This window comes from Trichosurus vulpecula, chromosome 3, assembly GCF_011100635.1.
Source record: "Trichosurus vulpecula isolate mTriVul1 chromosome 3, mTriVul1.pri, whole genome shotgun sequence".
Taxonomy (NCBI): Eukaryota; Metazoa; Chordata; class Mammalia; order Diprotodontia; family Phalangeridae; genus Trichosurus; species Trichosurus vulpecula.
The window spans coordinates 442,747,643-442,819,731 of record NC_050575.1 but is presented as its reverse complement, the minus strand read 5'-3'; positions in this window follow the sequence as shown (position 1 = coordinate 442,819,731).

The following is a 72,089-nucleotide window of genomic DNA, read 5'->3' as shown; positions in this document are numbered from 1 at the left end:
GCCCATAAATTTCACAACCTTAGAGATATGGATGAATATCTACAAAAACACAAACTGCCCAGGTTAACAGAAAAGGAAGTAAAATTTCTTAATAACCCCATCTCAGAAAAAAGAAATTGAGCATGCCATCAATGAACTCCCTAGGAAAAAATCTCCAGGGCCAGATGGTTTTACATGTCAATTCTATCAAACACTTAAAGAACAACTAATTCCTGTACTTTGTAGACTATTTGGGAAAATAGGTGAAGAAGGAGTCCTACCAAATTCTTTTTATGACACAAATATGGTATTAATACCCAAACCAGGTAGAGTCAAAACAGAGAAAGAAAATTATAGACCAATTTCTCTAGTGAATATTGATGCCAAAATTTTAAATAAAATATTAGCAAAAAGATTGCAGCAAATCATCATGAGAATAATACATTATCACCAGGTAGGATTTATTCCAGGAATGCAAGTTCACATATATGTTAACACCTTTTGCATCGAAGGGAAAGAGTGTTTACTTTGCATTCTGAATGTTTTGCTAAATACATTTCCATTGTTTGGGAAGAATATATTGTCCCCACCATTTCCCTTGGGCTGGGTCTTACTCACTCTCACCTCAAAGAGTAAGAGATATATTGAGAGTCACCAAAAGGTTAAGGGCAGAGTCAGGAGAGTGGTTTTGGAAATCTGTGAGATCTCTTTCAATGAGCCTTTCTTACTAATAGACTATGTAGTAGCCCTACAGCCATTTCACCCAATGTCTGCCATTCAAACCCAGGATTGGCTAAATAGCGCTCAGCTCTGAAACCACTGGAGCACTGTCAAAGAACAAATACTGTAATTGTCCTTGAATTTTCACATCCTGTTTTGAATGCCTTGTTGCTACTAAGTGAACTTCAGTGCACTAGTTAATTATAAAACCTGGCCATGTATTTTCCTGTGTCAATCAATCAACCAGCATTAATTTAGCTTCTATGACTAGTGTATCATGGAACCAGTGCTAGAAAGGGTTGTAGAGTACATGCCATCCAGCCTTCTCATTCTGCAGATGAGGAACCTCAGATCCAGAGGTTAAAGGGTTTTCTCAGGGTCATCCGGGTAGTAAATGACAGCAGCAGAATTTGATCTGTGTTTCTCTAAACTTTAGAGCTAATTCTCTTTCTATTTTATCAAACTTCCCACTGTTAATTGGGTCAGGTGATAGGGATAAAAATGAATAAGAAGCCTTCCCCAGGATAAGCTAAACACCAGAGATCTATCTACTCCTCATACTATCTAACTGGGCCTTGGATCTTCAACACCTTCCAACTCCCTCACCCTCCACACTATGCTCCATTCCATGCTTTCCTTTATATCAAGCAAGACTTGGAATTTGTAGTTTACCCCACTTCCTTTTTCAGCCCTGCTTTGTCTGAACTCCTTATAATCCTTCCCCTCTTCTTACCAGCCTCCTTTTGCTTATCAAGCAAATAGAGATTAAGTGACATGCTTAGGGCCACACACCTAGTAGTTGTATGAGTTCAAATTTGAACTCAGGCCTTCTTGACCCCAGGCCCTATCCTTGATCCATTGGGCTGCCTAGCTACCTCCTTGAGAGTAAGTATGGCATTAATCTTTTTTCTTTGTGTCCCTAGTGCTTAGCACAGTGCCTGGAGCATAATATGTACTTAATAAATTTTATTGAATTGATAATGGAATTGAAAATCAAATATCTATATATATGTACATACATGTACATATCTATAAACATATATATATATATATATATATATATATATATATATATATATATATATCTGCCTTCAAATGCTTAGTAAATATCTCTTCAATTGAATCATTAAATTGGATTGTTGTTGAGTTAGCCTACACATACCCAACAGTTCTGACTACCACTTAGTTTGATCCTTCCCCTGCTCCCTTCCCCCCATGTCCTGCTCACTGAAAGTCTTTTATAGTTTCAATGGATTTGATTACCACTATGGCTGCTCAACTTACACTTTTCCTTTTTGTGGTTGACTTGATTTTCTTACATTCATATGGCTCTAGGCAAGGGAACATATATTTTTCATTATTAACTTTAGATGAAAAAATAGAAAGACTATTACTAATAAACACAATGTTAGTTTATTTTGGAAATGAAATATTTTATTTTTTGTTATTTTCATCCTTTCTCTTTGACCTTCTCTTCTGATTCTTGACTTCTCTTCCGGCTCTGTTAATGTCTCTGTCTTTTTTTTTAGGTTATATAACTATTTTTATTATGCTGGCTCATCCTTACCCATAAGCAATTAATAATTTAAAAATTATTTATGTCTATATTTCTGCGAACAATTTGTAATTATATTTATGAAGTTCTGATGTATTTTTTAATTTATTTATTTAATTTATGATATTTAGTTTTCAGCATTGATTTTCACAAGAGTTTGAATTAGGAATTTTCTCCCCATTTCTACCCTCCCCCCACTCCAAGATGGCATATATTCCGGTTGCCCTGTTCCCCAGTCAGCCCTCCTTTCTGTCACCCCACACCCCTCCCACCCCTTCTCCCTTCCATTCTTGTAGGACAAGATAAATTTCTATGTCTCATTGCTTGTGTATCTTATTTCCTAGTTGCATGCAAAAACTTTTTTTTCTTGTTTTTGTACATCTGTTTTTAAAACTTGGAGTTCCAAATTCTCTCCCTCTTCCCTTTTGTGTTGGTAAGCAAAATGGGCTCCTTAGCACTTAGTGCCCTTGATGAGTTTGGCTTTTGTTTGCTTTGAGTAATTGAGTGTATTTCATTGAGCCTTACTAGGTGCTAAGCCCCAGGTCCAAACCCCTATTAGGTGTGGAACTTATGTGGGTGTGGATTGGTGACTGGAGTGGGGCCCAAGGTGGGTCTGGCTAAGGGGAGGTGCTATATCCAGAGCCATGATCTATTAGGTGTTAACCTAATCTATGTAGATGTGAATCTCCCAGGGTCCTAAGGGGAGGGGCCAACTCAAGAACCAATCACCAGAGCTTAAGCTCTGGTCATTCAGAGGACGTTTGATGACGTCTGAAGCCCTATAAGAAGGGAAGACAGAGCCATTTGTGCAGGGCTCTGGAGATGGTGTTGATGAGGAGACTTCAGGCAGCTGTAGCTAAGGAGCCCTTCAGCTTGTAAACCCAGATGCTGAGACTTTGTTGAACTCTGGTAACTGTGTATGGAGATTTGAATCAGACAAGGTCTGTCTGTTGACGTTTTTAATTTGTTTGTATTTTGTTTTGAAGTTCAGGGTGCTGGCTTTTTCCTCTGAATTAAGTGAATGATATTTGTATGCTGAATTAAAGTAAACTTGTCAAAGCCTTCACCTAGCTTTCCTTAGTTAAGCAGATCAAAAGAACCTGTGCTATTGGCAGCTTTCTGGGTCCTGGCTGTGGGTGGATCTTACACCCCCAAAGAAGCTGCTAGCTGGATTGTTGAAACACCTTCCCACCCACCCTCCCTAAGAAGGCAAGCAATTCAACATAGGCCACATGTGTATCATTATATATAACCCTTCCACAATACTAATGTTGTGAAAGACTAACTATATTTTGCAGCTTCCTAACCTATTCCCCTTTATTGAATTTTCTCCCTTGACCCTGTCCCTTTTTGAAAGTATTTGTTTTTGATTAGCTCCATACCCATCTTCCCTCCCTTCTATCATCCCTCCTTTTTATCTTCTTCCTCCTTCTTTCCTGTGGGGTAAGATACCCAGTTGAGTATGTATGGTATTCCCTCCTCAGGTCAACTCTTATGAGAGCAGGATTCACTCATTTCCCCTCACTTGCACTCTCTTCTCTTCCCACAGAACTGCTTTTTCTTGCCACTTTTATGAGAGATAATTTACCACGTTCTATCTCTCCCTTTCTCCCTCTCTCAATATATTCCTCTCTCATCCCTTAATTTGATTTTATATCTTTAAATATCTTCACTTCATGTTCAACTCACCCTGGGCCCGCTCTCTCTCTATATACATATATACACATAAATATATACATACATATACAAACATATACATATATATGCATAAACATATACATATATATATATATATACATATATATGTATATATCTGCATATTCCCTTCAGCTACCCTAATACTGAGGTTTCATGAATCATACACATCATCTTTCCATGTAGGAATGTGAACAAAACAGTTCACCTTTAGTAAGTCCCTTGCAATTTCTTTTTCTTGTTCTTTTTCTTGATTACCTTTTCATGCTTCTCTTGATTCTTGTGTTTGAAAGTCAAATTTTCTATTCAGCTCTGGTCTTTTCACTGAGAAAGCTTGAAAGTCCTCTATTTTATCGAAAATCCGTATTTTGCCTTGGAGCATGATACTCAGTTTTGCTGGGTAGGTGATTCTTGGTTTTAATCCTAGCTCTATTGACCCCTGGAATGTCATATTCCAAGCCCTTCGATCCCTTAATTTATAAGCTGATAGATCTTGGATTATTCTGATTGTATTTCCACAATACTCAAAATGTTTCTTTCTGGCTGCTTGCAGTATTTTCTCCTTGATCTGGGAGCTCTGGAATTTGGTGACAATATTCCTAGTAGATTTCCATTTTGGATCTATTTGAGGAGGCGATCTGTGGATTCTTTCAATTTATATTTAGCCGTGTGGCTCTAAAATATCAGGGCAGTTCTCCTTGATAATTTATTGAAAGATGATATCTAGGCTCTTTTTTTGATCATGGCTTTCAGGTAGTCCAATAATTTTTAAATTTTCTCTCCTGGATCTATTTTCCAGGTCAGTGGTTTTTCCAATAAGATATTTCACATTGTCTTCCATTTTTTCATTCCTTTGGTTCTGCTTTATAAAATCTTGCTTTCTCATAAAGTCAGTAACTTCCACTTGCTCCAATCTAAATTTTAAGGTAGTATTTTCTTCAGTGGTCTTTTGGGCCTCCTTTTACATTTGGCTACTTCTGCCTTTCAAGGCATTCTTCTCCTCATTGGCTTTTTGGAGTTCTTTGGCCATTTGAGTTAGTCTATTTTTTAAGGTGTTGTTTTCTTCAGTATATTTTTCAGTGTTTTTTTAGGTCTCCTTTAGCAAGTCATTCTTTTTAATCATAGCGTGGAGGTAGTCTGATTATTCTCATGTTTTCTATACTTAAATCTGTTCCACAGATTAATTTTTTAATGAGATGTTTCATATTATCTTCTTTTTTCATTCTTTATATTTTCTTTTATTATTTCTTGATCTCTCATATATTCCCTTGGCTTCTCCTTGCCCAATTCTGCTTTTCAAGAAGTCATTTTCTTCCTTAAGATTCTGGATCTCCTTTTGTAATTGGTTGACTTTTTTCATATCCTTCCTGTTTTTCTTGGATTTTTTTTTTAGTTTTTCCTCAACATCTATTATTTGATTTTGAAAGTCTTTTTAAAAGTTCTTTGATAAGTTCTTTTTGGGCAGGTGACCATTTGACATTACTCTTTGGGGTAGAAGAGGGTTTCTTTGCTTCGATATCCTCCTCTAAAGATAAAACCTAATCTTTCCTATTCCCTTGATAATGTTTATTGTTAGTTTTTTTTTTTTTTTTTTATTTGCAGGAGCTTACATTTTGTAATCACCTCTAGTCCTAGGGTATGGTGGATATTGCCCTGGCCTCATATGCCCCTTCAGTTCTCCCCTCTGGCCTGGAACTGAAACCAAGACCTCCAGACTCCTAGAATTTCCCACAGCCAGTGCCATCAGTGTCCCCACTCCACTGCCTCTGCACTCACTGGGCCTATGCTGGTCCCTGTCTCCACAGCACAGCTGGGTCTGGCATTCCTTTATCAGCAGAGCCTCCTTCAATCTTCCCAAGTTCAGACACCAAACTCTTTTCACTGTTGCATAAGTAAGAGTTCCTGTGCCTGGGAACACAGCCTCCCAACCCAGCTAACCTCTGGGCTTGCCACTTGTTGTTTAAGTGGATCTAAGACCTAGCCTGTAGGCATTTACTCTTCACAGGAACCAATCCATATACTGGGATTTTTCTTCAGATCTTCTCTGATTGTCCCAGAAGGAACCCTATTCTTCCCCTACACTTATTTATCTTTACCACTCTATATTTGCCCTGAGGCACTATTTCATCTCTTGTGAGGGAAAATCTTGAGAGCTTGGAATTTTCTGACCTACTCTGCCATCTTCTCAGAATTCTCTTTTATCAGGCATTTCTTAAGCATCGACTTTGTACAATGAATTATTCTGGTGCTGGTGAGAATAAAATGGGAAAAACTCCACCATTAAGCAGCTTTTCTTTCCCTGAGGGACAAAATTTCAGGGAATAGTAAGTTAATTAAAGACAATGAGGAGGGAGAACTATAATATGTAGAGGCATTGTCGTATTGTGGAAGATCCTGCCTCAAATTTCTCCTTGCACAGGCAAATTCTTCTGAATCTATAAGTGGTACCATTCAATCTTCTGTTATCTAGTAGTTTACCCCTTCTGTTGTCCCTGCTCTTTCACTTATCTTCAATCTTTCCCTGTCTATGGTCTGTTTCCCTTCTACCTACAAATATATCTATGTCTCTCTCATCCTTAAAAACTCCTCACTTTATCCATACATTCCAACTAGCTATCATGCCAAATCTCTCATTGGACCCCGGTAGTGTAGCACTTAGATTAAGCATTAAAGGCAGGTGAAGATTCTAATGCCTGAAGTGCACCAATTTGTTTTTACATATTGGAAGGATGTATAACAGTGATTCCGGATGAGGTAATTGTCACCATGAATTACAGAAAATATATCATTAAAGAGCCTAATAAGTCTATAGAGATTGTGCAACAAAAATGCTATGAATTATGTAGCACATTATTATAAGTTGTCAAAAATGTATGTCTACCAATTTATGGATTATATATTGGATAATTGATAATGTAATTGATTATCAGTAAAGAAACATTAATAAGTGCTTACGATATGTAAACATACTACAGTAAGTGTTAAAATTTAGAAGGAAAACAATAAACATGAAAAACAAACCAGTCTTGGCCCAAAAGGAACTTCCATTCTAACAAGTTTGACAGCATGTTCTTGTTGCTCCTCCTTCATTTGCAAAGAGGACCAATGACATCACAGAGATGAATGTGAGGCAGAGCTACACAAAGTCAGCCTCACTCTCTTTTCCTGTGTCATCAAAGCACAGTGGCCAGACAAAAGTCAAGATAAGTGGTGATGGCCCCGGATGCAGGGGATGATTTTGGCATTCCACAGTGCATGGTTCAGCTGCCTTCATGGCCACTGGGACAAGTTGCTATCATCTTCGCATTCTGCTGGAGGAAGTCTTCACAGGCTTGGGGTAGACATCCCCCTAACTCACAGATAGGTTGGAGGCTTGTCACCATGGGGTATTCAGGGAACAATAGCAGCCGTTGTCAGTGCTTGCTGAGCCATTTTTAGGGCTCCTACTTTACCCAACTCTCACCAACTTCTCCAAGAAGTTGAAGCATGCTCAGCAGGCACACCCCAGTGAAAAGAAAATCTTGACATATATGTCAAGTCTGTATGTCATATGACATATATGTCAGTGTCTGTGTCATTCATTCCAGGTTGCTACATTCCTGTCATAGCATATCTACCATGCCCCACAAGCTTCATCAAGAAACTCACCATCCGGTGAAACTGAATTAACCTTGGTATTCACACTCAGTAACCTCAGTACCCTCTGCTCCTTTTATTAGAGGGCGAGAAGCTGCATGTGTCTTTATCAGAAATAGTATAGAGCAATAACTAGAGAGACAGCTGCAGCCTGATGAAGAACTGAGGATAAGTTCACCTCTGGCACATAACAGCTGTGTCATCCTGTACAAGTCATATGCCCTCTCAATGTTTTAGTCAGCTTTCTAAGAAAATAAGTTTTAGAGTGAGTTCAAGACTGAACCCCAGGAATTCCTTCTACCAATGAAATTTCAGGTTTAGCACCCACTAAGATCTGTTAGTGTACATTCACCTGTATCATGCTCTAAATTTGGTTCTGTATCTGCTTCTGGGTTGCTTGGTGGCACAATGGATAGAATGTCAATCCTTGGGTCAACAAGACTCATCATTCGGAGCACAAATCTGGACTCAGACACTTACTGGCTATGTGACCCTGGGTAAATCACTTACCTTGTTTGCCTCAGTTTTCTCATATGTAAAATGAGCTGGAGAAGTAATTGCAAAGCACACCAATATCTTTCCCAAGAAAACCCCAAACAGGGTCACAAAAAGTTGGACGAAACTGAAGACAATCGGACAAAAACTGCTTATGTAGTGATATAGCTACTGAGCAGGTTTGACACATTATCTCATGATATTCTCCCCTTCTCCCCCAAGCAAGATCAATAAATTTAAAAGGAAGACAGCACATTTATTATTTCCCCCATTTTTCAGATGAGATAATTGAGGCTCAAGAAGGGTTAAATCATCCCAAGTTAACAGCTAAGAAACAGTCAAATACAAACTGCAACCAAAGGCTTCTTTCTCCCACTCCGGTGTTTAAGCAGGATTAAGGCAGGGCATAAACTGATGTGCGTACTCATTTTTTAGGAACACACAAGTTAAATGAGTAAATGAGAAAAGAAAAAAAGTATGCTCAGGAGTCTCCCTATTAGACTTGTAATGACAAAGAAGTGATCTTGTCTTATTTCCAATTATAAGCATAATCATAGGCAAAATAAAGATGTTCTTAGATAAAGGAACAGAATTGAATTTATTTGTTAAGTGTTTTTCGGGAGAGATGAAATGATAATTCCACATGTAAAGTTAGCCCAGAGGCACAACTTCAAAGTCAATGAGATCTGATGTTTTTGCCCTTCTTAACCCTCACCCCCCACCACAATTCTCCTCGTCCAGCTTCCTTTGGTGCCTCTTAATGTTAGTGTACTCTGACTGCCAAAGACCCTTCAGAGTTGAACATTTCCCAAGTACAACCTCAGATTCCTAACCGTCACTACTTTCTCAACGTGTGGCCAACATTAAAGCTTACTGCCCTGTGTCTTTTTCCCTCCTGGCTCTTTAATAAACTCATCTTGACTCATGTGATCATTATGTAAATTTCAATAAAATGTTTCCCTGATGAAATAATTCTTTGCATTTTGAAAAAAAGGTCTTCAAACCATAACTAAGATATAGAAGTGTGATCATTTATTTAAAAAAATCACTGTGGATCTTCAGGAATGGAAAGTTCATGTCATGTGACATGAACTTGTATAACTGAATGTATGTTGTCTGTTCACGGTGCTGTTTTTTTTTTTCCTTTATATTTGGGGGTGGCTCAAAATGTTGCCTGGTTGTACTTCTGTAATCCCTCCCTACCTCCTAACTTGAAACCTGGAGGAAGCAGCAAATTTGTGTTGTGTAATAGCAGATAATTAGGTTATAATGGGCAATCAGTGCACCTTAATCAATTCCCAGAGTGTCCAGAATTTACTGACAATTTGATGCAGAGCCATAGCTAGCCATATGACCACCTGGGGCAAAGAGTTTTAAACAAAGAAATCAGAAAGAAGCAACTTGAAATTAATTTTGTTATTCACAAAGTGAAAGTAATGTAAGCAATTAAGATACATTCAGTTTTTCCAGAATTGTTCTCCTCTCCTCTAGGCTTCTAAAGCGAAGTTGTTTTGAGGACCACTACATTTCAGTGTCCTTGGACAAACATTCATCTGCTCTTTCCTAATTATTACTCTAATATGATTCAGTAAGGCATGAACCATTTAAAACAAAATTATCTTGTGTGGTGCATGGACTCTTGCACTAATCCATTGCCCAGAGAACCTGGGTTCAAATCCAGACATAAGGACTTAATCTCTCCATGTTTCATTTCATCTCTCTCTCTCTCTCTCTCTCTCTCTCTCTCTCTCTCTCTCTCTCTCTCCCCAGCTTTGACAAATGCACAAAATAAAATAAATAGAAATACAATGTAACAATTATTTTTAAATAAAAATGCATTTTCTCATCCAATTTCATCCATCCTCTGAAATTTATACATAGACCCATCAAAATCTATCCATAAACAAGAGTTTAAGAAACCATACTTAAGATTTCCAGGGGGCCCTTCAAGCTTTAGATTTAGGTATCCAAAAAGAGCCAAAAAAGGCTACACTAGAAAATGAAACTTTGGCTCCACATTTTTTCTTCATGCTTTACTCTGTCTTCCTGATAAATCTCGCTAAACACTATGGCTGCTTCCATGATTGCTGAAATAAGCTGTCACACACAGTTCATCAACGTTCAGCTCCAAACTTAGCATTCATCTGTTCTGGGAATGAATTAGGACACACTTTTGCTCCCTCTTGACTCTTCTCTCTCTGTGCCAACAGCAGGATTTGGGGGACTTGACTCAATAATCAATGGTTATGGGATTGGCAGGTTACACATGTATTAACACTACGTGAGCTTTCTCTTTCATGCTTTCTCCACAGTTTGGGATTTATTTCAGACCAGCTATAAAACTCAATGGGATACAAAGGAAAATTGTTTCTTTAATTCTGTTTCTGAGAATCTCATTACCATCTGATTAGACATGGGTTTGGGGTTTTACTTCATGCTTGGTTGCTGCAGGGGGTCACAATACTTCACCATTGCAGGCTCAGTGTAAGTAGAGCCTGTTTCATTTTTTTGGCATATGTATCCCTAGTGCCCAGACGAGTGCATGGCACACAGTAGATACCAGTATATATTATCAAATTCTTCTTAACAGCTCCATTGTTGAAGCAGGACTGATTATGATAGGCTTATATCCATCGTAGTCTTTGGTCCTAATTTATAGTTTCTAAATTATAAGAGTGACTCCAAAACATAGACTACCAGACTGAAGAACCGAGGGTTTTCATTTATGCCATTCAGGTAAACAAATTTCTCTTTGAGATTGTGGAATGCAAATTTCTTTACAGCAGTGGTTGAAATTTCCTTATTTCCTCCCTCCTCCCTCTCTCCTTTCCTTCCTCCCTCCCCCTTTCCTGTATCCCTTCCTCCCTTCCTTCCTTCCTTCCTTCTTTACTTCCTCCCCTCCTCCTTCCTTCCTTCTTTCCCAACTTCCTTCCTTCCTTCCTGAATAATGAACATCCAAACAAGAGGATAATAAAATGCATAAACCAAAATTTTGGGCCCCCAACATAAATTTGAAACACACGCACACACACACTCACATAGACACACACACACAGACACACACACACAGACACACACACACACACGTCCTGTGATAGGACCATTTTTATTCATTAACTACAAACAGGTCATGACATAAAGCATAGTCTGGGAATCAGGAGACCTAGATTTTTGTTCTAGCTCAGGTATAAATTAGCTGTGTGCTTTTGGATTAATCATAGATACTCCCTGGGATATCTTTTTTATTATTTATGATAAAAATGTTATGTCTTATGTTCTTAAAGTTCCCTTCTCATATTAGGAAAGTGCTCACTCACTTCAGAAGGATACGCCAGTGTAAGTTGTTATCATAGACCTTACTGGCTTCCTTTTCTCTTGCTTACTTTCTGATGTTATCAATTTAGCTCGGCTGAAAATAATTTTTTCTTGGTAAAATTTTGCCTTCTGGCTTATGGACTAAATGTAGGTTTTATTTTTGTTTTGGCTTGTCAGTGAAAGGTCAATATCCAAGGCTATGCTTTCTCAATGGTGAATATAATTTAGGTTAGATATATTTTATGATTTAAAGGTACCTGTGATGTCACTTGTCTCTTCCCCCCACCAAAAAAAAAACCTTCCCCATTTTACTAGTTCAGAGCATGACTTTTTTTACATTTTTCTGTACTTTGATCAAAACATTACAGATGCTTCTTAAATGAGCATAAGTCACACACACACATACACACACACACACACACACACACACATACACATGGAACAGTTATTGGATAAGACCTCAGTAGCAAAGTGAGATTCAATGGAAAGACCAATGACTCTGGAGTGATAGCACCCTTATTCAAGGCCTGCTTCTGTCAATAATTGCATGTGTGACATAAGACAATTCATTTAGCCTTCCTGCTACTCAGTTTTCTTGTCTCTAAAAATAGGTGGTTGGACTAACTGGACTATGAATTTCTTTGATCCTATACATTTGGACCAAGCTGTAAAGAATCCACATTATAAGATGGTCTCACCACCTGCACTATAAGACTTCCAAAAAATGGGGGGGGGGGGCAGCTAGGTGGTGCAGTGGGTAGAGCACTGGCCTTGGAGTCAGGAAGACCTGAGTTCAAATGTGGCCTCATACACTTGAAACACTTACTAGCTGTGTGACCTTGGGCAAGTCACTTAACCCCAATTGCCCTGCCTTCTCCCCTCAAAAAAAAAAGACTTCCAGTGAGGGAGAACCCATGACTATGGCTTTTAAAGCAGCCCATTTCACTTATGGAATCAATTGACAAAGTTTTATTCAGCAATCACTATGTTCCAGGTACTCCGCTAAGCACTAAAGATATACAAAGAGAAAGATTTCTGAGAGCTAACAGTCCTGTGAGAGTGTATGTAAACAACTGTGTACATACAAGATGTATACAGAATAAATTAAACATTATCTTAGAGGGAAGGAAATGGGATTAAGGAACACTAGGAAAGACTTCTTTTAATCGAGCCTTGAAGTAAACCAGGGCATTCAGAAGTCAGAGGTGAGGAGAAAAAAAATGGTTTCAGATATGGGGTACAATCCCTGAAAGAGTATGAAGTCAGGAGATGGAGTGTCTTGTGAAAAGAACAATACAGAAACCAACATCAGTAGATCATAGACTACACAAAGGGAAGTAAAACTGTAGGAAGAATGGAGAGGTAAGAAGAAGATAGTATCTGAAAGTCTTTAAAATTAAGGAGATTACTACATATTTCATATCAGAGGAAATATGGAGCTATTAAGGTTTACTAAGTAGGGGTTATACAGTCAGGTCCACACATTAGGAGATTACTTTGATAGGTTTTAGGTATAGGAACTTGTTACTGTTGCTAACTTTGAAATAAAAATATATAATACCTTATAATCTCCTTAAATCCTGATGCTTTAGAATGAAACACACATATTTACATATATACATGTGTATGTACATATGAATATGCATGTAGATATACATGCACACATGTGTATATATGTGCATATGTGTGTGAATATATACCTGCATACATCTCTTTCAGTTAATTAGCAGAACTATTGGGCAATGCGACCTCAATAGGTAATTTTTCCTCTGTAAGAAGGTTAGGGATTAGTTAGGTCAGTGAATAAAGAGAATGGGCCTTTTGGGATGAAAGGGGAGGAGGAAAATTAAAGCATTTGTGCAATCAGAGAAAATGAGTGGAAGAAAGAGAAGAAGATGTGCAGAAAAGATCCTGGAGACGAGCTGTCTGGCTCTCTCTTTTCATTGAATTACCAGATTGTTGGCATAGCATGATGTCCTACTGAAAGCACTTTTCATGGTGATATTTCTTGCTTTTATAAGTAAAGGACCAGAATAAAAATGCTATGAAAGAAAGGCAAGCTTGGCAAGAGGAGGGGATAGTCATATGGTGATCTAAAAGAAATCAGCAATGGAAAGCTTATGGGATGAGTTAATATCCTCATTCTTTTAAGAATCACAGAATTTGAGAATGAAAATGGATTTAGGCTACCATTTGGTACAGCCCAAACTTTCCAGAACGATCCACATGGTATTAGGTGAACCATGTCCCTCAACCCATAGTAAAGTTACAGGATAACAGAATAGTTTAAGCATTAGTAGGTATAGGATCTACATTACTGGGAGACATATCCACAACAATTGTGGGGAAGATCCTCAGCAAAAATTAAATATACAGTTTTGCCAATGTACTTCAAAAGGAAAACAAAGTATAAATTGTAGCTTCTGCCTGAAGGAGCCTACTATCTCATGGGGTAAAAAGACTAAATTCTGTAGGATAACAAAACAAGACAGTGGTAAGTGTCAAAGGAGAGATACAAACATTAAAGCCAATTTAAGGGAAAGCTCAGCATCTAGTACAGGCTAAGGGAAAGGAAAAAAAAATAAGATGACAGATTATTACATTGATGGAAACTTAGAGGTCTATCTACTCTAGTCCTATTGTACACATCACAAAATGGAGTTAATTCTAGTATATTTGAATAGACATTATGATAAATATAGAGCACAATTACACTTGGGATTGTTATCATTATGACATTTGATCCTTCTCTTTTTATGAAGAAATATTACAGGCAAATGGAAAGCACTGAATTTGTAGCAGAGCATCTTCCTTAAAAGGTTGGTATTATTTCATACTACTTGAGTGACATAAGTGATTGCTTTGCTGGCACAGAGGCAGGGTTCTCTTGCTTTGTCCTGCTTGTATCTGGGTCTTGATCCTGGTTGGCCATTACTGGGAGAGGAGGAGCACTGGTGTGGCAGAACTTGCAGTGATGGTGGTGCTTTGAAAACAACAGTGCAATGAGCCAAGAGCTTGTGAAAAAGTAGTCTCCTACAAGCAGTCATACCCTGACAAAAGGCTCAAGTAGTTCTCTGGGAACATGAACAGGCAGCTAAAAAGGACACAAATTATTGATTTTTTTTTGGTGATGAAGAAGATGAAAACATACAGCCAGAAGAAGTAAACAAAGTCAAAGAGCCTACATCAAAAGCCTCCAAAAATATGAATTGCTCTCAGGCCATGGAAGAGCTCAAAAAGGAGTTGGAACAGCAAGTAAGAGAAATAGAGGAAAAATTGGGAAGAGGAGTGTGAGGGATGAAATAAAATCATGAAAAGCAAGTCAATGACTTGCTAAAGGAGACCCCAAAATTACTGAAGAAAATAACACCTTAAAAAATATAGTAACCCAAATGACAAAAGAGCTCCAAAAAGCCAATGAGGAGAAGAGTATGTGGAAAGGCAGAATTAGCCAAATGGAAAAGGAAGTCCAGAAGACCACTGAGGAAAATACCACCCTAAATATTACATTTGAGCAAGTGGAAGCTAGTGACTTTATGAGAAATCAAGAAATTATAAAACAGAACCAAAGGAATGAAAAATATATACGATAATGTAAAATTTCTCATTGGAAAAACCACTGATCTGGAAAATAGATACAAGAGAGATAATTTAAAAATTATTGGATTACCTGGAAGGCATGATCAAAAAAAGAGCCTAGATATCATCTTTCAAGAAATTATCAGGGAGAACTGCCCTGGTGTTCTCGAGCCAGAGGGTAAAATAGAAATTGAAAGAATCCACAAATCGCCTCTTGAAAAAGATCGCAAAAAAAAAAAAGAAAATGTCAAGGAATATTGCCATCAAATTCCAGAATTCCCAGGTCAAGGAGACAATATTGCAAACAGCCAGAAATAAACAATTTGAGTATTGTGGAAACAAAATCAGGATAACACAAAATCGGGCAGCTTCTACATCAAATGTTTGAATTGCTTGGAATGTGATATTCTGAAGTTCAAAGGATCTAGGATTAAAACCAAGAATCGCCTACCCAGCAAAAATGAGTATAATGTTCCAAGGCAAAATATGAATTTTCAATAAAATAGAGGACTTTCAAGGTTTCTTAATGAAAAAAACAAGAGCTAAATAGAAAATCTGAATTTGAGATACAAGAATTAAGAGAAGTATGAAAAGGTAAACTGGAAAGAGAAATCATACAGGACTTACTAAAGTTGAATTGTTTTGTTTACATTCCTACATGGAAAGGTGGTCTTTGTAACTCATGAGACCTTTCTCAGTATTAGGGGAGTTGAAGGGAATATACATATATATGTATACAGAGGGTACAGGGTGAGTTGAATGTGAAGGGATGATATCTAAAAAATAAAATCAAATTAATGGGTGAGAGAGGAATATATTGAGAGAGGGAGAAAGGGAGAGATAGAATAGCATAAATTATCTGACATAAAAATGGCAAGCAAAAGCAGTTCATTGGAAGGGAAGAGGGGGCAGGTGAGGGGGAATGAGTGAATCTTGCTCACATCGGATTTAACTTGAGAAGGGAATAATATACACACTCAATTGGGTATCTTACCTCACAGGAAAGTAGAGGGGTGGTGTATCAACAATCCAGCTCGCAGCTTCTGTGGGGGTGTAAGATCCACCAACAACCAGCACCCAAAAAGCTGCAAACACAGGTCCTCTTGATCTGCTTTACTTAAGGAAAGCAACTTTAAGTGGTTAACAATCTTACTTTAATCCAGCATACAAATATCATTTGCTTAGTTCAGGGAAAAAAAAAAAAAAAACAGCACCCTGAATTTCAGACCAAATGCAATTCAACATCTGGGTATAGAGCTGGGGAGCTCATTAGAACAGCTGGACCAGAGTCACATGCCACTCCTGCTGTGGCTCAGAGCTCCAAGTGAGAAAGCTAACCTCTGTGCTTATATATCCTGTTCAGGGGCCCAGAAGGGCCCCGACCTCACCCAGGCTGGGTGTGGAAAAGGTCCCCACCCCTAATATAACATCAGATACAAATCAATGGCTCCCAATTTTCTCAGTGCTGGAAAATACAAAAACATCCCACCTTATCTGCCCCATTCAAACGAAGGCCAGAATCATTAAAGATCAACAGCAAAAAGTCCCACCTTAATTACTATTACAGATGAGGATAAGAAATGGGGAATCATAGAAGGGAGGGCAAATTTGTAGAGCAGGTAATCAAAACCAAACACTTTTCCAAAGGGACAGGGTGAAGGAGAAAGCTGAATAAAGGGGGACAAGATAGGTTGGACAGAAATATAGTTAGTATCTAACAACATGATTGTTGTGGAAGTGTTTTACATAATGATACATGTGTGGCCTATGCTTAATTGCTTGCCTTCTTAGGGAGGGTGGGTGGGGAGTGAAGAAGGGAGAGAATTTGAAACTCAAAGTTCTAAAAGTGAATGCTCAACAAAAAGTTGTTTTTCCATGCAACTGGGAAATAAGATACACTGGCAATAGAGTATAGAAGTCTATCTTGCCCTACAAGAACATAAAGGGAAGGGGAATGGGGGGAGTGGGGTGACAGAAGGGATGGCTCTCTGGGGAATGGGGGAATCAGAATATATGCCATCTTGGAGGTGGGGGGAGGATAGAAATGGGGAGAAGATTTGTCACTCAAAATCTTATGGAAATCAATGTTGAAAACTAAAAATATTAAATAATGAAATATGAAAATTAATATATATATATATATATATATATATATATATATATATATATATATATATATATATATATATATATATATATATCTGAGGCAGACCTTCCAATCCTCAATAGCATGAGTCTCACTCTTCCAGCAAATTGGATAGATATGAAATACAGTTCCTTTTTTGTGTGTATCATGGACGCATTTGGGAGACTAATGAAGCCTACAAATTCCTCCCTAAAATAATATTTTTAAATGGAAGAAAATGCTAAATTTTAGTTAAATATTAGTCAAAATAAAGTTGAATTATTCTCTCTTCCAAATTCACAGAACCCTTAAAATCAATCAATGGATCCTTTTGGGGTTGGTCTATCAACTACGCATCTAGTTTAAGGATGAGCTGTCACTAATTATTGTGTTCAGTTAAATAGAATTATCTTTATTAGGTAAAGCTACATTTTCATTGTATTAATTAATTAGAACCTAGTGTATATGTCTATATGACTTTGATGAAATTAAGCCATTATATAAGAAACTTGCTTATTCCTTAAAGAATGTCTATAAAATGTGGAGTATCTGAGACACAGACAGAGACAACTGGAGACTGAAATCAGAGGGGAAATAGGAGGATCATACAGAGCTCAGCCCAGAACCAGCAGCCCTGGGTCAAGTGAAGAAAGGAGAAAATATGGAGATTCTTTGGAAAGACACAGAAAAATGTCCCAGAGTATTAGAACCTCAAAGCTGCTTCAGCGGAAGGAAAAGGAATACCAATATTATGGGTTTCTCAAAATATGAAGCTTTCCACGGTTGACACATTCCTTTTATCAAGAATCTTTATAACTATTTTTATTGTCCTTTAACCCTACTTTCATGAAGTTTGTAAGCTTAAACTGGCTAGCACAAGGAAAGAAGTGAAATACTTCCAGTGGGGACCTAACCTCAATTTTTATTAGATAAGTCTGTACCAGTTGAGTGTGCTTCCATCCATCCATCCAGCCCATGGGCTAATTTGCATTTCTGCATATTTATTTATTTCAGCTGGGCTCTTCCCAAGCAGTATAACTTATTTTCATTGTTTCTCCTCTGTTATTCCAATGTTTGTCTTCAGCTCAGTTAGTTATTATCCATCCATTTTAGCACAATGTATTATTTTCCAGAATTACAGTAGTATCACTGTTGACTGGGAGTGATTAATTACTGATTGCATAATTACTTTGTCACAGGGTACTAGGGGGAGAAATGAAATAAAACTCTGCCATGATACTGTTCCCTTAGCTTATTTTCATTTTAAGAAAATTGCTGTTGTTGTTTGTTTTTAATGTATCTTAAAAATTAATTCATCCTCAAATAGAAATATTAAATTTATGAGTTCCACATCATATATTCCAAAAAGCAAATATGTACATACCTACTATTAGATTTTTATTTTTCAATTGGGCTACAAAATAGAGTGTTTAATAAGTGGATCCAAAGACTATAAAATAAAGGAGAGTGATAAACCTGTCACTCTTGTGAATTGATTATTTTTAATTATAATTAGAACAAATAAAATTCTTCTTGCAGTTTTAAGAGGGTATTTTCTTTTATAGGATCATGGCTCCCTTGAGTCCAGAATGATTCTCCTTCCTTATGTTGTTTTTTTTTCCCCCAGAGAAGGGTGTCCAGTGGTTATGTTAGTGTATAGAATATTTGGCAATCTAAATGGTTCAAGTGATTTTCTATAACTTCTTTTTGGAAAGGGTTTCATAAACCAAATTGACTATGTCTTCTTTCTCAGTACATAACCATGAAAATGGATTGTATAGTTCTGGGTATACTATTTCAGGAAAGAAACATTCCAAGTTTGAAAAAGTATAGAAAAGTCCTAAAATGACCAACAGGATAATAGGAACATACATAGAGTTGGAAGCATCCTCAGAACTCATCTAGTCTGATCCCCTTAATTTCAGGAACATGAAACCAAGGAAAATTAAAGAACTTGCCCCAGGTTACAAAAAAGAGTAGCAGACTTGAAATTTAAAACCAGCATTAGTAATTCCGAATTCAGAGCTCTTGGATTAGACTGATAATTAGACCTTTTCAATCTAAAAAGTCAAATTCTCTGGGAGGATAAGAAAAAAATCTATAAAATCATGACAAGATTCAAAAAAGTCAACATGTTCTTGATTATTAAATCTCACGGGACCAATTTTACACTCATACATTTGCACACACACACATTTTACCTTTGAAGACTAAAACAGACAAATTCAAGAAAAAATAAGGAAATTTCTACTTCATATTCCAAGGAGTACATTTAAAGAATCCATTGGTTCAATTAAATCAATAAAAACTTATTAAGTGTTTAATATGTTCAAAGAGAGATGCATGGCATGAAAAAGAGACAGAAACAGAAAGGCAGAGAGAAAAGGGAGAAGAAAGGAAGGAAAGAAAGAAGGAAGGAAAGGAGGGAGGGAGGAAAGAAGGAAGGGAGGAAGGGAGGGAGGGAAGGAAAGATGAAAAAGAGGGTGAGAGGAAGTGAGGAAATATTAGGAAGTTTTTATGTATGTAAAATAAAATTCTACTTCTCTGTCACTCTATTCATTGCTCTGTGTTCTTCTCTTTGGGACCCAGTAGAAAATAACTAATACCTCTGCCACATGACAGGCCTGCAAATACTTGAGCATACATGTCACGATAGTTTCCCTATCCCTCATGCCAGTCTTTAGTCCTCCTTGTTAAACTTGTCCAATACCTTGAACTAATTCTCATATGACATGCACTGAAAGCTTTTACCAACCTGCTTGTCCTCCTCTGGATTCCTGTTAGATTATAAATGTACCTTTAGAAATGTCTAGTCTAGAATGCCATTTTAGGAAGAGCAAAATAATACTACTTGAAATATTTCAATTCCAACTTATTCCAACGATATAGAGTCACATATGTAACTATGCTCTACATGTGATCTGAGCAAAATACAGTAGATCATAACTATCTTATCCAGAATCCCTAGTAATAAATCTGTATATGCCTTCTAGGGTACATCAAGAACATTTTTAAAAAGGCAAATCCTAGATTTATTAGGGACTTTAGAGGTCTTCTAACTTAATATCCTGTTGTTGAGAGGAATTATCTCTACATCACTCCCAATATAATAATAGCTTTTAATTAAATAGGTCCTGAAACACAAATCGCAGAATTAGAAAACTAGAAGGGAAATTGGTAGGCATCTAGTCCATTCCATATGTAAAAGCCCAACCCACAAATGAATGCAATACCCAAAAATTCACAGCCAGCATGTGGCCTTCCAGTCTCTACATTCTTTATTCTCACCTTCCTCTTTATTATTCCCTTCATTAAGCCATTATCAATAAATGACTGGGAATAACATTTTACAAGATTTTTATACTATTTTGGGAAGAGATGGAGGGATATGGGGTAGAAATTAATTGAATTCAGAATTGATCCAATGGCCTAAATCAAAGATTCATCATCAATGATTCTATGGAAACATGGCATGAGGTAGATACAATACTGAGTATGTCCAAGGATGAGGAACATGCCACCTCTCTAGTCATTGTGTTTAAATTTTGGATAGCTCTAATTGTTAGGAAGTTAACCATCCCCCAGATGAAAACTAGCTTCTTTTTAATCTCCACTCATCTCTCCTAGTTCTCCCAGGTGTAGCCCAATGATGTAAGTCTTTCATTTCTCTGTGTGGCAGGCCTTTAAAAACATCATGATAGCTATTGTATATCCACTGAGTCTTCTGTTCTATAAAATAAATTATGTGAGACACTTAATATGATCCTAATATAATATGAAATCAAAGTCCTTCACTGTCCTGGTTCTTCTCTGGGCACTCTTCACTTAAGGACGGTCTTCTCAAACCATGACATTCATAACTGAACATAATATGATGCAATCAATTGAATGTTGGATATCATGAAACAATGCTTACCCTCTTCACTGAAGCTATGGATCTCTGAATATACTATCAAGTCACTTTATTTTAATGTCTTATCATACTGCTGACTCATCATGTGTCTGACATCCCCTAAAACGTTCTGTTCTTCCAAAACAACAGTTCTCTAACTCTGCCAGCTCCATCTTGTTCTTGTGAAGTTGATTTTTTATCTATGTAAAGAATTAACCAAATTTTCTTGCTTTTAATGTTCCTTATGGATCCTGTCTCTGTCACTCTTTCTGTAAAATATATCTCCCAGCTATGTGTTATCTTTGCACTATCAATTAATTTGATGAGCAAACCATGAGGATTTATCCAAGCTACTGACTAAAATGTTAAATGGTATATGGTCAAGTGAAGAATAATATGTTTCTCCAAAGAATGCTTTATGTAATGTTTCCATTGAACTGATACTAACTTCTTCTTCTCCCCCTCCCCCTCCCCATTGTACCCCTCATTTCCCTTCCCCTCTCCCCCTCATCCCCCTCCCCCTGCCCCCTCTCCTCCCCCTCCTCCTCCTATACTACCACTACTTCTACTACTACCAGTACCACCATCAATAACTCCATATAGGCATCATTATCATCATCACTGTCATCATGGGGTAGGTAGGTGATACAGTGCTGAAACAGTACGGCAATAGTAACAATGAAGATGATAATTGTCAAAATACCTATGTAGTTCTTTACTGCAAAGTATACAAGACTCTCCACATGGAAGGTAGAAGAACTAAACCATTGATTCAGACACCAGAGAACCATATCGCACAAGCCATTTATCCAGTCAGTCTACTTAATTGTAACAGCAAGGAACCCGAAACATTTAATACAGAATATCACAACATGGAGTCTGGCCATCCCAAAACCTCTCTGAGCTCCTGCTGGGGTCTACTCTAAAACAACCTCAGAGTACAGCTGAGTCAGCCTGTTCAGTTCTAACCATCTCAAAGGTGGCCATTAGCAGCCATTAGTAGCCATAGTATCTCTCTCTCAGCATTTTCCGTGACATAACTTCCTTTTCCTGTCAGGAAGCTCCTCCCACCATGTAACTTAGACTTCCTGTGATGTAAGCAGGTTACATGGCCTATTAATGGATGGGAAAGATCTTCAAATCCAATTGCTGCTACAAGTACATTGAGTGCCAAGCCTGGAGTCAGGAAGACATCTTTCTGAGTTCAAATTTGGCCTCAGACCCTTAACTGTGTGACACTGATCAAGTCACCTAACCATGTTTGCCCCAATTTTCTCATCTGTAAAGTGATCTGGAGAAGGAAATAGCAAACTACTCCAGTACCTTTGCCAAGAAAACCCTAAATGTGGTCATGAGGAGTTGTACACAACTGAAAAGGAATGAACAACAACAATAATAATATCTAGAATTTTTATAGCACTATAGGGTTATGAAACACTTTAATAAATGTGTGGTAGATTTTGCTATTTTTTCCTTTTTTAGATTAATTAATTTATTTTTAGTTTTCAATGTTCATTTCCACAAGATTTTGAGTTCCAAATTATCTCCCCGTCTCTCCCCTCCCTCCACCCAAAATGGCATGTATTCTGATTACCCCTCTGCCCAGTCTGCCCTTCCTTCTATCGCCCACCCTTCCCTTATGCCCTTCCCCCTTACTAACTTGTAGGGCAAGACAGATTTCTCCATGCCGTTGCTTGTATATTTCATTTCCCAGTTGCACATTTTTAACATTTGTTTTTAGAACTTTGAGTTCCAAATTCACTCCCTTCTTCCTTCTCCACCATCTTCCTTGAGAAGGCAAGCAATTCAATATAGGTTATACATGTATTGTTATGCAAAACACTTCCATAATAGTCATGTTGTGAAAGAGTAATTATATTTCCCTCTATCCTATCCTGTCCCCCTTTATTCAATTTTCTCCTTTTACCCTGTCCCTTTTCAAAAGTGTTTGCTTGTGTCTACCCCTTCCCCCAATCTTTCTTCCCTTCTATCGTCTCCCACCTCTTATCCTCTTCCTCCCTACTTTCCTATAGGGTAAAATGCCCAATTGAGTGTGTATGTTATTCCCTCCTTAAACCAAATCCGATGAAAGTAAGGTCACTCATTCCCTTTCAGCTACCTCCTCTTCTGTTCAATTATAATAGCTTTTCCTTGCCATTTTTACGTGAGAGAATTTACCCTATTCCATCTGTGCCTTTCTCCTTCTCCCAATATATTCCTCTCACCCCTTAATTTTATTTTTTTAGATGTCATCACTTAATATCCAACTCACCATGTGCCCTCTATCAACAACTCTAATACTGAGAAATTTCTCATGAGTTACAAATATCATCTTTCCATGTAGGAATGTAAACAGATCAACTTTAACAAGTCCCTTATGATTTCTCTTTCCTGTTTAACTTTTCATGATTCTCTTGGTTCTTCTATTTGAAAGTCAAATTTTCTTTTTTTTAAAAATTTATTTATTTATTTTTAGTTTACCACACACGGTTCTACATAGTTTTGAGTTCCAGTTTTTCTCCCCTCCCTCTCCCACCTCCCTCCCCAAGACGGCATGGAATCTCATATAACTCTCCTGTATAACTTTGCATTGAATTAATTTATGCACTAGTCAAGTTGTGGAGAAGAATTTTGACCAATGGAATGAATCATGAGAAAGAAGAAACAGAACCAAAAAAAAAACAACCCAAAAACAAAAACAAAAGAGGCAAAAAAAGGTGAGCATGTAGTGCGCCTTGATCTGTATTCAAACTTCACAGTTCTTTCTCTGGCTGAAGATAGCATTCTCCATCGTGAGTCCCCTGGAGTTGTCCTTGCCCCTTAGGTTGCGGAGAAGAGCGCAGTATGTCAGGGTTAGTCCTCACGGAATCCATATATCTGTGGTTGTGCACAACGTTCTCCTGGCTCTGCTCTGCTCACTCAGCATTATGTCGTGTAGGTTTTTCCAGGGTGTTACGAAGTCTGCATCATCCCCGTTTCTTATGGAACAATAGTATTCCATTACCTTCATATACCACAGCTTGTTCAGCCATTCCCCAATTGATGGGCATCCCTTTGATTTCCAATTCTTGGCTAACACAAAAAGAGCTGCTATAAATATCCTTGTACATATGGGTGCTTTTCCTGCTTGTGTGATTTCTTTGGGATACAACCCTAGAAGTGGTATTGCTGGGTCAAAGAGTATGAACATATCTACAGCCCATTGGGCATAGTTCCAAATTGCTCTCCAAAATGGCTGCATCAGCTCACAACTCCACCAGCAATGCAACAATGTTCCAATTTCCCCAGATCCTTTCCAGCATTTGTCATCCTCCTGTTTTGTTATTTTAGCCAATCTGACAGGATAGATGTCATATCTAAGAGTTGTTTTGATTTTCATTTCTCTAATCAGTAGTGATCCAGAGCATTTTTTTCATATGCCTATAGATAGCTTTAATTTCTTCCTCTGAAAAGTGCCTGTTTATATCCTTTGACCATTTCTCAATTGGGGAATGGCTTGTATTCCTATATATTTGGCTCAGTTCCCTGTATATTTCAGAGATGAGGCCATTGTCAGAGATACTAGTTGCAAAGATTTTCTCCCAATTTTCTGCTTCCCTCCTAATTCTTGTTGCATTTGCTTTTTTTGTACAAAAACATTTCAATTTGACATAATCAAAATTATCCATTTTGCTTTTGTAATGCTCTCTATCTCTTGTTGGGTCATGAATTCTTTACTTTTCCATAAATCTGATCAGTAAACTATTCCTTGCTTTCCCAAATTACTTAGAGTATCAACTTTTACTCCTAAATCATGAACCCATTTTGACTTTATTTTGGTATATGGTGTAAGATATTGGTCTATGCCCAGTTTTTGCCCTACCATTTTCCAATTTTCCCAACAGTTTTTGTGAAATAGTGTATTATTAGCCCAGAAGCTGGCCTCTTTGGGTTTATCAAAGAGTAGATTGCTAAACTTGTTGATTTCTCCATCTTGTGTACCTATCCTATTCCACTGATCCACCCCCCTGTTTCTTACCCAGTACCAGGCAGTTTTGATGACTGCTGCTCTGTAGTACAGTGTAATATCTGGTATCGCTAGGCCACCTTTTCTAGCATTTCTTTTCATTAATGCCCTAGATATTCTAGACCTCTTGTTTTTCCAGATGAATTTTGTTATCATTTTGTCCAGGTCAGTAAAATAATTTTTTGGTACTTGGATTGGTATGGCACTGAATAGATAGATTAATTTAGGTAAAATTGTCCTTTTTATTATATTAGCTCGGCCTAACCATGAGCAACTGATATTTTTCCATTTATTTAGATCTGATTTTATTCATGTGAAAAGTGTTTCATAGTTATGTTCATATAGGCTCTGGGTTTGTCTTGGCAAATAGACTCCCAAATATTTTATAGTGCCTTCAGTAACTTTGAATGGAATTTCTCTTTCTATCTCTTGCTGTTGGGCTTTGCCAGTGATGTATAGGAATGTTGAGGGTATATGTGGGTTTATTTTATATCCTGCAACTTTGATAAAGTTGTTTATTATTTCAAGTACTTTTTACTTGATTCTCTAGGATTCTCTAGATAAATCATCATATCATCTGCAAAAAGTGATAATTTAGTTTCTTCTTTTCCTATTCTAATTCCTTCAATTTCTTTTTCTTCTCTTATTGCTACAGCTAATGTTTCTAGAACCAAATTGAATAATAGGGGTGATAATGGACATCCTTGTTTCACCCCTGATCTTATTGGGAATGCATCTAGTTTATCTCCATTACAAATAATGCTTGTCGATGGTTTTAGGTAGATGCTATTTATAATTTTGAGGAAGATTCCACTTATTCCTATGCTTTCTAGTGTTTTTAATAGGAATGGGTGTTATACTTTGTGAAAGGCTTTTTCTGCGTCTATTGAGATGATCATATGGTTTCTGCTAGTTTTGTTGTTGATATGGTCAATTATGCTAGTAGTTTTCCTAATATTGAACCAGCCTTGCATTCCTGGAATAAATCCTACCTGGTCATAGTGTATTATTCTCGTAATGAGTTGCTGCAATCTTTTTGCTAATATTTTAATTAAAATTTTCACATCAATATTCATTAGAAAAATTGGTCTATAATTTTCTTTCTCTGTTTTGACTCTACCTGGTTTGGGTATTAGTACCATATTTGTGTCATAAAAAGAATTTGGTAGGACTCCTTCTTCACCTATTTTCCCAAATAGTCTACAAAGTATTGGAATCGGTTGTTCTTTAAATGTTTGATAGAATTGACATGTAAAACCATCTGGCCCTGGAGATTCAAATTTTCTATTCAGGTTTGGTGCGTTCATCAAGAATGCTTGATACTCCTCTATTTCACTGAAAATCCACTTTTTTCTCCTGAAGTATTATAATCAGTTTTGCTGGATAAATGATTCTTGGTTTTAATCCGAGCTCCATTGACCTCCAGAATATCATGTTCTAAGCCATTTGATCCCTTAATATTCAAGCTGCTAGATCTTGTGTTATTCTAATTATGTTTCCACAAACCTCGAATTGCTTTTTCTGGTTGCTTGTAATATTTTCTCCTTAACCTGGGAACTCTGGAATTTGGCTTCAATATTCCTTGGAGTTTTCCTTTTGGGATATTTTTCAAGAGGCCATCAGTGGATTCTTCCAATTTCAATTTTACCCTCTGGTTCTAGAATATAAGGACAGTTTTCCTTGATAATTTCTTCAAATATGATATCTAGGGTATTTTTTTGATCATGGCTTTCAAGTAGTCCAATAATTTTTCAATTGTGTCTCCTAGATTTATTTCCCAGGTCAGTGGTTTTCAAGAGAGATGTTTCATATTGTCATTTATTTTGAGTTATGTTTTATAATTTCTTGATTTCTCATAAAGTCATTAGGTTCCATTTGCTCCATTCTAATTTTTTTTGACACAAATGAAACACATTTATTCATTCTTTATGCTCTACAAAAGACCAAAGTACCACGTCAAAGGAAAAAAAGGTTATTGTCCCTTCAAACAATATCTAAATAGTTATGGTCATACATAAATATTTGCACATTTTTTATTGTGAAAATAATATGCAATAAAATAAGCTGCATAGGAAATCACTGGAAGATGCTGATATTATCCTAAGAATGCAATTTTATATCTCAAGTGAGAAAAAAAACTTTGAGTTTTTAAAATAAGGATTTTTCTCCCTGGACCATGTGCTTTCATTACTGTAGAGAATAAGTGTTGAAGAAATGCTCTGTACCCACCCTGGTTGGCATCTGCTCTGCAAATGATAACCACTCAGTGTCTTAGAAACTCTCTAAGACTATCATTCTAATTTTTAAGGAATTATTTTCTTCAGTGAGCTTTTGGAACTTCTTTTCTATTTGGCCAATTCTGGTTTTTAAGACATTCTTCTCATTGGCTTGTTGGACCTGTTTTACCATTTAGATTAGTCTATTTTTCAGGTGCTATTTTCTTCAGTATTTTTTGAGTTTCCTTTAACAAGCTGTTGACTTGTTTTTCATGATTTTCTTGCATTCCTATCATTTCTTTTCTCAATTTTTCCTCTACTTCTGTCACTTGATTTTCAAAGCTATTGAAATTAAGTAATTTCCCTTAGCAAATATGGAGGCCAACATATCTGGGAGAAGTTGGAATTTAAGTATTCCAAATACTATAAATCTGTTCTGACCAGGTGCTATTCAGTATTCTGTGTGCCCATGAAATATTTATGAAATCTGGCTTCCATATACAGTATTTCTGTCCCTAAGCATGCTACATTCTTCACTGTTTTCGTCTATTTTTGTGAAGAAGATGGAAAGATATAGATCAGATGGTTATGCAGTTAGTTGGATTAAGGACAGATTGCATGGCCTGATACAAAAATGCATAGGTTGCAAAGTTGTTGGAGGTTGGAACTATTCAATGACCTGCAACCTGTCCATACATTTTGTAGACTTTCAATGTAGGATCTTTGACTTTGTTGTCTTCTTCTGTCTGTATGTTTTGATCTTCTTTGTCACCAAAGTAAGATTCTATAGTCAGATTTTTCTTTGCACTGTCTGCTCATTTTCCCAGCCAATTACTTGACTTTTGAGTTCTTTGTCCAGGTATGACCACTTCCAGAACAGAGAGTGCACTGTCCCAAGATTCAGGGGTGTTGTGCTGCTGTTTACTGAGCTGCTTGTAGACAACTGTAAATTTTCAGTTCTTCTGAGGGGTATGATCCAAGTAGAAGTGTTTAGTCCTCTATTGGCCTGGACTTTGGTCTGTGAGCGACCTCAAGCACTCTTTTTAGCCTTGAAACTGCTAGGAAGACTCCCTCTCCACAGCCACCACAAGTTCTTCCACAACAGCACTCCTTCTCACCCCAGGACCACCAACCAGGACCAAAACCCAGATCCAAGCAGGGCAAAGCAAGAGAATCCTGCCTCAGCACCAGCAAAGAGATCCTTGCACTCCCATTCTGATCAGCCACTTGATTCCCCCTGCTGTCTGTGGGCCTGGAGCTCTAGAAGCAGCTGATGCTGGTGCTGCCACCACAGCCTCTGCTGTAGCCACCTCCACTGCCCTGGGGCTGGGGCAGGTTGACACCCTTCTCTCACTCAGATACAAAAAGTTTTCCCACTGACCTGCTAAGTTGTCTTTGGCCATTGTGGGTTCATAAGTCTGTAAACTGCCACAGCTCAATGATTCAGCGCCCAGAGGTTTGATCCACCTGGTCTGTGCCCACACTGGGCTGTGCTGCACTCCAGGTACATTGAGATAGGCCCTTCCAGCAACCATGCAGGCTGTCTTGGGCTGGAGACTTGCTTCACTGTCATTTCATGGGTTGTGTAGCTCTAGAGCTTGTTTAGAGTCATTTTTATAGGTGTTCGGAGGGAATCATGGCAGAAATCAAGCCAGTCCCTGCTTTTACTCTGCCATTTTGGTTGCCCACCCTGCCCCTGCAGTTCTGTCATTATCTACATTTTATAAATAAGAAGTTGAGACTGAAAGGTTATATGTTTTTTCTAAGGTCACACAGCTACTATGTTTTATAGGAAATATTTATTTGAACACAGGTGTTAACTAAAAAAAAAAAATAGTTCCAACCTCTAACAACTTTGCAACCTATGCGTTTTTGTATCAGGCCACGCAATCCGTCCTTAATTCAACTAACTGCATAACCATCTGATCTATATCTTTCCATCATCTTCACAAAAATAGATGAAAACAGTGAAGAATTTAGCATGCTTAGGGACAGAAATACTGTATATGGAAGCCAGATTACATAAATATTTTATGGGCACACAGAATACTGAATAGCACCTGGTCAGAACAAATTTATAGTACTTGGAATAGTTAAATTCCAACTTCTTCCAGATATGTTGGCCTCCATATTTGCTAAGGGAAATTACTTAATCTCTTATCCTTGTGACCCCTGCACATCATTCCTCTTTCAATGGCTGGAAAGTTTTCAACTTCTATTGTTACAAACTCTCAAATTTTCTTCATTATAACAAGAAGCACCTGATGTATTAGGCAGTTTGATGATGCAGTGAACAGATCTCTGGCCTTGGAATCAGCCAGAATTTGAATCCTTCCTCAGACACTTACTAGCTATGTGACTCTGGGAAAGTCACTTAAGCTCTTCTGCCCTCACTTTCTTCACTAATAAAAAAGGGACTAAAAATAGCGCTTACTTCATAAGAACGTTATGAGGGCCAAATAACATTAGCAATTATAAAGTACTTTGTAAAAGTCAAAATATTACATAAAGTTTATTATTGGAGATCTAACCTTGCAGTTGGGAAAACTTCAGTTAAAATCAAGCCTCTTACACATACTGGCTATGTGAGCCTGGACAAGTAGCTTAAAATCTCAGACTCCCAAACAATTCCTTCTGAATGTAAATTACATAACAAATGCAGAGTTGTATTGAAGGAGAGTTTTCATTGAGAGTTCTCTTTGGCAAGGAAATCATAGGTCAGACCTAAATGGGGGAAAAAAAAAACAAACAGAAGGAACTTCCTTTTTTTGAAAGGAATTCCTCTTGGAGGTAGCTCTATGTCTCAAGAAATCTACATCCAAAAGGTAAACAGTGTGAAATGTAAACCCATGATTTTATAGTGAATCCTCTTTTTATGTTGTATACATGGAGAAGTTGTTTCATTTATTAAAAAAAATCTTTATCCTTTTAACTTTCATACACTGCTCCCAGTACTACCTTTTGTAAGGGCATGGAACAATATGGATACCCAAAGAAAATGAAGGGCTCAAGGGATAACATATTACATCATCGTTATAGTAAATCTTCCATTATATAAACACTGAGCCAACTGGGAGAATTTTCCAAATTATAACTTCAGATCACGGCAATTACTAAGAAAATCTTTCCATCCACCTTTCTTATTACTCATCAGCTGAACATTTGGAGTGCTTGTTAATGGATGCTTCTGACCAAAAGAGGTTGACTAAAAACAAGCACAGCATCAACACCACCACTATCACCCAAGGGAGATCCATCACATTTCTTTTTATTAGAGAATTTATAAAAAAAAGAGCCCCCAAATTGGATGTATTTCAAAAGAAAATTAATAGAATTTTAATGAGGAATCCAATAAATCTTATTGAAGTTCTATAATCTTCTTAGATATATGTTGACCTCAGTAGGTCATTAAATGTGTTTCCTATTCACAAGCACCCTACCCTATATCAGGGCAAGAAGGCATGAACATGGAACCATAATGTTCTTAGTACCAGAAAACTTTATCAGGACTATTTGACTTTGAATCCAGCAGTGAATAAGTACCTACTGTGTGCCAGGCACTGTTCTAGGCAAGGAATGCAAAGGAAAAAAAAAAAAAAACTAAAGTGACATCTGTCTTCAAAGAGTTTATATGCTAAGGTCAGAGAGATAAAGATAATGGGATTAAAACAGATAAGAGCAGTGCCTAATGTCTCCCAAAGACCTTTGCTTTATGCTTTCCTTCTGAGATGAACTTATTCAACTTTGTAAATGGAGGTTTCAAATATTTGTGATAAATATTCAGGTAATATTAACTTCCATCAAATTCAGAAATAAATGAACACTGCATTGAGTATTTATATCATCAATCAAATAGGCGGACAGTTCTAATATTTGAGTCTGAAATGTTTGACATCAATTTAGTAAGTTTGGTTCTCTATTTTCTGAAACTTTTCTTTATGTAAAATTTTAAAAATGGGGCCATGTTAGAAAAAAAAATGAAAGGTGATCCAAAGAATTACAATAAGTGTAATGCTCATTAATTTTTATTTAAAAAAATTCTAAAAGAAATTGTCTTTTTCATCAGAAGAAACTATAATTTTTTCTAGGGATGGGGTTTCTGGTTAACAAAATTATATTTTCAACTGAAGGTTAATCACATTATGTTAAATCATCAAGGATTAATTACTTGCTTTGTTCCAGGTACTGTGCTAAATGTTGAGGACACAAACAAAGTTAAAAATATGGCCCCTCCACTCATGGAGATTATTTTTAATGAGGGTAATAGCATATACCTAAATTAATACATGAAAAAATAGAAAAGAATCTCTCCAAAACACTTCAGCCTTGTTTACAAGTTTGTTTACATTAGGTCTTATGAGAATATGGAAATCTTTCCCTCTTCATTAAACACTTTTGCAAGACTTCAGTGTTAAATTCTGGTCAGGTCTAATTATCTTAAGGTGTAGTTGGAAAGAATTTAGATGTAATTAGACTGAATAAAGGCCATCCTCTGAATTTCTCATTTCCTTTTCTCCCTCTGGAAACCTATTTTCCAATCAAATTCAAGATATAATCAGAACAATGTATTTTTCCTCTTTCAATTAAAAGCATTATCAGGGCTTCTAGTTTCTCAAAACATACTAAGCTAAAGCTTCTAGTGATATTGTTTACATTTGTTGTATTCTAACACAGTAGTATTGAAAATCTAGTTATGCATATCTGCAAATGTGGATGAAGAGATACCTACAAATAATCTTATTCCAGCCTCTGCAGGTGTATTATCCACACGCAGATACCATTCCTGTCTATACAGAATCATTCATTCATTCATAGAATCATAATATGATAATTCTCATATAGCAAGATTAGAAATAATCTAGTCTAACTTTTTTTTTACATTTTACAGATGATGAAACTTATACATGATATGCTTAAAGTGATTTATCCATTTAGTAAGCATTAATTAATAAGCCTCAGAGATTGGATTTGAATGTGGTTCGTGAGATCTAGAATCAATGTTCTTTTAATTATTTTTGTTAACTATGTATAGAAACTGGGTTGTTAACTACATACAACTGAATGAATTGAAAGGGGAAGAAGCTGTGTTTGCACAAATTGTACTAAGAAACAAAGGTTCAGTTAACCAACAATGCATTTCAGTATTTCACTATTTTACTGTACTCTATGCTTGAGTATGTATTCTCCTGGACACTGTTTCGCTAGACTCCTATTTACCAACTAATCTTCCTTCTCTGCTGCCACTAGTCATCTTTTCCCTCACCCAACTGTGAGGTGTCTTCCAATATGCCAAAACACATGATTATTTCCATCCAGAATAATATTGAAGATAATACTTGTACTTTCCCAGAGACTGTTCTTGTCTCTTTTCAGGCTCAGAACTGGCAACTTAATTTCCCATTCTGCCATTTTGGGATTCTAGATTGTTTTTACAACTCTAACCCCCATCAAATACCACAGACAGAAAAGATTGCAAGAACATAATTGAGAATTTTCTACTAATTCCCAGTACCTCATATCTCTCCCATCACAGAAACACACATTTACCTAAGTAATATGTATGTACACATGTATATATGTATATGTGTATAAATGTATGTGCATGTGTATATATATGTGTGTGTGTGTGTGTGTGTGTGTGTCCACACACACATACACACACATATGTGGTGATGGTTGTCCTTCGTTCTTGAAGAGGACCAAAATGACATCACTATGCCCAAGTCAAGATACAATGTGTCTGATTGTGGCTAATCAGGCCAATATGAGCTCACAATGTTCTACCACAGGTCAGGCACAAATAGTCCATGTGAGTATTTGGGGTGGATACTCCAAACTTGTGCATCATGCATTTCCTTTGAGCTGTTTCAATTCTGCTTTGCTCATAGAGCACAGCACCCTCTCTGATGTGGGAATGCCATGCTGAGCAGTCTTGTGCCAATGTCTCTCATGTCACACAATCAATTCCAAGTTCTTAAGAGAGACTTGGAGAGTCCTTGTATTGCTTCTTCTCACCACCATGTGAATGCTTGTCCTGTGTGAGTTCTCCATAAAATAGTCTTTTTGGCAAGCATACATCTTGCATTCGAATAACATGGCCAGCACATTGGACCTGTACTCTCTGAAGCAGAGTTTGAATGCTTGGCACTTTAGTAGTTCTAGTAAGGACCTCAGTGTCTGGTACCTTATCCTGCCAAGCGATCTTCAGAATCTTCCTAAGGCAATTCAAATGGAAGCCATCCCAGTCACCAATTGAGTGAAAGAATGCTGTATGCTTGCTCCCATGCTTTTTAGCATGATGTTTTCAGCTATGTTGTCACATGTTTTCAATGAGGATGAACATGGCATCAAGGTTAGCTACTGCACTGATAGTCAATTCTTCAAATTGAAAAGGCTACAAGCCAAGATTATATATGGAGAGAGAGGGGGGGAGAGAGAGAGAGAGAGAGAGAGAGAGAGAGAGAGAGAGAGAGAGAGAGACAGAGAGACAGAGAGACAGAGAGAGAAACAGATGAATTCCACATATCTACCTCAATCATTGCTGAGAGCCTAGACTTCTAAATTAATTCAATCAATCAGTTAGGGTATAAGTCTTACTAAGCTCTACATAATCTTATTCAATCAATCAATCAATCAAGACTGTCCTTGTTATGAACAATATAGTTTATCAAGTGGCCAAGGATTGGTATGCTTCTGGCCACTAGAGAAGATGGGGTGACGGTTACACAGAAAGTACAATGGGATTAAGTGAGGATATTCACTCACTACCTGGGGTTTTGTGGAAAATAACAAACTGTTTGCCAAGACAGTCATTCTAATGTCAATCGAGGAATGAGTGCTTCCAACAAATAGCCTAAGAAACACCAAATGGCCACGATAACCTTGCCCCTGCTTTGTCCCAAGAAAGGTTTGATCATCAGTATCCTAGGAGAGTCTGCAGAATATAAGTGATTGGCAGGATTGTTTTCAAAGGAGCCTAGAATAAAGCTGCACAACCCCTATTTGAATAATCTTGAGAACTGCAGAGAAAGGACTTCCAAGAACTATTATCCAGGCCTTTTGTCAAGTACTATACACTAGAGTGTATATTCCCCTGGAAAGTGTATATGTTTCATGGATATTGTTCTTAGATTTTTTATGAGGGAGGGGGTAGGGCAGTGGATGAAGACTGTTTTGTAGCAAGTATTCTTAGTATCCCTCCAAGCTCAATGTCTCTGACTAAAAGCTAATTGATCCTCACTGGCTAATTTGATATCAACATAAATTTATTGGGAAAGCAAGTCAATAGGGGCTTGTGAGTTACAGCACTAAGTAACATTCTCCTCCTCCTTCAACAATCTCTTACCCTCCTAACACAGAGATGAAGATATAACAGCTTCCTTCTAAATGATCCCAGCTGTCTAGGGAGAGCTAGGATTCAGATCATAAATCCAAGGCCTGTGTTACGTATGCATATATGTATGTATGTAGAGATTAGTAAAATTCTCCTATTAAAAGATTAACCACTTATTAAGAAGTTAGCACCAATTAAGCCTTTACCCTTGTATTGACAATATCTATTCAAATAAGAGATGAGATTCTTTTACTGGCTCCTCACTTGACCTTTGATGATTCCTTGATGCTGAAGTTAATATCTAAACTATAGTCTTTAACTTAAGCTAGGGATATGTAGAGGAAAATCAGAACTGAAATAGCCAAAGACCATTAAGTTATTGGCATATATTGGGTATTTAATAAATGTTTGTTCTCTTTCCCTTGTTTATTTCAGAGAATTGTTGTGAAGATCAAATGTGATAATACTTTAAAGTACTTAGCACAGTTCCCGACATGTAGTAGGTACCTAATAAATGCTTGTTTCCTTCCTTCATATTTTCCTTCATTATTTTCTTCCTTCCTTCCCTCCTCATCCTCAATATGCTTATAGAATAGTAAAGTTGTTACACAAGAGAGTTTGTTTGTTTTTTCTTACCGCTTACATGCTCTAACAACTGAGAATAACCACAATATTAATTATAAAATGGACTCAACCTTGGGTACATTGCTCAATTAATAAGGATATCCAAATATTGGAGCTATTCTAATGACCTCAATTTTTGGTTGTTAATTAGTTTTGTTTGGTGTGTGTCACTGTATTATAGGCTCCATCTCATCACAGCTTCCATGAAAAGATCTATTTCCGTAGACTGCCTGAGTATAACAAGTTAGAAAAAAATTCAGTTGAAAGGGCTCTTTCCCACACACTGTTTAAGGATGCACATGCACTTTACAGAGAAAACAGCAGAGGAGTCAAAGGCACCGTCTCCCTGGATGATGATAGGGAATCAGTAAATAAGTGTACAGTGCTGGTAAATCAACTCAAGGAAGAGTTTCCATGCTAAATCCTGAACAGACTAAAGATCCACTCCACCCTCCAAAAACAAACAAACTTTATAAGCCCCATAACAGTCAGTTGCTGATGCCTGTCACCTCTATCAAAAAAAAAAAAAGATCTGGAGAGGGGGTTGTGAATGCGAGTTCTCTATGACTCAACTCTGTGACAGTGTGGCCAATTAAACTACTGATTTAAGTTGCATTAAAAGGGACAGAAAAACAGACAATAAGAAAATAACCCAATTGTACTTTAGCCATGTCAATTGACATCAGGAGCATTTTGTGCATTTCTGGGTGTTACCTTTTAGGAAAGAAATTGTAAAATGAAGAGTGCTCTGGTCATCAGAATTGTGAGGCTCCTTAAGGGAATGTGAGGGCAAGACTGGGGAGATTTATCCGAGAAAAGATATCAAGTCACAAATTTTTATAATATAAATATAACATATGCCAAAGAGTATTCTAATTCAAAGAGAAACATGAAACAGTCTCAGAAAGCAACTTGCATTACTTGGTGGGGAGCTACCTGGTAATTTTCTAAGTATATTAATATTGGGTAGTTTAAGGAAGGATTGTAAAAGCAATGAAGGATGAGGCACCTCAGAAAAAGATTCACACAGAATATGCTTAGTCGGAATCTTGAAAGAAAAAGATTCCAAGAAAAGGAGTTTGGGAAAGATTACATTCCAATATTTTTTGAAGCCAGTGTAAAAGAATAAAGATTGAAGGGAGATGGGTTATTGTATATAAGGAGCAGCTAGGAAACAAGGATGGCTGCACATAAAGTACCTGGAGGGGTATAATGCATATGAAGACTAGAAAGGTAGGGAGGATTGGTGTGTGAAGAGTTTTAAATATCAAACAAAGGAGTTTGTATTTTAGCCTAAAGATGATAAAATGCAATGAGACTTTTTTTTAATTTCTCTATTTTTCAGGTGTGACATGATCAGACTTCCATGTTATGAAAATTATTTTTAATGAAGGAAGAATTACAATAGGGAGCGACTTAAAGTAAACCATCTAGATCTCAGGGTTTTTGCAAAATTCGATGTAGGGAGTATGGTGGTGGTAATTGTATGCTTGCAGAAGACTGGAAAAATATGAGAAATGTTGTGGAAATAGAAATGACAAATTTAACTGCTGGATGAATGTGTGGGATGGGTGAGAATTAGGAACTGAGAAGGACAGGATGATTTTTAAGGTGGGTAACTGAAACAAATGATGGTACTCTCCACTGAAATAGGGAAGGTCAGAAGAATAGTATATTATAGAGAAAGTTTTGAACACATCAAGCTAGAAATGTTATGGTACACCCAGTTGACAAGGTTTAACGACAGTTGTTAATTTGGTAATGGAACTGGTATTCTTTTAATGTTGTAAGATTTACTAGACATCTATTGTTGCCACCTCCAGTTCTGAAATCTTATGCTATAAATTTAAGAATTGTCATATGTCAATGCTATACACAACCCAGTGATCCTGGTTACAAGTAGATCACTCTGCCAATATAATCCTTAACAACTCCTACTTTACTCAGTGTTGTCTGGTATTCTGCTGTAATGGTTGAATTTTTTTTTCAGAAACTGCAGGTATGCTTGGAATTACTGATGATTTTAGCAACATGAACCATATATACTTTAGTGTGAATTGACTGACTGAAAGTAGGTTAGCATAGTGAGATCAAAAGGAGTTGGACAGGGGCAGCTAGGAGGCACAGTGAGTAGAGACCGGCCCTGGAGTCAGGAGGACCAGAGTTCAAATCCAACCTCATACACTTGAAACACTTACTAGCTGTGTGTGACCTTGGGCGAGTCACTTAATTCTAATTGCCCTGTCTTCCCCCTTCCAAAAAAGGGGGGCTGTGTTGGGCAACATGAGGGTGTTGTGCACCCAGTTGTAAACAATTAGTCTGGAATCAGACAACAAGTATTATTTATCAAGCATTTATTGTATCCCACTCACTCTGCCAAGAACTAGAGACACAAAGGAAAATACAGTCCCTGGTCAGAAGATGATTACATTCTAATGTGGGAAAGAATATGAAAGCAAGTACACATAAGCTTGTATATACACCATATAGATGAGATATTCAGTTTAAATAAGAGTTAATTTGCAGCAGGAAGATGGCATTAATTGGTACAAAGGGTTCAGGAAAGGTCTCTTGCATTAGGTTGGATTCTGAGTCTTGGAGGAAACCAGGGAAGCTAGGATGTGGAGATGAGGAAGGACAGCATTTTCAGCATGGGAGAAGGTCAGTGGAAATGCGATCGGAAGATGGGGCATGATGTGTAAATTACATCAAGAAAGCAGGAGTTACAAGATTGTACAACACATGGAGGGGAGTCATTGCTAAGAAAACTGTTCAAGTAGGAAGGGACCAGGTTGGAAAGGAAACTTTTCTATTGATTATATCTAGAAAAAGCTGGAATGAACTGCCTTGGAAAGTAATAGGATCTTCTTCCCTGGAGGTCTTCAAGAAAATCCCAGATAGAGATTTGGTAGCTGTGCCAAAAAAAAATATTTTTTTCTTCTTCAGGAAAGAGTTAAACTATATAGTTACTGAGGTCTATTTCATCGTGTTGTAATTCTGTAAAAGTTGATGGAAGAAAGGTCACCCAGAAGCATGGTGAATAAAAGGGACAGAAAAAGGAAATGAGGCCGTTGAGAAAGAATTACATTTACTTCCTAAGTTGACTGAGGGTCAGTCACAGAGGGGGTACTCATTGGTTACAATCAGCAAGTTTAGAAACCATGGCCATCCTCCTCGACAGATCCCAGAGAGGCTAGTGATGTCCTCATAACCATCCTTTAATGAAAACAAGATAGGTTCAGTCATGTGTGAATTTCTCTAAAACTCCATGGAAGCTATTACAATGTGCAACCTGTACCACCTTTTGGAGTAATGAGCTTCATAAGTTAACTCCCGGCTATGAACAAAGAAACCTCTTGATTATTTGCTTTGATTCAGGGCCTCCCTGCTTCATCTTTACAGCTTTTTCTGGCTAAGTACAAATAAGCAATACAGAGGGGTGAAGACATTTCTCTGGAGTTACAAATTATATTAACTTGTCCTAGGCTTAAATAAGATTTTAAAGGTGAATTGCTTCACTCTTCGACATTGGGCTAAGTGACTGACACTTCAGTTGGTGTTGTGTTCTCAAAGATTGGACATGGTCTTCATTCTGCTTTTTTTAATTTTTGAATTCCATACATTATTATTCGATATTTTTAGTTTTCAGCTTTGATTTCCACACAATTTTGAGTTACAAATTTTCTCCCCATATCTACCATCCCCCCCCCACTCCAAGATGGCATATATTCTGCTTGCCCTGTTCCCAAGTCAGCCCTCCCTTCCATCACCCCCCTAACCCCCCCATAACATTTCCTCTTACTTTCTTGAAGGGCAAGATAGATTTTTATGCCCAATTGCCTACATATCTTACTTCCCAGTTGCATGGAAAAGCAATTATTTTTTGAGCATCTGATTTTAAAACTTTGAGTTCCAAATTCTCCCCCCTCTTCCCTCCCCACCCACTCTCCCTAATAAGGCAAGCAATTCAACATAGGCCACATGTGTATCATTATGCAAAACACTCCTATAAATAGTCATGTTGTGAAAGACTAACTGTATTTCCCTCCTTCTTATCCTGACCCCTTTATTCAATTTTCTCCCTTGACCATGTCCCTTTTCAAAAGTGTTAGCTTTTGATTACTTCCTCTGCCTATCTACCCTCCCTTCTATCGTCCCCCCTTTTTATCCCCTTCCCCCTACTTTCCTGTGAGGTAAGATACCCAATTGAGTGTGTATGGTATTCCCTCCGCAGGTCAAAACTGATGAGAGCAAGATTCACTCATTCCCCCTCACCTGCCCCGTCTTCCCTTCCAATGAACTGCTTTTTCTTGTCACTTTTATGTCAGATAATTTACCCCATTCTATCTCTCCCTTTCTTCCTCTCTCAATATATTCCTCTCTCATCCCTTAATTTTATTTTATTTTTTGAGGGTATCATTCCTTCATATTCAACTAACCCTGTTCCCTCTGTGTATGTATATGTACATTTCCTTCAAATACCCTAATACTGAGAAAGGTCTTGTGAGTTGTGCACATCATTGTTTCTCTTTCTTCTTTACCTTTTCATGCATCTCTTTATTCTTGTATTTGAAAGTCAAATTTTCTATTCAGCTCTGGTCTTTTCACTGAGAAAGCTTGAAAGTCCTCTATTTTATTGAAAATCCATATTTTGCCTTGCAGCATTATACTCAGTTTTGCTGGGTAGGTGATGCTTGGTTTTAATCCTAGCTTCACTGACCTCTGGAATATCACATTCCAAGCCCTTCGATCCCTTAATGTGGAAACTGCTAGATCTAGTGTATTCTGATTGTGTTTCCACAATACTCAAATTGTTTTTTTTCTGGCTGCTTACAGTATTTTCTCCTTGATATGGGAGCTCTGGAATTTGGTGACAATATTCCTAGGAGTTTTCTTTTTGGGATCTTTTTGAAGAGGTGATCGGTAGATTCTTTAAATTTCTATTTTACCCTCTGGCTCTAGAATATCAGGGAAATTTTCCTTAATAATTTCTTAAAGATGATATCTAGGATCTTTTTTTGATCATGGCTTTCAGGTAGTCCAATAAATTTTAAATTATTTCTCCTGGATCTGTTCTCCAGGTCAGTGGTTTTTCCAATGAGATATTTCACATTGTCTTCCATTTTTTCATTCCTTTGGTTATGTTTTATAATATCTTGATTTCTCATAAAGTCACTAGCTTCCACTTGCTCCAATCTAATTTTTAAGGTAGTATTTTCTTCAGTGGTATTTTGGACCTCTTTTTCCATTTGGCTAATTCTGCCTTTCAAGGCATTCTTCTCATTGGCTTTTTGGAGCTCTTTTGCCATTTGAGTTAGCCTATTTTTAAGTTGTTATTTTCTTCAGTGTTTTTTTGGGTCTGCTTTAGCAAGTCATTGACTTGTTTTTCATGACTTTCTTGCATCATTCTCATTTCTCTTCCCAATTTTTCCTCTACTTCTCTTGCTTTTTTTTCCAAATCCTTTTTGAGTTCTTCCATGGCCTGAGACCTATTCATATTTTTCTTGGAGGCTTTTGATATAGGCTTTTTGATTTTGTGGACTTCTTTGGGCTGTGGCCAAAAAAAAGTTTCCAAAGTCTGAGTCTGAATATGAGTCCATTTTTGTTGCCTGTTCATGTTCCCTGTCAACTACTTGACCCTTAAGCTTTTTGTCAAAGTATGACTGCTTGTAGAGTATACAGTACTTTGTTCCAAGCTTGAGGGGCTGCACTGTTGTTTTCAGAGGTACTTCTACAGAGCAATCACTGCCACACCAGTGCTCCTCCTCATCCAAGAACCACCAACCTAGACCACGACCCAGATCCAAGCAGGCTCTGCACTCCAGCTCTAATCCACCACTTAATTCCTCCCTCTGGTTGGGCCTGGGGCCAGAAGTAACCACAGGTGGAGCTCTGGAAGCAGACCCAGAGCTGCACCACTACTGCATCCCCAGGGCTGGGGCCGACCACACACTCCTCTCATTTCCATCCAGCCATTTTCCCCACTAACCTGCTCTGTTGTCTTTGGTGTTTGTGGGTTGAGAAGTCTGGTATCTGCCACAGCTCAATGATTCAGGGCCTTACAGCCTGTTCTGCCCGGCTCCTGGTCTGGCTGGTCCTGGTGTGGCCCACACCAGGCTGTGCTCCTGCTCTGCTCCCAGCTCCATGTGATAGACCCTTCCCAGAAACCATCCAGGGTTTCCTGGACTGGAGCCCTGCTTCCCTCTGCTATTTTGTGGGTTCTGCAACTCTAGAATTTGTTCAGAGCCATTTTTACAGGTGTTTGGAGAGACCTGTGGGAGAGCAAGTCCCTGCTTTCCAGCCCCCATCTTGGCTCCACTCCATGGTCTTCATTCTTTTAGGCATTGATTGTATCTTCATACTTTTACATATATTGAGTGATGCCATATCTCAGCATCAGTCCCCACTTGTCTGAGCTTCTCACCTTAGGTGGAAGTACTGCACCATTCTCTTTCTATTGCATTCCTTAGAAATATTTCTTAAAAGCAAACATATTTTTCATATGCCAGATATGTTGTCTGAAATTTATCATGACACAAAGAAACCAAAGCTACTACCCTGTCCTCCAATTGTATATTATGCAGGTGAGGAAACTTCCCAGTGAAGGGAATGTGCTAAAAAAGAAATAGAGATATTTGGTCCAGCAAAATTAAATATATTTAAGGATGGTGTTTGGCTTGGTAGCTGTGCACTGAAGAAGAGATCATATACCTAGAGCTAAAAGAGATCTCAGTTGTTATTTTTCCTATAGCCCTCATTTTAAAGACTAGGAAATAGATGATAGAAAATTGATATGCCTTGACTCTAGTCACATTATCTATTAGCAATACCCTATCACACCCCGGATGGCCTGTTGCCTCAGTGTAACAAGAATGTGGCTAGCAGCTGCTGTGGGGGTGAAAGACCAACAACAACAGCACACAGAAGGGCTGCTAGCACAGGAACTTTTATCTGCTTTAATTAGGAAAGCAACTGTAAGGGGTTAACAATATTACTTTAATTACACATACATATATCATTCACTTTTTTGTGGGGCTAAAGTCAGCACCCTGAACTTCAGAGAAAATACAAATGAACATTACAAGCATACATTGTATAAAGAGTAAATAATACACAGAGATCAACAGAGAGGCCTCTATCTGTCTTACCAAAGAATTACATAGTTACCAGAGAGAAAGGCACCAATATCTGGGTTTTCAAAATGGGGGGTGGGCTCCCCCCATTTTTTTGCCCCAAAGGCAAAACATCAACCTCAGAGCTCTTATATACTGTTCCAGGCCCTGAGGGCTCAGAGCCTACTTAACAAAAAGTATGGGGCCTGGGGCTTCACACCTAGGTAGTGAAAGGGTGTGGGGCTGCCTCTAATCAGGTCTCCCTTTGTTGGCCATACCTGAGGCATATTCAATGGGCAGGGAAAGATCTTTCACCTAGAGATAAGCCTTACCCACAGGTTCTTTGATCTGCTTTAATAAAGGAAAAAGCATTTCAAAGGGATTAACAATCTTCTTTTAATTAAAGCTATGTCATTCCCTAGTTCAGGGAAAGGTCATCACCTTGAATGTGGCAAAAATGCAAGCAGAGAGAAATTGGGACAGAGGTCCAATAGACAGGGCTCTGACTGTCTAAACAAAGAAGCAGATACATAATCACCAGACAGGTAGCACCAACATATGGGTGCACAAAGTGTGGGGGGGGGGGGGGGGCGTAACAACAGCTACCCAGATTATAGTCTGACAAAATCACAAAGACCTCTGGGGAATATTCTTCCCATGAGTGAGACGCAAAGAAAAAACTCACCTCACAATACGTGTGTGTGTGTGTGTGTGTGTGTGTGTGTGTGTGTGTGTACTCTTTTGGTGAATAGGCTCAGAGCCAGAAGGCATCACAACCCATGCAACTCAGCACCTTAGTACCAAAAGGCGTGAAAGCCTTCCAGCAAGCAAGCCTCTCTGTAAGGAAGCTTCTTCTTAAGCCAGCTTCCCTTTTTGCAAGTTCCTTCCCCAGTGGGCTCTATGTGACTCAGGATGTATCACAGCTGTGAGCTAGGCTGTAGCTCAAAGCAGCAAGACATCTATGATTGAAATATCTATGCACTTTTAGCCCTGGGCACATGGCCCCTGTTCCCAGAAAAAAAGGAGCACATGTGGTCACATAGGCCTATTAATGGACAGAGAAAAACTTCCTATTCCATTAAACCCACACATGAGTAGTGTCACAGGTAAGGTGTTAATCTGGGCCTTTGCAAAGTTGTCAGGGCTGAAACATTCCCAGACCCCCCCTTTAACTAGGTTGGTGAGGAACATCTCTTAACTGGATGAGACTGATTGTTAGAATAGAATCCATCATTATATTTATGATAAATCTCCTTCTAACTTGTCCATACCTGCAGAATCTTGTGTAACTTTCAAAAATTCAAATTTTAACAAATACACTAGGATATTTATACAAGAGTATAGTAGTAGTAGTAGTAATAGTGGTAGTAGTAGTAATATCTAGCATTCACATAAAGGTATATGTTTTCTAATAACCTTGTTTAGTAACTATTGTTAACCTCATTTTACAGATAAGGAAACAGGTCCATTGGAGTCAAGTAACTTTCCCTGAGTCATACATCTAGGAAGAATAGGAAATATGGTTTGTATATAGATTTTTTTTCAACTCAGAGTTTAACCCTGTAGACATTATAGCACCTACCTCTCTGTATTAAGTGTCTGGACATTGGTGCTCTACTTCCATATATTCTGGAAGAGGGAAAATCTTTTATTCACTGGTTTTACAAAGGAGCATCACTATGGAAGGCTGAATAAAATCCTGCTCTCCTTCTGTTTTAGTGTGGAAGAGGAAAAAAATGAAATGGTAAAAAATTTCAATTGAGGAAAAGGAGAAGCCAGAGAAGTTGTATTTGGTAGGTCTAGCTCATCTCTCTATAATATTAGACAATATTACACAGAGATAAATTATTTGAATACAGCTACAAAAAACTTTTTACATAAATGAAGACAGATAAATAATTAGAGGAATATTAATTGATTGTGGTTAAACCAGGCCAATATAATTAAATTAAAATACTACCTAGATTAGTATATTTATTCAGTCCCATGTGAAAAAAGCAACTACCAAAAACCTTCTTCATAGAGCTAGAAAATACAATAACAAAATTCATCTGGAAGACTATATATTGAGAATCACAAAGAAAGAGAATTAAAATGGACAGGAAGGGATCCTAGTAGTACCAGATCTCAAACCACACTACTAAGTAGAAATCAGCAAAATAATTTGAGGTTTGTTAAGAAATACAGAAATCATATACAGAAATAAATGTGCACAACAGCTTTTATATGAAAAACCCAAAGATCCCTTCTATTAGGGTAAGAAATCACTATTCAGCCAACAAACAGAAAACCTGTTGGGAGAATTGGAAAACAATTTGGCAGAAATGAGGTAGAGACTACTAAAGCATACCATATACCAAAAATAAGCTACAAATGGTTACATAGTTTAAAAAGTCCAGTACACAATGCCAAGGTGATATCATAAGCAAATTAGGGGAACAAAGGAGAAATTGTTTGTAAGAATTACAGAAAGGCGGAATTTCCCGGCCTCCTGAACATCAATGGCGAGGGGACCCGGGAGGTCACTGGCTTCTTTGAAGTAACAGTTGATGGAAAGCTTGTACGTTCCAAGAAGGCTGGACATGGCTTCGTGGACTCCTCAGATAAATACCTTCGTATTGTGGCAGAGATCAAGGCGGCCCTAGGAAAGTGAGGCCTGAAGGCAGAGCTCAGGGGCCTTGTCCCCATCCCTGCCCACGATGCTTTATGACGGGAAGGATTGAAATGTCCTCTGGATCCCAGGTTCTTCCCTGAATCCTTGCATCCATCAGGCTGGGGCTGAGATGGATGCCCCTGAATCCTGCGCTAAGTGTGTGTGTATGTGTGTGTGCGGCCCCTTGTCCAAGGTCTCTCTGTTCTCTGGGTCTATTACACTCCTCTTGGATTCCTGTTTCTTCCTGCACCAACTCAACCCAAATGCTGTCTTCCTCACTGAGGTCTTCCTTCCTTAGCCCCTCCTGGGTCTCTTGGACCTTTCCTCTTCCCTGCTTGAGGCTTAGCTCTCCTGCCCAGCCTTCTGGGTCCTCAGACATCCCTTCTGCAAAATGAGAGGGTGACAGCCTCAGAGTTGCCTTGTACATTGGAGAAGGGCCTTTTCTACCTTGACTGGAGATGGAGGGATGCTCCTTCCTGGCCTGGTGTGGCCCAGGAAGGCCCGATGGAAACCCAGAAAACCGTATTTACCACAAGGGCTAATTAATAAATGTAAAAAGAATTAAAAAAAAAAGAATTACAGAAAGGCGAAAAAAAATAATACCCACACAAGAGATAGAGGGAATAACAAAAGGCACAGTAGAAATTTTCTATTACATAAAATTAAAAAGATTTTGACTGAGTTGTCTGGATTTACATCTCAGACTTCTCCACATGCCAGTGTTCATAGTCCATCATGAACACATCTCCAAACTTCAACTTGGTCACATTTGAAACAAAACAACAGTGAATATTAAACAATCCAACCCAATGAATGCTTCTGTTCACAAAGAGCTGGACATGACTGAAGCAAGTGAACAGTAACAAACTACAACTAAAATTAAAAGAGAAGCAGGAAAATATGGGAAAAACATTTGCTGAAATATTCTATGATAAAATTTTTATTTATAAATTATATAGGGAACTCATTCAGATTTATGAGAATAAGAGCCATTCTCCAATTGATAGTCAAAGGATATGAATAGGAATTCATAAAATGACACAATTGGGAGTATAAAATGACATATGTAGAAATAACTGTGGAGAAGTAGGTATATCAGTTCACAGTTTGTGGGAAACAGTAACTAGTCTGGACATTCTAGAAGGTGAGTTGGAACTATGCCCACAAAGTTACTATGCTCTGTAATGTCATTTCACACAGCAATACCACATTAAGTTTATACCCCAAACTTGGGGAATAGCTGAACAAGTTATGATTTATGAATGAGATGGAACATTATGGTGCTACAATAAATAATGAAGACTGTGGTTTCAGAGAAACCCATGAAGAACTGATATAGACTGAAGTGAGTAAAATCATAAGAGCAATCTAAAAACTAGTAAGACTACATAAAGACAAGCCATTTTGAAAAACTTAGGTACTGTGATCAACATAATGACTGACATCAATTCCGAAATATTTGAAATTAAATAAGCATTTTATCCACATTCTGACAGAGGGGTGATGGACTACAATCCAAGTTTTTGGAGGCATTTTTTTAATCTAGCCAATATAATAATTTGTTTTGTTTGACTATGTATGTTACTAAATTTTTTGTTGTCTTTTTTTCAAAGGTAGATTTTATTTAGAGTGAGTGACAACCTAAGTGGTTTGATTTCAAGATAAGTAAAATGTTACCACTTCTCTTTCAAAATTGTTTCCCCCATCTTCTTGACTTAATTGTGAAAATCTCCAAAGAGGTCTTAATTTCCTTAGTTAAACCTAAAAACAATTTTAATGAAACTGCCCTTAGGAGAGAAAACTGGTTGATTCATTCAATTCAATTAAGTGTAATGAAATCAACACATATTAATATAAATATGCTATCTGCAAGGCAAGGCAACTCAGCTGACATTGTGGGCAAAATTCTGGACCTAATGTCCAAAAGGACTGGGTTCAAATATGCGATGTCTGACACTAACTGCATGATCTCTGGTAAATTATTCAAGTAATTGCAACCTGGAGAGTTGCTGGAGCTGAAGAAATCATAACTCTTTTAGCTATTTCTAAGGGGAAAAGCGATCTGCCCTCGAGGAACTTACAGTGTACTTCTAGTACTTGGCACCTTAGTGTGAAGAAATATTAGGTGATCTTCTCATGTGTTGATATATAAATGATGTAAAAGGACAGAAAACAATGATTATCACAGTGCCGAGTACATAGTAGGCACTTTAACTTTAAGTTGAATGGCTTGATTTGAAAATATGTGATGACTCTGAGAGCCTAAAGCATTAGGGAATAAAAATAATTTTTACAAAACAGAAATTTGAAGGAAGGGAAAGGAAGCAAGCTTCAAAGATCAACGTTATCAGCTAGGAATTTGCTTAGTGCAGGCCCTGTCTCTGTAGTTTTTAGATATAAAACTAAATTTGATGCTTTAAAATTCCTAATGCTATATACAGGACAATGATGCACATATTCCCAAGAATGGGAGCCTCCCAAGACAGACAAAATGAAGCTAGTTTTATAGTAGAGATGCCTGGGGCTTTTGTGAGACTTGATCAGCCCTAGGCCATCTAGTTGAAAACATGTGACTTTCAAATGGAAACTTGAGTTTACAAAGCATAACAACCCTGAGTGTGAGATGTGCAGGTATTGTCATTCCCATTTCACAAATGAGGCAACTAAAGATCAAGAAGTAAAATGACATAGGTGGAGCCAAGACGGTGGCTGGAAAGCAGGGACTTCCCTAAAGCTCTCCCCCAGGACCCTCCAAACACCTATAAAAATGGATCTGAACATTCTAGACCTGCAGAACCCACAAAATAGCAGAGAGAAGCAGGGCCCAAGTCCAGGACAGCCTGAATGGTTGCTGGATAAGGTCTATCACACAGAGCTGGAAGCAGAGCGGAGCACAGCCCAGCGTGGGCTGTGCCCGAACCAACCGAACAGTGACCCGAGCAGAACAGGCCTTGGCACCTTGAATCAGTAAGCTGTGGCAGTTACCAGACTTCTCAACCCACAAACACCAAATAACAGAGAAGGTTAGTGGGAAAAGACTGTGGGGACAGTGAAAGGAGTTCGTGGTTCGGACACCGCCCCAGGGTCAGCAGGGGTGGTGCAGCGACAAAACTACAGCTGCAGTTGCTTCCAGGCCAAGGCCCACCTGGTGGGAGGAATTAAGTGGTGGATCAGAGCTGGAGGGCAGAGCCTGCTTAGATCTGCATCGAGGTCCGGGTTGGTGGTTCTTGGGGGAGGAGGAGCACTGGTGTAGAAGAGCTTGCTGTGTAGAAATAGCTCTGAAAACAACAGTGCAGCCCCTCAAGCTTGGGACAAAGTACTCTTTACTCTACAAGCAGTCATACCCCAATGAAAAACTCAAGGGTCAAGTAGTTTACTGGGAACATGGCCAGGCAGCAAAAATGGACTCAGATTCAGACTTAGACTTTGGAATCTTTCTTTGGTGACAAAGAAGACCAGAACATACAACCGGAAGAAGTCAACAAAATCAAAGAGCCTACATCACAAGCCTCCAAGAAAAACATGAACTGGTCTCAGGCCATGGAAGATCTCAAAAAGGATTTGGAAAAGCAAGTTAGAGAAGTAGTGGAAAAATTGAGAAGAGAAATGAGAGTGATGTGAGAAAACCATGAAAAACAAGTCAATGACTTGCTAAAGGAGATGCAAAAAAATACTGAAGAAAATAACACCTTAAAAAATAGACTAACTCAAATGGCAAAAGAGCTCCAAAAAGCCAATGAGGAGAAGAATGCTTTGAAAGGCAGAATTAGCCAAAGGGGAAAGGTGGTGCAAAAGACCACTGAAGAAAATACTACCTTAAAAATGAGATTGGAGCAAGTGGAAGCTAGTGACTTTATGAGAAATCAAGATATTATAAAACAGAAATGCAGGAATGAAAAAGCAGAAGACAATGTCAAATATCTCATTGGAAAAACCACTGACCTCCAAAATAGATCCAAGAGAGATAATTTAAAAATTATTGGACTACCTGAAAGCCATGATCAAAAAAAGAGACTAGACATCATCTTTCAAGAAATTATCAAGGAGAACTGCCACGATATTCTAGAGCCAGGGGGTAAAATAGAAATTGAAAGAATCCACAGATCACCTCCTGAAAAAGGCCCCAAAAAGAAAACTCCTAGGAATATTGTTGCCCAATTCCAGAGTTCCAAGATCAAGGAGAAAATATTGCAAGCAGCCAGAAAGAAACAATTTGAGTACTGTGGAAGCACAATCAGAATAACACAAGATCTAGCAGCTTCTACATTAAGGGATCGAAGGGCTTGTAATATGATATTCCAGATGTCAAAGGAGCTAGGATTTAAACCAAGAATCACCTACCCAGCAAAACTGAGTATAATGCTCCAAGGCAAAATATAGCTTTTCAATAAAATAGAGGACTTTCAAGCTTTCTCAGTGAGAAGACCAGAGCTGAGAGAAAATTTGACTTTCAAACACAAGAATCAAGAGAGGCATGAAAAGGATTATTCTGTTCTTGCTTTGCCTGGAGAAAAAGTAGAGCAAAGGTTTTCTCTGAAGGGGCCACCAGATGCTTTCTGGATCCTATTGACAAGTTCCAGGATACATTGTTTGGAATTCCAGTGGTTCTAATATTTCCATTAAGATAACATCTTGTCTTCCCAGCCGTGACTCCTCTGGCTGTAAATCTCATGTTGGTTTGTGATCAGAGGATCTGGAAGGGACCTGGGCACCATCTTTTCTAGTGCCCTCACTTTTCAATAAAAGAAACTGAGGCCCCAGGTGGAGAAACCACACACTCAGGTTCACAGAAGTAGCAGTGCTGTTGGTGGCCTTGGATTGTTTACAGAGCTCCAAATTCTTACTTCAGGCCTGTGGCAAGAGCATTAGCCCAACCCCCTAACCCAGGTAAATTAAGCCTGTTTTTTGTTTCCTTAAAAGATATTGAAACCATCCCTGAGACTTACCTGACTCTGGGGCCTAAATGGTTGGGCTCTGGACATCCCTCCTTGGTTACCTGAGTACAGAATAACACTGAGAACGTGCTCCAGGTTTGACCTGATGCTTGGCTGGTAAACCTCCACAGGCAACTCAGATTCAGGAAAGCTTTGCTTAGCTATGTCAACTTCTAGTGTTCTCAATGATGATCCTTACTTTTTACCTGAATTTTTTTAATTCTATTTTTAATTTTTAATATTCTTTTTCTTAAATTTTGAGTTCCCTCCATCCCCTCCTATAGCCATTGAGAAAAGGACCCACACTGATATATATATGCTCATTGAATATCCTTCCCCTGACATGGTGAAGTAAATCTCTTATTTTTTTTTTACTATAGAATTTTAAAAAAGAAGTAAAATGACAGTTCCAAGGTCACAAAGAAATGATTGTAAAACCAAGGCTTCTGTCTACATGTCCAGTGTTCTTTCCATTACAATTCCTCATCTTTCTGCAGATTGGCATGTTTGTTTTATTCTAATATATTGGGATGTAGGGGAATGATTGAGCACATCATCATACAGATAGAAATAATGTGAACAGATAGGCCTAATTAATGTTGAAAATATTATAAGTTCTAAATTAATAAATTTTGTCCTATTCATGTTTATTATGAGAATTAAATTGTCTTTTTAAAAAAAAATATTCATTGTCATTGTTTCAAATGTGATCATGTCGAAATATGGAGATGTGTTCATGCTGGACTAGGAACACTGCTATGTGGAGAAGTCAGAGATATTAATCCAGACAACTCAGTCAAAAGAATAAAATGTAGAACAGGAGAAAGTAAAGCAGGTAGACTGCCTTCAGGGTGTAAAAATTCACCTGATTTTCAAAATAGAGCAATGGAAAACAACTCAGAATACAAAATTAGGCATAGCCACTTTTCAGGATATTTGAAAAGGAGGCCTCTAAAATCACTTTTAGCTCTAAGATTGTGTAATTCTGTCATTCTCCTGAGATGATGAATTATTTAAAAGGAAGTCATCTCTCAGGCAGGAATCATTTTACAGCTTTTATATTGCAGCTCACTTAAAGGACTTCCTATGTGGGCCATGACCAGCTAAGATCCAAATATAGGAATATCTGGATCCTACAGAGATGGTAAATAATGATGAAGATGTTGGTGTCTTTTGCTATGAATGAGCCTCAGAAGATGCTGCATTTCTTCTTCTAGGACCAATCAAGCTTGAGATTTAAGATAAACTAATTTGCTAAGTACACGTTTGTAGGGGAATTCTATAACTCTTCTACTCAGTTCAAAGGTAAATAAATCAGTTATGATCATGTGAGTGAATTTTGAAATAAGCATCCACATGGATCATTTTGTCTATCAGAAAGAAAGAAAAAAGATAATCAGCATTTTGCTTAGCAACACAGGTTTAATTATGCTGGTTAATATAGGAGGTGAAAATGAAGGAGCAAGGTCTTATGCTGAATTAAAATTGATTGACTACAGAAAATGTCCTTGAATTGGAGAAAAGAAATAACTTGACCTTTGAAGCCATCAGACTAATAAACCTTCCTATAAAAATACTGTTTTCTCTAGAGGAAGTTTGATTGATCACTCTTAAGCATGCTGTCAGCAAAACGTTATAATTTTCCAATAATTTGGACATGTCTCATCCAAAGACAAAGATTTTTCAGAGAGATGTAGGGAAAAGTTATTTGCAACCTCAGGTGAAGGAAAGGAATAATTTCTAATTTATATGCAAAACAACAATTTAGAAAACACATCACAATACTTACCATCCATTCCTTCTAGCTCAATTAGTTTCTTAAAAAATCAACACACATGCGAAGAAGATTGACTTACAAGAAACACTATCTTTACAGCACAATGATATGACTCCCTAATGGAGCCAACTATTTAGCCATGAGTTGCCTGGCAGGCTTGAAATCACACATAAGAGGCATGATGATTTTTTCAGTATGGAATAAATTACAGATCTTTGGCAATATAACCAGAGCAAAATTATTAAAACATTATCTGGTACAGATTCCTGAAGCCTCACAATAAATGGTTCCAGGCATGATACGTAAGCATGCCAGGGTATTAACATTTAGGGATCTTATTGACCTCACTTTACTTTGAATTCTTTTGAAAGATTGGGGTGTGCATGTTTGTGGGGGGGGGAGTAGACAATAAATAACATTTCTGTTATTTTAATTACTGTCCCAAAGACTGAGGGACTCCAACTTCTTTACCACTGTGCTCCTTATGGATAAACACAGATTTAGATCTACATATAAAATCACATATTTACACACATGCATTATGGGTTCCATGATTTAAATTAAAATGAAACATGGAATAGATGAAAAAATATGCCAAATGCTATACATAAGTAATCATGATTTAAAATGCAAAGCAAAATATTCTTTCTTTTGGTCTGTTTTCTTTTGAAACATGGCTAATATAGGAATGTTTTGCATGACTGCACATGCATAATCTATATCAGTGTTTGCCTTCTCAAGGAGGGGGGAAGTGAAGGAAGGGAGAGAATTTGGAACTAAAGATAAAAAAAAAACCAAATGTTAAAATTGTTTTTTACATGAAATTGAGAAGAAATAAGGATGTAGAAAAAAGTAACCTTGTTTACTAATGTTGCCAATATACTGCTCTGATAATCACCAGCATAAAACAGGGACTTATGGGGTGTTCAGAGAGCACAAGTACCTCTGATATGAGGGCTCACTGAGCCCTATTCAGGTCTGTTCACCATTGCTGTCCACCTTTTACCCAACTCTCACCTGTGATTCCAAGAAGCTACAATATATAGCCACTTTCAGAAAAAAAACTGTCTTGGCAGACTGGCTAAACCAGGTTGAGGGTAACTGACAAGCCTCCCCATCAGTGAGGTAGGGGTATGTCTACCTCTAGCATGTGAAGACTTACCTCAGCAGAATGCATGGATGAAAACAACTTGTTCCAATAGCCATGAAGATGGCTGAAGCAGGAGCTTTGAAGAACTTAGAGCTTTGTTAGACATTGAAGATGCCAAGGTACTCCAATGAATCTGGGGCCATCATCAGTTGTCTTGATTTTTGTCTTGCCACTGGACCTCAATGACTCTGGAAAAGAGAGTGAGGTTTCTAACTTTGTGGAACTCTGCCCTACTTATATCCAATTCACGAATAAGTCAAAACATCACCTGGTGATGTCATTGGTCCTTCTCAAAACAAAGAATGAATAATGAAGGATGAAACCAACATAGATTGTGCTTCTTTGCATTAACTTCTGGTTTGAAGTTTGCTACTGAGATATTCCATTGCATCTATGAATCCATCTGTGTCAAAATTCTCTCTGTTCATAGACACCATAAGCCATCTATGCCTGACAATTTGAGAAAACTTTTGTATATGTCATTCCAGAAGTTTGACATGGGGGGTTTCCCAAATGTGTTGGATGTGTTTGTCATTTTCTTTTTTTTTTTTTAACAGCTTATTAATACAGTATTTATTTGTCTTCCCTCTGGCAAATCCTGAGCCCATGGCTTTGCCCAGGGCTACCTGATAAGATGAAGGGGGAGATATATACAGGCTGGAAAAGACATGGAAAGACCAGGAGGACAAGGAGGAACATTCAGAAACATTGGGAGATAGAAATGGCTCCATCACATGGTAAAGAGGATGAAGAAGGTCACCACCTGGCAAAAGAGCCCCATGGCCTGAGACAGGGCAAAGCCTAATATGGTGTAGGGAAAGAGCTGCTGCTTCAGGGAAGGCTTACTGGCATAAGCAATCATAAGATTCCAAACACACTCCCAATCCCAGTTCCTGAGCTGGTCACCCCCACAGTGGCAGCCCCAGCCCCAAAGAACTTGACTGCTGTGTCAATGTCCCTTGAGACAGTGCTAGTTTGAAATCCAAATCCAGGGACAAGTAAAGTCAAGTGACCTGATGCTGCCAAAATGCTGAGTTTCTCATCTGTCTGAACCTCTGGCCATTTTAGCACCATTGCAGATAATGGTCCACTCAGAAGTTGAAAGCTGCTCCTCACAAAGGCAGGAGCAGAGATGAACTTGGGGCAAGAGAACATTGCCAGTGGGTGGAGGCAAAGCTGAAGAGCTGTTGGCAGAGCAGATGAGACAGTGAGACATCTTTGTTATTTTCTACAGACATCTTGAAGATATCTTTGGAAAAACCTTGACTGTCTACTCATCATTTTCTGAACTTTGCCACATGATTAATCCCACTTCTCTTCCTGTCACACAGCATCTAGATGTTATTTTTGCTATTGTTCCTCTGAATATCCTTATTTGTTGGCCTTGGTAGCCTGCTTATACCCATCATATGCCTCTCTATTACTCTCTGTGTGATCCTAATTATGAATTCTTTGGACACTGTTACATTCCCTCATTCTCTATAATAGAACAATATCCATGGAATTTTGTTCTGAAACTGATGGGTCATTCTTTTTATAGGAAACTTAGAATCATAAAAGGAACTTTTCAATTTTTTCAAGGAGACTCAACCTGTTTTGGCCATTCTTTCCAATGTGGGTACAAATATTTGCTGATTTGTATCTGCCCTGACATTAAGAAACATGAGCTCTTTAAGTTTTCCTCCAAATGCATCTTTATCCCCAATACTTAGCATAGTGCCTAATATGTAATATGTACTCAATAAATATTGTTATTGATTTATTATAAAAGCAAAATGAATTTTATTTAACATCTAGGAAAAGAATTCTTATTGATATAGGGATAATCTCCAGATATTAATAAAGTCTAGCCAAAGACTTTTGAAGATAAGGATCAGAAGTAATTTAAAAATAAAATAATAATAATAAAAGAAGAAGAAGGGGGCAGAGTCAAGATGGCGTCTGGTAAGTAGGAACTAATGTGAGCTCCGTACCGAGTCCCTCCAAAAACCTATAAAAAATGGCTCTGAACCAATTCTAGAATGGCAGAACCCACAAAACAGCAGAGGGAAGCAGGGCTCCAGCCCAGGACAGCCTGGATGGTCTCTGGGTGAATTCTATCCCACACCGAGCTGGGAGCTGGGAGCTGGGAACAGAGTGGAGCAGAACCCAGCCTGAATGGTGTGGACCATCCAGACCAGAAGCCGGGCAGAGGGGGCCCTAGTGCCCTGAATCAGTGAGCTGCGGCATTTACCAGACTCGTTAATCCACAAACACCAAAGACTTTGGAGAAGGTTCGTGGGAAAAGCTGCAGGAGTGGAAGGAGTTCGCGGTTTGGCTTCCAGCCCCGGGGGCAGCGAAGGTGGGGCAGCTACAGCTGTTGTTACTTCTGGCTCCAGGCCCACCTGGTGGGAGGAATTAAGTGACAAATCAGAGCAGGAGTGCACAGCCTGCTCAAGATCTAAGCCCAGTCCGGGTTGGGGGTTGGGGAAGGAGCAGTGCTGGTCTGCAGAGCTGGCACCTCTCCCCCAAACGTGGAACATAGAACTCTCTCGTCTACATGCAGTCATACCCCACTGAAAAACTCAAAGGTCAAATTAGTTGGCTGGGAGTATGGCCAGGTAGCGAAAACGCACCGAGATTCAGTCTCAGACTTTGCATTCTTTCTTTGCTGACAAAGAAGACCAAAACATACAGCCTAAAGAAGTCAATAAAGTGCAAGAGCCCATACCAAAAGCCTCCAAGAAAAACATGAACTGGTCCCAGGCCATGGAAGAGCTCAAAAAGGATTTGGAAAAGCAAGTTAGAGAAGTAGAGGAAAAATTGGGAAAAGAAATGAGAAGGATGCGAGAAAACCATGAAAAACAAGTCAATGACTTGCTAAAGGAGACCTAAAAAAATACCGAAAAATACACTGAAGAAAACAACACCTTAAAAAACAGACTAACTCAAATGGCAAAAGAGCTCCAAAAAGCCAATGAGGAGAAGAATGCCTTGAAAGGCAGAATTAGCCAAATGGAAAAGGAGGTCCAAAAGACCACTGAAGAAAATACTACTTTAGAAATTAGATTGGGGCAAGTGGAAGCTAGTGATTTTATGAGAAATCAAGATATTATAAAACAGAACCAAAGGAATGAAAAAATGGAAGATAATGTGAAATATCTCCTTGGAAAAACCACTGACCTGGAAAATAGATCCAGGAGAGATAATTTAAAAATTATTGGACTACCTGAAAGCCATGATCAAAAAAAGAGCCTAGATATCATCTTTCAAGAAATTATCAAGGAGAACTGCCCTGATATTCTAGAGCCAGAGGGCAAAATAGAAATTGAAAGAATCCATCGATCGCCTCCTCAAATAGATCCCAAAAAGAAATCTCCCAAGAATATTGTCGCCAAATTCCAGAGCTCCCAGATCAAGGAGAAAATACTGCAAGCAGCCAGAAGGAAACAATTTGAGTATTGTGGAAACCCAATCAGAATAACCCACGATCTGGCAGCTTCTACATTAAGAGATCGAAGGGCTTGGAATACGATATTCCGGAGGTCAATGGAGTTAGGATTAAAACCTAGAATCACCTACCCAGCAAAACTGAATACCATGCTCCATGGCAAAATATGGATTTTCAATAAAATAGAGGACTTTCAAGCTTTCTCAGTGAAAAGACCAGAACTGAATAGAAAATTTGACTTTCAAACACAAGAATCAAGAGAAGCATGAAAAGGTAATCAAGAAAAAGAAATTGCAAGGGACTTACTAAAAGTGAAATGTTTTGTTGACATTCCTACATGGAAAGATGATGTGTATGATTCATGAGACCTCAGTATTAGGGTAGCTGAAGGGAGTATGCATACATATATGTTTATGTATATATATGGGTGAATGTGTATGTATGTATATATCTATGTGTGTATGTGTGTATATATATATATAATATATATATATATATATATATATATATATATATATACATATGGAGAGAGAGAGAGAGGAGAGGAGAGGAGAGAGAGAGGACACAGGGTGAGTTGAAGATGAAGGGAAGATATCTAAAAGAAATAAAATCAAATTAAGGGATGAGAGAGGAACATACTGAGAGAGGGAGATAAGGAGTGATAGAATGGGGTGGATTATCTCGCATAAAGGAGGCAAGAGCAAGCAGTTCTGTGGGAGGAGGGGAGAGGGCAGATGAGGGGAATGAGTCAATATTGCTCTCATCAGATTTGGCCTAAGGAGGGAATACCATACATACCCAATTGGGAATCTTACCCCACAGGAAAGAAAAGGGAAAAAGATAAAAAAAATGGGGGGGATGATGGAGGGGAGCGCAGATGGGGGTGGAGGTAGTCAAAAACAAACACTTTCAAAAGGGGACAGGGTCAAGGGAGAAAATTCAATAAAGGGGGATGGGTTGGGAAGGAGCAAAATGTAGTTAGCCTTTCACAACATGAGTATTGTGGAAGGGTTATACATAATGATACACATGTGTCCTAGGTTGAATTGCTCAACTTCTTAGGGAGGGTGGGTGGGAAGGTAAGAGGGGAGAGAATTTGGAACTCAAAGGTTTAAAATCAGATGTTCAAAAACAAAAAAAAAAGTTTTTGCATGCAACAAGATAATAAGATACACATGCCATGGGGCGTAAAAATTTATCTTGCCCTACAAGAAAGGAAGGGAAAAGGGGATGGGAGGGGAGTGGGGTGACAGAGAGGAGCGCTGACTGGGGAACAGGGCAACCAGAATATACACCATCTTGGAGTGGGGGGGAGGATAGAAATGGGGAGAAAATTTGTAATCCAAACTCTTGTGAAAATCAATGCTGAAAACTAAATATGTTAAATAAATTAAAAAAATAAAACAATAATAGAAGAAGAAGGAGGAGGAGGAGGTGGAGGAGGAGGAGGATTAGGAGAAGCAACTATGATGTCCATTTAAAAGAGCAGAATATTGAACTATTTAAGTAAGTAGATTTTTAAAGGGTAAATGGATAATAGCAAAAAATTAATAACTATTTTATCCAGAATTTTAACTATTGGCATAAAACACTCTCTCCCAATAAAACTGTCATGTTCTTTGAATTTTGGATTTTTAGAGATTTGTCTTTGCCACTAAGACATTAAGTGACTTGTGTGGTCACTTAGCATGAGGCAGAGGCAGGACCTGAACCTCAGTCTGCCTGATTATAAAGATTACTGTCAACTATCCCAAATCACTTTTCAAATATTAAAGTGCTACAGTAATAAGAAATAATGATGATTTTCTCCAATTGATAAACAGTCAAAGAATACGAATAGTCAGTTTTTAGAGGGAAACATCAAATATACCGATAGTCCTATGACAAAAAATGGTCTAAAGCACTACTAGAAAAATACAAACCAAAACAACTCTGAGGTACCACATCATACCTATCAAACCAGCTAACATGACAAAACAGGAAAATGATGAATATTGGGGAAGATGTGGGAAAATTGGAACACCAATGCATTGTTGGTGGAGTTGTGAACTTATCCAACAGTTCTGGAGAACAGTTTGGAATTATGCCCAAAGGGCTATAACACTGTTCGTACCCTTTGAGCCAGTAATACCACCATTAGGTCTGTAGCCCAAAGAGATTATTAAAAAGTAAAAGGACACACATGTATATTTAAAAAAATTACAGAGAAACTCTTTTTGTGGTGGCAAAGACTTGGAAATTGAGAGAATGCCCATCAATACGGGACTGGCTGAACATCTTGTGGTATGTAAATGTAATAGAATACCATTGTTCCATAAGAAATGGTTAGCAGGCAGACTTCAGAAAAACCTGGAAAGATTTCATGAACTGATGCTAAGTGAGGTGAGCAGAACAAGAAGAACAATGTACATATTAACGGAAACACTGTCCAATGACCAGCTTTGTTAGATTTAACTCTTCTGAGCCATGCAATCTTCTAAGACAATTCCAAAAGACTGATGATAGAGAATGCTATCCACATCCAGAGAAAGAACTATGGAGTCTGGATGTAGACTGAAGCATTTTATTTTCTTTTTGTTTTCTGCATTTTCTTTCTCGTGTTTTTTTTCCCCTTCGGTTCTGATTCTTCTTTACAACATGACTAATGAGGAAATGTATTTAATATCATCATACATGTGTAGCCTATATCAGATTGCATGTCATCTTTAAGAGAGGATAAAGGGGAGTGGAGGGAGGGCAGAAATTAGAATTCAAATCTTATAAATGTGAATGTTGAAGACTGAAAATAAATAAATAAATTATAAGAAAATAATGATGCTCGATGATGGTGAAAATAATGATGAAATCTGCTAGGTCTTATAAGGAAATAACATGGCCTCAAATCCTGATTTCTGCCCTATTCCTAATTTTATATGATCTCCAAATTTGGTTCCCTGAGCTCTGTTGGCAGGAAGTTAAGATGAATCATCAACCACATAAAGTTAGGCAAATGTGATAGAGTTGCCTTTCATAATATCATCATCCACTTTCCATCTGCATCATTGCTTGCTTTCAACTTTAGGGAACAAGATGTTCCTTCAAGGATAAGATAATAACTTTAAATGCCGTCATCATGGAACCAACTCAGTTTTGGATAATCAACATGTTCCCACAAGCTTCAGCTTCCTCTCCCCTCTGATTAGAGGGCTAAAGGGTGGAGCACTAAACTTCTCCCAAAATTGTCCTTTATACAGGGCAATATTTAGACTTTTCAAATTACTCTATTTTACAAGTGCTTGGTTTCAACTCCACCAAACAAAATTCCCCTGCTCCAGGTTTCCCCTGGTGACTCCTTCCCGTTTTCTTTTGTCTGCCACCTTCCATTATATTGCTCCTTGAGGGCAGGAACTTCCCTTTCCTTATTTATATCATGAGCGATTACCACAATGCTTGGAAAATATAGATACTTAATAGACATTTATTGAACTGAATTGAAATCTAAGACTGAAGTTGTCAACTGAACATATGGATAGAGACCTGATTAAAGAAGTTGACACATGCAAAGCTCTTTGCAAAACTTAAAAAAAAAAGTTTGATATTATATTGATCTATTCTCTTTCAAGCCTGAGGAATATCTTGGTGGAAAATTAAGATCATACGATTTTGGAGATGGAATAGATCTTAGATATCATCCTGTCCAATCATTTGTTTTGTAGGTAAGGAATATTAATCTCTAAGCTGTTGCTTGAATTCTTCAGTGCTGAATTTAGAGCTAAAACTTAGTCTTTATTGCTCCAAAGTCTATTCTTTGTCCTCTGGAAGACTGTGACGTCTAGAGAAACAGCTCTAGACTTAGACTTAAGAGAAGCCTGGATTTGAATCCTATTTCTCTGGGTTTTTTTTGTTAATTTATGGAGTAAAACAAGAATTTCCATAACATAATACTTTTAAAAAGACGATTGTACATGAAACTGAAAATCTACTATGCACAACTTGATACTAGCTATTTGAACCTGAACACATGATTTAACCCATTAAAACCTCAGTTCACTTAATTTGTAAAATAAATATAACAAATATTCACCATCTACCTCCTAGCTTTTTCTTGTATTAATGAGTTGAAATCCTGTATAGAAAATGATTTACAAAACCTGACAGCTCTTATCATTGAGAAGTAACATAGTATAGTGGATAGAGGTCTATACTTGGAAATCTAGGCTTGAGTCCTTCCTTTGAAAGTTACTAGCTATGTTACTGTGGACAATTCACTTTAATCCCAATGAGTTTCACCTTTGTCATCTCTAAAGAGGTAAAAGAATAGCACCAAGTTTACAAAAGTGGCTTGGGTTTGTTGCCAAGTTCAGATAAAATGCAAGTAAAGTGCCATATAAATGACAAATATCAGTGTCATTATCATCACATTTTCTTCTTCAATGGGGTTTAGATAAAAAATATTTTGGAATCAATCACTATACAGCTATTTTTATTTTATATTAAATGGTCTGTGGATTATTGCACAGGTAGATAAAAGAACTTCTTATTGTAATTGACTAGAAAGAGGGTATACTTAATTCTCTGTAGTCCACATGAAAGCATTCCTGGTATAACTCCAATTGCAAAATATTTTATGGGGATGAAATGCCCCTTGCCAAGTCCAACCCAGATTTTTATCCCCTTGAATAGGTCTCTATAGCTTAAAGCTTTTGTTCCATGTAGCTAAGAAACTGTGAATATTTGGGATGGTGGCATCCACTTAAAATGTTAAGGTTTTATTTTAATGTAAAAATATTGTATCCAGGTGATTACGGACACCAGTTCACTCTGTGATAATGGAATGTTTCCCTTCTAGATTAATGGTTATATTCTTTGAGATATTCCAAAGTCTATACTTGCAATTTAGGAATTTGTTATCCTTTATTCCATGAAAGACAGTGAACGTCTGATGTATAATTCTACCAAACCGGTTATGTCTCAAAAGATATTCAGCACCTTTGCTCTGTTTTTATGTTCCGCAGAGTTGTCCTGTGCTCTCTCTTCTGTTCCCTTGTATGCTCTACAGAGAAAACAAATTCTTTTTCTCCTTAAAGATAACTCTTGTGTAGTTTTTTTTTCCCTGTAATACCCGATGATAGTAACCTATTCTTGAATTTTAACCATAATAAAACCTACAATTTCAACAAATGAATTTCTGTGACTTGACCACATATTCCATGTTTTTTTTTCAATATGTTGTTGGCTAAGTTATGTGGCTATCTGATTCCATGGAAATGAGGAATCCACAAGCATTTATCAAGTTTGACATATTTTTTAGCCAATATACTAAGCAATACAAAGATTAAATTCTTGCCTTCAATCAGCTTTTTTTACATGCAACGTGTGTGTATATATATATATATATATATATATATATACATACACGTACATGTCCATATATACATGTATATACATATGTGTATACATACATATATATATATATAGTGTGTATGTATTTATATCTATCTATCTATACTCTTGTTTAAATAAGTTTCTGTAGTAGACATTATCGAAATGCTTACTGTTTCTTGATAGCACAGAAGCCAAATGGGAGTTAAAGAAAAGACGTTTATGCTGACACTTCGTAGACCATTTGAGAAATCTCTATGATGTGTTGTTCCTTCTGAAGTCAAGGAGAAGGTGTGTGTCTTATCAATGTTTTATAATTAATCTGTGAAGACAAGAGAAAGGTAGATCATATGAAAAGCCTTTTCCATCAAAACTGACATAATATAGAAAAAAACCTTGTCAAGAGAATTCTCTAGAATTTGTCAGTAGCTGTCAAGTGCCATGAATTCTGGAAAAATTGCTTCCTATGATTATTAAGAGAGGAAAAAGGAGGGAGTAATCATTATTATTAAGCTTACTTCTTAATACATTGAATTTATACACAAAAGAGAATATAAAGAAGATTCTTAAGAATCTTATTAATGTCTAGTTGTAATGAAAAGAAATAAGGCAGTTCTAAGAAGTGCCAAAGTCCTCTACCCTTATACTGAGGTTTTGAGATGAATCTGAAAGTGATCGTTGTCATGGTCAAACATCCTATTAATTGTTTCTTATGTCATAATTAATTAAATTTCTCTAGTTATTAAATTATATATGAAGCAATATTGATATTTACTATATAGAAAAATAAGAGCAATTGGTAATGGGAAACAATTACTGGTTAAGAACTTGGGATGCATATTCAAGCTAATTAATTAATTAGTCAAGGGGTTGAAGTCTTATGAAACAAAACTATTCAAGCACGCTCCTGGATTGCTTTAGAACCCTAGATGATGCTGATGCTGATGATGATGACGATGATGATGAGTGTGTTTGTACATAAGATGACTGGAGTTATTTTAACTGTATTTTACTTGGCCATATAGAGGAGATAATCCTCTTTTATCTGTTAAAATAATGTATAAAAATGAATAGTAAGTAGTTTTGGAAGGAAGAACACAAGTAGATAAAATTATTAAGAACTAATTCAAGTAGAAGGTTGTGGTTTAGTTGAGTCTTAAAGCAAAACAGGAATTCCAAGAAATGGAGATGAGAGGATATTGCATTCTAGCCACAGGGAACAACCAAGGCACAGGGACAGAAAAGGGAGATAATGGCAGCATGTATGGCAAAAAGCAAAGATGCTGGTGTGACTGAATTGGAGAGTGGAGGGAAGAGATTAAATCTAAGATTCTTAGAGAGGCAGGATGGGTCATGCTTGTGACAATGTCCAGCAGATAAATTCATATTTCTTGTAACAACTATTACTATAGCTATCATTCAGTAGATCCTGGTTTGCTAACAATGTGTGTGTGTGTATACACACATACGCATACACACATATTTGTGTTTATGTATATATAAGTACATACATATTCATACGTACATATATAAATACAGGTGCTTTTATTTATTCTTGTATATGCTTGTGTGATATATATTTTATGTATATATCTGTATCTATCTATATATTAATGTGTTCAAATGTATAATATTGTATGTCATATATTGACCTCCAATTATATGGGTGTGTGTATATGTAATACATATATACAACAACAGAGACATACATAAATTCATATACACACACATACACATACATGTATATACACACAAATGTGTGTGTATGTGCTGCTCATGTAAGGCAGTAGATAGAGTAACAGGCTGTAAGTCAGGAAGATTCATCTACCTGAGTTCACATCTGGGCTAAGACATTTACTAGCTGTGTAACCCTAGGTGAGTCACTTAACCCTGTTGACCTCAATTCCCTCATCTATAAAATCAACTGAAGAAGAATATGGCAAACCGTTCCAGTATCTTAGCCAAGAAAGCACGAAATGGGGACACAAAGAGACAGACATGACTGAAATGACTGAATAACAACAAATACTGCATGTCGACTATATACATAGGTGTAGTGTGTTTGTGTGTGTGTGTGCATGCGTGTATGTCTATGTGTTCTATCATGAAAAAGACACAACAGCCGCTGGTAGCTGAAATTCCATTCAGAATTCCATTCCAAAGTCCTTCATCCCTTTAATCTGCCTTGCCATTTTTTCTGATAACCCGTGACAGGCCAATTTTCTTTATAGACCACTTTGACCCATGCAAAGCTTTCTTTGAAAACAAGCTTTTCTCTAGATATATCACAATTCTCAAGCCACTTACTATGATACCAGCTGGGAACCATAATCAATATAAATTCTAAGTCATGTCTCTGTATGTATGTGAGGTTGTAAGTATGGATTTCTTTATTGGAAAATTTACAAGCATCTGGTTTATTATTTGTCTAATTGCTATTCCATTTTATAAAATGTCATGATTGCACTTTGAGGACCAAATTAGTGAGTGAAACAGAAAAATAAAATTTTGTCAAATCTCTTATGCTTTCAATAGATAGTTGTAGTCTTCAAATATCCACAGGTACTGAGATTTTAACCCCAACACTTCAGTTTAGTTCTATAAAAGATATTTCTTATTTACAATACCTGTGTATTGCATATTCTGAGATAAAAATCAGCCAGTGGACAGACATTTCTTAAGTTGGAATATTAAAATCATTAGTTAAATAAATACCACTCCTCCTTAAGGCTGAAGCTCATGTCACACCAATACACAGAGCATCCATGGGAAGATGGAGCTTAAAATAAGAGTATAAGGGTAGTAAGGCACTTGAGTGGAATACCCATATGCCAAAGCAATACCCAGTGCCTAATATTTCAGTGACTCAAACTCCTTTCTCTCTTTATAGTATCCTCTGTCTTCCCTGATGTGCAGTGTCCTTGCTGACTGAGTTTCCCAGCTGGGCTCCCAAATTCTATTTGTTTCTATGTTCCAACTCTCTTCTCTACTTCTAAGCATCAGTTTTCTTGAAGTTGTTTCCACCCTGTTGTGGCTTTCCCTTTGTATCCTTATCTGTCTAATCTCTGTTCAATTATGACTGCCTTGTCTCATACTAATTCAGTTCCTCCTTTTCAAAACTACATGGTTGATGGGGAAGGGTATAGAAATGACTTTCTGTACCTTCCACATGTTGCTACCACTAGTAATCTCTCATTCTCAAATTCTAGATACTACTCTCTATACATGATTGGGAAGGTAGGAGAAAGAAATTCTTTTCTCTATTCCATTCAACGATCTTTTTCCCCCACAAATATGCCATGTTTTGACTGTCTCATCCTTATCAAGACTGGATTATTTAAATCCCCCAAAGCCCTAAATAATTTGTTTGCTCACCTAATCTCATTCTTTCTTTCTTGAATCAAGAAGTATTTGAAATTGTTGAAGTGATCAGGCAGAGATGCATCTCATTTACTTATTAAAACCTCATCATGGATGGCATGGTGGACTCTACATATTTTTTGATCCTCATGCCCTCTCAAACTCCTACAAAACAGAAATTATGCAGCAAAGATAAATTACTTTGACTGGGTTCTGTGATCCAGGACACAAAGAATCCAAAGAAGATTTTTTAAAATGTCTCAACATGGAGGAACCAGAGCTCACCAACACTAAGTTTACTCATCATCCCTCCCCCATTTCCTGCTATCTGCATCAAGCTTGCATTAATGTACCCAAATACACTGCACAGGCTTCTATAAAAAGCCATGCCTTCGCCTGAGTTCTCCCTCTCTCTTTCCAGTTCTATATAGACCCTGCATCAAAGTTGTAGAAATTTGCTCAGGACTCAAAAGCTATATCACTTCAGGAAAAAAGCCTTCCAGGAGCTACAACTCAGAAACATCAGTACCAGGGAAAGCAGGCTCAGACCTTTCAGTGTTAGGCCAGAGAATAGAGTAACAGAGGAAGTAGAACAGGCAAACAGAGCAGGACATCATGTGTGGGATAGATGTGTAGCACTCCTTAGAAGATTGTTCTAAGGAATGTTGTGTATGATGAATATATAGAAGTTTAGAAGATCTGTATGAACTGATGCAGAACAAAGTCAGCAGAGCCAATAATAAATTTGTAACTATAACAATCTAAATGGAAATTAAAAAAAAAAAGATAGATGAAAATAAAGTATATAACAAACATGAAAAAATAATAAACCTCAATGGTACTCAAATACGGGATATCAGAAGACAGCCCGAAACTACCCCCTTTATGAAAATTGGAGCTTCACAGGTGTTACAGTGTTCACGTTTTCAGACTTTTTCAATGTATCAAGCAGGTATGCTAACTTTTTTTTTTTCTCTTTTTCTTCTCCAGAATTCAGTATGTGTCATATTGAATGGCCTTCTGAGAGGTCGAGGACATTGGATACATGACATATTATGATGATATAAGAAATGGAAAATATATATATATATATATATTTTTTAATTTAAACCCTATCATATGTGACTATATTCTGTTACATCAACTGAATTGGGAGGGGATTTAAAAAAAAAAAGACTTTGACTTATACAGCAAAAAACAATGTGGAATAGAGATAGCTCCACTGAAGTCCAGGTGTATTGTTATACAATTAATCCTCTGGTGTTGAGGTGATATGCCTAGAATGGGGTGATTATTTGGAACCAACCTTTGTTCCCTTCAAGTATTTTCCTTTTGATGGTCAAGTTTATTAGATTATTAATAATGTAAATCTTTGTTTACTTATTTATATTTTTCATTAAAAAAAAGCAAGAGAGAGGGCATATATTTCTCTTTCATTCCATGGGGCAATGGAGTTGCCTCCACTGGAGTCATGAGCCCATAATTACATAGCCTTTAGATTCCTCTACACCATGTATTGGTGTGGGGGGCGAATCATTGAAAAAAATGCTTTTGCCTTGTTAAGGGGAGGAAGAAGTAGGCAAATTTTGTGTAGATTTTGAACATGTAGAAGAGTTGCCATTATTCCTTTAATGTATTGATGACAGATGTTGAAAAGGTCCCCAGTAATGGGAATTCTTTGTAGGACTATGACCAAATCCCTGAAGGGTAAGTTCCCAGTCCCTGAATTCCAGGTTTGCAGTTCATTGTTCCCCCTGCATTTAGAAGATCATAGATCTACCAAAGGCATGGCTGGAAGGGATTTAGAGACCATTTAGTTCAACCCCCTCATATTCCAGATGAAAAGCTGAGAACCACAGAGGTTAATTGACTTATCCAAGGCCACATGGGTGGAGTAGACTTTTAACCTATTTCCTATTACTCCAGAGAAGGTGTTATTTCCATTAACTTTTTGTGCTTCTGTTCACTTAGCCCTGTAGGTTCTCCTGGTGTTATGGTAATAAGGGTGGGACTATTCCCCTATTCTTCTCTTTTGGAATGCTAAGGCCATCAAGTATCTTTAAGGAGTCTTGCCTTTATTTGAATGGGGCAGGTAAAGTGGGACCCTTTTGTTTTTTTTTTTTGTTTGTTTATTTTTTTCCAGTGCTTCTCAGCACTGAGGTTATAGAGTGCCCCAGGGCCCTGAGCCCTGTGTATAAGATTTGAGGTGGGAGGTTTGTTTTCAGGGCACACTCATTGGAAGAGTGTTGGTGATTTGATAGGACAAACTCTGGGTAGCCATTGGAGCTCCTGCTGCTTTGAAAACCCAGATGGTAGCTCTCCTCTCTGGTAACTAGGTATGTATGGGGATTTGGTCAGATGGTGTTTCAACAATCCGGCTAGCAGCTTCTGTGGGGGTGTAAGATCCACTCACAGCCAGCACCTGGAAAGCTGCCAACAGCACGGGCTCTTTTGATCTGCTTAACTAAGGAAAGCAAGGTGAAGGGGTTGACAAGTTTACTTTAATCCAGCATACAGACAGCCTTCACTTAGTTCAGGGGGAAAATCCAGTACCCTGAACTCCAGAACAAAATACAAACAAATTACAAACATCAACAGACAGACCCAATACAATTCATAGTTACTAACATCTAGGTTCATACCGGGAGCTCGGAACAAGGGCCGGCCCAGAGTCACATGCCACCACTGCTGTAGGGAGGAGCTCCAAAGAACAAACAGCCAACCCGTGGTTTTTATATCTTTTTCAGTGTCAGGGGTGAGTTACACATGTGACTCACCCACGTGACCTAGAATTGTCACAGAGAGGCGGACTTAAACCCACGTGGTCTAAAAGCCTCTGCTCTCCCAAACATGTAAACTAGGCCATCCCTGGAGTTAGCTCCACCTTGGGCCCCACCTTAGTTGCCAATCCACACCCACTAAGGTTTTACACCTAATTGGAGTTTGGGCCTGGGGCTCAGCACCTCGTAAGACTCAATCAAAGACACTGAATTAATGAAAGGAAACAAAGGCCAAACTCTTCAATGGCTCTTGTTGAACTAAGTGCTAAGGAGTCCATTTTGATTACCAACACAGATGGATAAAAGACTGTCTGTTTATCTGTTTGTATTTGCTCTGAAGTACAGGGTGCTGGCTTTTCCCCCTGAACTAAGTGAATCATATATTCAAGTTTAATTAAAGTAAAATTGTTAACCCCTTAAAGTTGCTTTCCTTAGAAAAGCAGATCAAAGGACCCGTGCTACCAACCCTTCCGTGTGCTCTTGTCGTTGGTCTTTCACCTCCGCAGAAGATGCTAACAACACTGTCGTTACACCTGGAGTGATGGAAAATCTATTCAAACTTAGCCTAAGTGACTAAATTTATCTGGTGATGGTTCCTAGCTGGTATGATAAGTCATGTGAGAATTGTGATATATCTTGTTCAAAGCTCAATTTTTCATAGAAAGGGTACTTTGCATTGATTAAAGTGGTTTCCAAAGAAAATTGGGCTGTGTATTAGCAGTCAAAATGGGCTCTTAGCACATAATTCAACCAAGTGCCCTTGAAGAGCTTGGCCTTTATTTCCTTGATTAAATTAGGAGTCCTTGATGACCTCCTTGCCTCAAGGGAAATCCTAGTTTACATGGGTTTGAGTGACATGTCTGGGACAGCAGAGGCTTTTAGACCACATGGGTTTAAGTCGCATTTTTTTGTGACAATTTTAGGTCACTGGGTGAGTCGCATGTGTGACTTACCCTTGACCCTGAAAAAGATATAAAACCGGGGTTGGCTTTCTTTGTTCTGAGCTCTGACCACAGCACTAGTGGTGTGTATGACTGTGGGCCAGCTGTTGTTATGAGTTCCCTGGCTGAACTCAGATGTTGGTAACTATGAATTGTATTTGGTCTGTCTGTTGATGTTTGTAATTTGTTTGTATTTGCTCTGAAGTTCAGGGTGCTGGCTTTTCCCCCTGAACTAAGTGAATGGTATTTGTACGCTAGATTAAAGTAAGATTGTCAACTCCTTAATGTTGCTTTCCTTGGTAAAGCAGATCAAAAGAACCTGGGTTTGCAGCATTCTGTGAGCTGGTTGCTGTTTGTTTTTCACCCCATAGCAGCTGCTAGTCATATTGTTGAAACAGGCTGTCAGGGGTTATTAGAAAGGAATAGAGAGGCAGAATAAAGAGATGAGGAACTACTGATGGAATTGTAGATATCCATTAGCCAATGGAATTAGATTAGAATGGATGACTATTAGAAAGAAAACACTTTGAGAAAGAGATTGTGTTTGATTTTGGTTTTGTCCCCTAATTATCTATATCTGGGACAAACCAGGCACTTAATAATTTTTTTGTGATTGCTTGATTCATTAATTCAAGGAGCTTTAAATGCATACCGTGAAGGTGGTCACTTCTTCAGTATACACCTAAGGCCAAGAAGACCTTGATGACAACCTGTGAAGTACTGATTTTAAAGACTAGAAAAGTGCAGAGAAAGACGTGGCCAAATATTTTACCTGAAACCAGTAGAAATTTAGCAAAGTTCAAAAGAGAACTTTATAATGGGAACAAGTATGAATCCCTAAAATATGGCACAAAAAGCTTCTCCTGGAAGATTGACCTAGATCAGCTAACCCCAGAAGCAGAGGGCCTGAAAAAGAATACTGGCTCTTCCCAGAAACACCATCTTAATTTCTTTCTGAAGAAAAATGGAACTGAAAGCTCTCAGACGATCATAATTTGATGGGGAGTGGTGGTGGTGGTATACTTCCTATTGAGATGCATCCACTTGTAGAAAGTTGCAGTGTTTGCTAAGTAAGATTAAATGATGTGAAGTGTTGTAACATGCTGATGTTACATACCAGCTGCCTTCATATCAATCATTTCAGCCCAATATAACGCAATCTGTCATATGGAAAATGGGAAAGCATGCCCCACCCACCCCCTGAATGCCTTATATGCTAAGGCATGACGTTTCCAGTAAGCCCTTTACCATAAATATACATAAAAATTGGCAAAAAATATTCGAATTATTCACTATGTGCATTTATGTCTTGAGGCTGTAATGATGTTAGAAAAATACAAAAATTCTCTCTCTCTGTCTGTCTCTGTGTGTGTGTGTGTGTGTGTGTGTGTGCATATGTATTATTTAGCAAAAACTAAAGAAGTAGTAGTAATACTTCTACTACTTGACACCTTTTCATTTAATTATCTATTATCCCTAGGTAAATCCTCTAATACTCAAAATAAGTACCTGCTAAAGCTTTAATTTTCACTTTTATAGGTACCATACAACCAGGATTTAAAGATAGAGGAAGCCTGGATCTAAAATTAGCCAATCTATTTATTGGGTTCATTGTTAGAATAACAACCAATCTGGAGGATGAAAGATCTCAAGAAATAATTCCACCAATGGGGGGCCAGGGTGTTGCCATGCCTGTGGGTCCCTGTTGCTTCATTCTCTTGTCAATACCCCCAGCAGATCACATGCCAGGAGAGATGAACCCAGAAAATTTCAGACTGGATTTGTGCAGCAACAGGTGGTCAGTGCTAATTAACACTGACTTACAGACTCTCAGACATGAGGGGGAACTCAGAGCCCGTAGGTCCAATGTATACTTCCTTCTCTGGGAATGTTGACTTGTACCATTTCCTCGAAGGCCTCCAGGTCGCTCCGTGTACCCACAGGTCGTATTTGTCCTTCGTTTTCGAAGAGAACCCTGGCATCAGGGAAATGACGACATGATTTGCAGTTGACTTTGGTTTGAGTGAGGGAGGGCTGTGTAAGGTCACCAGCTTCACTTTTTCCTCCAGAGCCATCTGGGCCCAGTGGCCGATACTCATCAGGATGACTGGAGATGGCCCAGGATGCAGTGGGAGACCCTGGACCTTTTAGGCTAAGGCCTTTAGAGGCACTGAGTTAGAGTAAGGTAATGCCAAGTCAGTGAACATGCCTCTTTAAGAGTGAATAAAGGGATGGCCCCTTTAATTAGAAAAAAAAATCAAGCTGGGAGGGGAAGACCCTCAGGGTTGCTGTTCCAAAGAGAAACAGTTACCATTGACATTCACTCTAAGCCAGGAGGGCCCAATCTGAGGGAGGAAAACTCCCCGCCCAAGCATCTCTTTTCACTTTTTTCGATGGCCCTAAATAATGGAAGTATATAGTTACATACATGTACTTACATATATACCTCTACAGATATGCGTATGCACACACACACACACACACACACACATATATACACATACATCCAAGCATATACAGATTCACTTCTCTCCTGCATTTCCAGCCTGTTTTCTTTCCAGTAGAGTCTCTTCCAAAGAGGAGACGTCAGCCGATTGATCTCTTTCAAAAGACAGGAATCGGTACTGGGCATTAGGCTCATTGCTGGAAGTGAAAAGTGAGGTTTCTCTTCTCAAGGAGCTTAAAATGAAGGAGACAACGTGTACATGCATAGGGAATCACAAGACGCATGTGGAATGTAAGATAGCTTTCATGGGGGGGAGGCTCAAGCATTGCAGGAGTAGGAGCGGGGACTTAGTGCTTAGGAAGTAGCAATTGAACTGAGTCTTGAAGGAAGCTGGGGGTGTGAGATGCAGGTGAGTGGGCAGAGCGTTCCAGATATAGAGGATGGCCACAGGGATGGCATAGCATTAGTGATGGAGGCAGGCCATGGATGAAGAGCAGAAGCTGAGTTGAGAGCAAGTTGAGTTTCCCACTGCCTGTTTATGTTACAGATTAGCTGGTGTCTCAGGAGGAAAGGCATCATTTCCTTCATGCTGTGTCTTGTTTCTGCTGGACCTGAGCAGATGTGGGTGTACTGGCCTCACCCTTGGGGTCAGCCAGATACACACAAAGCGAAATGCTAATACACAGCACTGCTCCAAATCCAAAGGTCAGTTCCACAGTCTCTTTCAGGAAAGTGTTTGCCTTTAGTGTGATGGACTCTATTGCTTGCAGTATTCATAAACAGGTCATCCAATCAGCAACTGCTTATTTTTAGTCTTTATTTTTGTCCGTGCCTATGAAATCCTAAGTTCAGAAACGCATTGGCCAACAGTATGGTTTAGAACAGGTTCTGCTAACTTGAGAGTCTGCAACTTTTTTCTATAATTTATTACTACATTAGTACATCAAATTAAAATTTCCCCTGTAATTCTTTGCA